At 45.3% G+C, this 72,089-nt stretch overlaps 1 protein-coding gene across 1 annotated transcript; it reads right to left on the reverse strand.

The window, feature by feature from the left end:
- Window positions 1-5,546: 5,546 nt before the first annotated feature.
- On the reverse strand, window positions 5,547-55,959 carry OTUD3 (OTU deubiquitinase 3). Its single transcript, XM_078642486.1, has 8 exons — window positions 55,681-55,959; window positions 19,333-19,481; window positions 17,360-17,472; window positions 14,015-14,137; window positions 13,577-13,720; window positions 10,738-10,834; window positions 9,513-9,754; window positions 5,547-6,072 (listed from the first exon to the last, which is right to left on the reverse strand). Exons 1-8 carry the CDS (start codon window positions 55,860-55,862, stop codon window positions 5,896-5,898), a joined length of 1,227 nt encoding a protein of 408 aa, XP_078498612.1. The 5' UTR covers window positions 55,863-55,959; the 3' UTR covers window positions 5,547-5,895.
- Between the last annotated feature and the right edge of the window lie 16,130 nt (window positions 55,960-72,089).

A 72,089-nucleotide genomic window follows, 5' to 3' on the forward strand; every position in this document is an offset into this window, starting at 1 on the left:
TCTGCTGCAAAAAAGCTGCGTAATAATAAAATCCTAAATTAGGGGTCGCCCATCCTCTGCGTTCTTGCAGAAACGATAGCAGTTTAAGGGATCGCCACATTTTCTTACATCTCCAGATTAAGTTAATAGAAATAGAGTCCAGTTTCTTTAGGAGTTGACATTCGATTTCAAGGGGGATAGATCTAAACAAACATAATATCTTGGGAAATATTCCCACTTTAAGTGCATTACACCTTCCAATTATTGAAAGATGGAGCCTATCCAAGTACCTTAGGTCTGGGGTAATCTTGTTTGTCATGGGGGTCAAATTTATTTTCCAAATGGAGCCAACCCTACTGCTAGCCTTGATCCCAAGGTAAACTGCTACATCCGGTCTTGGGGGATCCTAACAGGGGGTATTGGAATTACACACGATCTGCGTTTCCCCCGCATTTAATAGGTAGCCCGATTACCGGCCATACTCCCCAGCCAGCTTTTGTATTTTCGCTGTGTCTGGGTCTGTGGATACTATAGCGTTGTCATCGGCATAGGCCATTATCTTGGCGTCAAAGCCAATGCTGCAAATTGTTTTCATTGCCTGGTCTTGGAGGATTTGCTGGACGATTTGGTCGATATATAGGGCAAATAAAATTGGAGAGCAGGGACAGCCCTGTCTTGTCCCCCTGGCTACCGCAATACGGCTTTACTCCAAGTTGAGGAATCTGCTGCTAGAAATCTCAATCGGATCTTTAACTTTTTGATGCCAAAGGCAGTCTATTTGGGGGCAATAACATTACCAGCAAAAACATGAACCAGGGATTGTTTTTACTAGCAAAACAATTTTATTTAAAAGTTAATGAGATCATCTTTTCTGCTCATGCACTGAGCATCAAACATTTGAAAACAAAAATATACGGGTATCAGTAAAGTGTTTGGTAGAAGGCTGCCATAGTACTTAGACAGCAGGAAGAAAGAGTCACAGGTGTCCCGCCCGACATATTGAGAGGGGACATCACTAGTGCTCCTAAAATCATGCGTGTGTCCACAAAAGTAGCACTGACTGTGCAAATGGCAGAAATGTGTGAACAGTGATACATGCTTGAGAGCTCTAGCAAAGAAAAAAAATCACCTGAAAGCACACAAGACATTATGAAGATAAACTATTTACCCCATCTCAAACAAGTTGGAGCTTCTTTTCGTTGAATTTCATTCAACAAGTGATCTATTTGTGCCATTAATTACAAAAACAGGCCTGCTGTACAGATGTAATACGGCCTTGTACATCATGCTGAAGTCATCTGAGGACTGCAAACAAAGTCATAGCACACCTTAGATACATTGTTTATGGTTCGAATGATACTGCTAATGGCACTTCATCAGCCCGGACATTACTCAAAATCGGTCAGCCTTTATACAGTCCATACATGACGTCTGCTTTTCTCTCCCCTTTAAGGAAAATGTGCTTGATCTTTTTCAGTCAATTCATCAGCGCCAATAAATAAAGATACAAAAATATTTTCTTTTTTTTTACTTTATTGCATCAAATTCTCTGATTAGTGCAAGGGCACAATGTAGGGTTACCAAAAGGCAAGACAGCGCTCTTATGTGGAACTTGTAATTAAGGTACACATATGAGATGGCAAAGGCAAAAGATAAGCAGTGTAAATTTGTCACCGTTTAAATTGCACTTATGCCTGGGAATATCATACTATGGGCCAGATGTACTAAGGCTCCAGTTTGCATTTATTAAATAGAGACTCTGTAGGAATCGCGATTTAAGAAATGCAAAAGGATATGTACAAAATTTGCGATTCCCTAATAGCAATTCTTACAGATTAAGAGTCGCTCTTCCGGAATCACTATTTGGGAATCGTAATTAGGAAATTTCATTGCATTCCCACCTAGGGGCAAAATAGGAAATGGTTTGCATTTCCTAAATTGCGATTTACAAATAGGAAATCGTAATTTAAGAAAGGCATAGTCAAGGGTGTCTCTGGGCTTGAGGCACCCCGAATGTTCCTAGTTAACATGTAAGTGCAGGCATGCCCTAGGAACATATGTGTGCTTCATGTCTCCCAAAAATAACCCCAACATTTTTTTAAAGTTTTGCACAGGATTACTAATCGACATTAAGTCGATGGTGACTGCATTTGCTAAATGCCCTATACGCATTTAGAAAATGCTTTGTACATGTGCTTTTACTGTAAGTTGCAAATTGTGACGGCGATCACAAATAGGGATTACCTATTCGCGATTACTAAATCGCGGTCGCAATTTGCAACTTCTACAGTGCAGAAATCTTAAGTTGCGATCTGTTTTCACCCTTTGTACATCGGAAACGGCCATTTAGCATCCCTTAACAGGCATTAAGAAATGCTATACGGCTTCATACATCTGGGCCAATATTCCACTTGATCAATGTTTTAAAATGGCTTGAATTATAATTGTCATTTCTTTTGCACAGCAGGGCAACTGAAATAAGAAAAGGTGCCTACTGCTACCATCCAAGCATATGTTGTGTGTTAGTGTATGACTCGGTGTGGTACATGCATTGTATATATAAACAAAGCAGAGTAATGGACGTCTGTTGGTTCCATTTTGGTAGCCTATCTCGTGACTACAAACACTTCTTCCAAGAAGACAACAACATGCAATCATCCGAGCCCAACACCAGGTGGCGATCTAATGCAAAGTGTAGAATCTGGAGCTCATATGCCTCGAACAATTTGTTCGGTCCGGTCCTTTTGCAGAGAGGGGCTTCTGATAAGTCTGCCTGTAGCACAGATACTAGATAGATAGTGGAGGTGAAGAGTGAGGCTGCAGTCTCTGTTAGAATAAGAAAGGCCCAGCCTTTTGTTTCTTTTCCTGATCACGTGTGTGGCTGTCAATGTTCACTTGAGAAAAATTCACACCTCTGTGTTTCTGCTGTGGGTACTCCCCACTGGAGTCTACCCTGTTGGGAGAAATTGCACTGCAGAAAGGCTGGAGGCACTAGAAATAAAATGAACTAATTCACAAATGTACATGCAAATCTCACAATGCATGCATTAATCGATCTAACAAAAAAAGTGCTTTTTTGGTGCAAACACGGTCTCTTGAGAATTGGGAAACAGAAACGGGTACCAATAAGTGGGTACCTGAGCTAGCTGCTAGCTGCAAGCTACCCACTATTTACTGAATAATTCCAAGCTTAGCGTCTGTTAAATTCATGAATAACTCTATATAGAACCCTACTCACAAAGTCGCATTCCTACATGCGAAGAGTCAGATGTCCCCTAGTTGTGGTCATATGATCACTTCTGTAGGTCTTGAGCACAAACTTCTAATGGTCTCACTTTCTGTTTGAGAACCAAGAATGGTTCATTTTACCAAGTCAAACACAGTTGTGACTGGCTGCTGCACCTGTGTGGCAATAGTGTAGTTAACAATTAACATTTAAGACCTGTACATAAGTCTGAATAAAGGTGGCTGCTCAGGAAGAGCTATGGACTGAGAAGAAGGTGGGGGTGCCTGTGTCATCTAACCACATGCTATAACGCAACAAGATTACCGCCGTCTGCTAGACAGCAATAGAATGAACAGCATTTTAAACCCCACGTTTGTTGCTAATGTCTAAACATTATTGCTGGACCGATAAAAACATCCTGAGCAACGGTATTTGTCAATAATACAAATACTTTGGTTTGTTAGTGCTCGAAATCGAAATGGAAAATTACATTAAAAAAACCCACTAAAGACAGTCACTGAAGTAAGTGTTTTCATGGCAACATTTACCATGATGCATTGGGGCAAACAGTGTTGAGATGTGAGGCAGTGTGTTCCCGCCCTCTTTGTTTGAAAAGGCTTCCCTTGAGCTAATAAGCTGACGAACTCTGGCTGATACATCTGTGCCCAGTGACTGCTACCGAGAGCCGAGAAGACATTAGGCAGCATTTCCAGCAGCTTAAAAGAAAGTGCTGCGCTCTACTGGAAAAGGACAACTGTCCAGAAACGCATGTCTTGAGATACACAACTGGCTACACCAGCAAGGGTGGAAAACTAAAGACTGTTACTGAAGTAAGTGTCATCATGCACTGCATTTACCATGGTGCATTAGAGAGAACAGAGTGCTGGGATGCGAGGCAGAGTGATCCAGCCCTCTATGTGCACTGTAAGTAATAATTTGTGTATGATTAATTAAAATCTTTACAAGAGTATAAAAACCATATGACAATAAAAGTAATTTAAAAAAATGCAACAGTTACTGTGGTCAGTTCAAGGTTGTTACTAAATCCCAATGAGTCTTTTAAGTGTGATTGAGTCTTTCCTTTGTTTGATCAAAGAACTTCACAACCTGGCAGTTCAGTTTGATGTCGCTGGTGGTGAAACACAGTCTAACTGCACTGTATTACTCTTCCTGAATTCAGTTTGGAGTAGAGCTAGTGATAATGAAAAGGCTACTGGCTGATGTGAAGTGCTGGTATTTCCTGCCTCATTAATTATTCAGTTTACATTACAACATAGTACACAATCACCACCGCACCATTACAGTCACAACATTTTAGTGTTCTAGCAGCAATCTTATCCTGCACCATCAAAAGTGCTCCAACAACACGAAGTGCTTCACCGGCATCACAAAATAAAGTAACACAATATCACTGACCCAGAGCAGTGCATGAGTACAGAAGTACATTGCACAGTAAAGCACCATGGGCACCAGCTGACAACACCCATTGTAATCATACAGTTCCTCAATGCATGAGAGGTGTATTAAAACCAAATAGGCATCATCACACAGTAATGCAACATTGTTACGGGCTTTTTGTACCATCATCCAATATCTGTGAGCTATGCCTGTAGTGGTGAACCATAACAGCAATAATGGGTAACTATGATTGACTAGTAGTGAATCACTCACTCGTGCATGATAACTGCCTAGTAATGAATCGACATTAGTAATAATCACAACCATCATTTAACAATAGTGCTTCTTCACTGCCACAGCGAAGTGCACCGGTTTCCAATAAGGCACCAAGAGTAAAACATTATCAATCAGCTATAGTGAATTATGAAGTAGGTCTATCAAAGCGTTTCAAAATAAAGAAACTGCGCTGTAGGGATTTGGTGAATCATATAATATCACTTACCCCGCAGTAGATCCAGTAAGCATCATACCCAACAGCGTCATCAACATTCACAGAGGAGTTACCTAGCAATATTCTGTTGTCAATCTAAGAACCAAAAGCCATCACTAATGCACCATCACCCAATGTCCTTACCATGCAGTAGTGCACACCCAACACAAAAGGCATCTTTAGCACCAAATAGTACAGCTCGAGTACCTGACAGCACACAAGCTGTCGCATCACTACCACATAATCGCATAATTGTGCACCTCGGTCACTCACCTTGGCAGGTGGATGCATTTCTGTCATTGCCCGCCTGAGCAAAATCCTGTGTTCCGCTGGTAGTGGCAGAGGTATTCAACAATTGCATCAGTGATTTTCAAATAATAGCAAAAAGCAGATAAGCACTAAAACAGAACCCAGTAAAACGTGAGTTACCAATGGGACACTAGAAACAAGGAAGGCCGTGTTAAACACTTTATTTGTATAGGGTGATTTTTGCATGTGAATTGCCACATCAGTCAGCAGTGGCAATGCCCATAAGATTATGAAATAGAACAAAATCACATTCCCATAGGGAAGATTTAATAAAATATATAATTTAAACTAGTCCAAATGTAGAAACTTAGAAGGTCAATCCAAGGAGGCCACATAGGTACCAGGGTGATCTGGGCCTGTGCCATAATCGCCTAAACAGATGTTGGGTGAGGCCTTTGTCAGAGAGCCGGACACATTGAATGTGTTCTTGGGAGGCTCTCCTTTTACTCTTGCAGTCTGTTGTAAAATGTAGGTTTCTTTGAGCCCAGTTTGGTCAGATGGTAAGTGCTGAAAAGGTTTTAACCAGAGTGACCTGTCCTTCGATGGGCACTGGGCTCTTATTATTGTCCACATTATTACTGCGGCTCTCCAGTACTTTTTGCCGATGTCTCTCCTCCTGCCGCCGCTTCTTCTCTTGGCGTTGCTGCTCTTTCCGCTGTTTGTTGGATAGCTAGTAAAGGGAAAAAAACGAAAATGTTGCCACAAAAATCTCATAGTGGTACACCAAAGAATGTCATTTTAGGCAGCCGGTGTAATGCTTATTATCACTTCTGAGAGACTATGGTGATGTGACTGAATGTTGCCTGCCCTTTTATAAGAGGTGACTATTTGATAGCACGCCTTCCCTCCTCAGATACCATGGATTGTTAGCATGATTCCAGTGGAAACTTTGTAAAGAGTCTCAAGTACAAATATTTCCAGTTCCCAATGATCACTTTAACCTTTTACAAAATGATTAGTTACGGTCTTGTAATCATTCATGCCAATCATAGCAACTCATTTTAATTCATGAACACTGTAGTATCTCACCAAGGTACAGGATCCCAAAACAAATTTTCATAAAACATTTTTTATGATGACCTCAATGAAAATGTCAATATGAGGCCACATTTTCTGATTCTTTGCTCGGTCCTGTACCCTATAGCTGTGCCAATGTTTCTTGATTTATGGAGTTGGCCATCACAAATGGGGGCACATTCATGTCAGCTATCATAGAATGGAATTTTTAGAAATGAAATAAAATGCATCCACTGTAGCAATTTTTAAATGACATTTGTAAAATTAGAAAATAAAATATTTGAAAGATTCCTAAAGCATATACATGCACATCTTCGATTGACTTTTGAAATAGTCAAAAAACGTCTTAAGATGGCTGCCTACCGATAGCAAGAAGGCCAACAACAAATAGCAAGGGAGCTGAGAGTTCAAAAGGGGCGGGGAGGTCAACACTACACTGGGTAGGAGAAGAAAACTAGCATTTGCAATGCAATAGTACTCGCATTTATGAGAGTTTGAGCTATTGAATTGTAACTGACTGCCTCTTGTTTACGTGTTTTTTTTTAATAAAACAGATAAATAAAAGGCAATTTTTACAATGCCAATAGCTTAAACTCTCGTAAATGCAAGACCTATTGCTTTGCAAATGCGTGTTATAATTTTTTTTAAAAAGTGTGTGCAACAGCAGGCAGTACAATGCTATTTGAGAAAAATAGTACTCGGAGGTATTTAAAGCCTACCGAACAACAACACGCGTAACAGGTGGTGTCGCCATGGGAGGTTACAAAATGAGACAAGACGTTACTAAGGAGGGACTACTAAGCCTTTTGACAAATAAACAGCCTCAGTTTACTGTGGACAATAACACAAGCCAATGAAAAATGTGGGCGAAGCTTCAAGTCCCTACCTTAAAACAGCATGCCTTGCAGACCAGCAAATGTGCTGCCCAGGCTCAACCTAAACAAGCATTTGCAATGCAATAGGTCTCGCATTACTGATAGCTTGAGGTATAGGCATTGCAAATAATGCAACGCAATAGCTCATACTTTCAGTAATGCAAGACCTAGTGCATTACAAATGTTTGCGTAGTGAGCCAGGACCAGCATTGAATGTCTCAGTGCAGTCCCGCAAGCTGCTCCTTGAGGTCCCTAGTGAGCAAGGCACCTGCACTGAATATCCCAATGCAGTACCTCAAGCTGCTCCTAGAGATCCATAGCGAGCAAGGCACCAGCACTGCATGTCTTGCTGCAGTACCGCAAGCTGCTCCCAGAGGTCTCTAGTGAACAAGGCAACGGCACTGCATGTCTAGGTGCAGTACCACAAACTGCTCCTAGAGGTCCCTAGTGAGCAAGGTACCAGCACTGCGGACCTCATTTGGTCACACATGGTACTGTAGAAGCTATGGTAAATTCACCATACCCATAATGCATTGCATGCAAGACAGTACTACAAGTACATTCAAATGGCTATGTCCATATATACAATTAGTAGCTTTGAAATGTGACAAAAGAATTACTACATTAATTTCTGATTAGGTTGTACTCTGTGTGGAGCTGATGAAGGGAAATTTATAGACGGGCTCATATAAATTTAAGATGTTCTTGTGAGCAAAGGAACCACTGCCAGCCAGGGCCGGACTGGCTACCGGGCAGCTGTGTGTGCTGCCGAGCTGGGGGTTATTTTCTCTGTGGTGGGGGCTCATTTCGTTGATGGGGACCTGCGTGCGCAGTGAAATAAAAAAAGCAAAACGAATTTAGTTTCACACGCAGGTAGGTCCCTATCAACGAAAACAGTCCCCAGCTCGGCAGCACACACAACTGCCCGGTAGCCAGTCCGGCCCTGCTGCCAGCCCAGCTTAGGACCAAGTGTGTCTCTTGCCTGAAGCCTTTAAAGAAAATAGTGCCTGGAGGGTGTAATTAAAACCTAGGGAGTAACAACACATGTAACAGGGGATGTCCTCATGGGAGGTTACAAGAAGAGACAATGCGGTACTAAGGAGGGACTACTAAGTCTATTGACCAATGAAAAGCCACCATTTACAAAGGACAGGGACAGGAGCCAAAAAGATGGGGCGAAAGTCGGCAGAGCTTTATGCCCATATCCTGAATACAGCACGTCTAGAAGAGACAGCGCAAGCACTACCTAGGCGAGACCTAAAAAAGCATGGGGACAATAACAGGTCAAGGAAAAAGCAAGAGAGGTATAATAATCCCTCACATTCACGGCTATGCAAATTCTAAGGTAAGCAATTGAAGGACACATCAACCACTCAAAACACTTACACCAGATTGGTCCTGGGCGGGACAAAATCAAGAATAGGGAGGAAAGCAATTGAATCAGGGAGAAGAAAATGAGATAGGGTGTCGAAGACACCCTATCATGACAAAGGGGCTGACAGACCACATTATGTATTTCTATTGTGTTGGAAACAGCAGGTTTAGCCAACAGACCGCTAAAGTTGCCAGTAGCAGAGACATGAAATTGAACTATAAAATACATTTGGCCGAAAGTCCACTTTAGTATCCCCTCAAACAAGAAAACACTGTAGAAAAATGGATGTACACACTCCCTAGAGGAACACTGCTTCAATAAAATAGATTTGTTTATGATATTCTCATAAATGAGTCAATGAAAAGGTGTTCTGGCATGTCGCCCTGAGGTATTCAAATGTTTCTGAACATCAAAGAAGATCCCATGAAGGAAAACTCTGCATCATTCAAAATGATTTTAACCATGTCAAAGTTACTATATATTCCGTACCCATGCGTCAGAATATAAAAAATATACGAATTGCAGAACAAACCTCCTTACACACTCCCAGAAAAGTCAGCAGCTTAGAAGGTTAAACCTCCTTGAGCCCCCCAAAAACCTTTGAAATCTGATCCAAACTGACTTTACCTGTGGTGAGAATGCGGCTCTAAGAGGACTTGGAAAGGGTAGAGTAATGTGCGCAGGACCAGAAAGGTCAGAGGGTGGATTATGGAGGGACGAAAAGGTGTGGTTTTTGGAACGGGGAGACTTATCCACCTGGTATGTGCTAGAAGGTGTGGGGATATGAACTTTGGTCACACTGTAGATGTGGGTTAGGAAAGGAAATGCAGCTTTGCAATATACCTTCTGAGGTCTGTTTCTGTCTGCCGCGTTTTCCTCACTGTGGCTGACCAGTGGAACTATCAGTCTCGGACTACCATCCTGATGTCTCTGACTCTTCGGTTTCACAAGCCCATTATCAGCTTTGTTCTGGCCATTTCCTTGGCTACTGAAGTTTTCACTTGCTTTTAGACCATCTTCACACAAGGCTGGGCTGGGAGGTGAATGACCTTGGACTTGCTGCTTTACAGATTCATCCTCAGCATCTGCCAGACGATTCGAATGAAAAATAAGAGTCAACAGGTCAGCAAAGAGCTTAAGGGATGCTGATGCAGCAAAACACACAGTCCATAATAAAGAGATGCAATAACAGTCAATAAGAAGCTTGGCAAATCGAACACCAACAGCCAGTCAGACAACAAAGATCCGGATCTGGGATGCTACCACCAGCCAGCAAGGGGTGGTTCAAGGATACCACAAGCCAGCTGCAGATCCTACTAGTCAACAACACCTTAGGCCACCCGAAGGACTCCATATTTTAACATCTGGGGATGCTTTGAGGCACTACCAACTTGCTGAGGGATGCCACTAGATGCAGAGGGGACACTGGTAACCACTAGGTAATAAAGACAGGTCTCCCAACAAGTCAGTTTACGCAACAACTGTAGCCCACCAATGGACCTCCACCGGTAAAGGGGAACTGGAGGATGCCTAATATTACAGCCTATAATCAATCATGCTGTCCGAGGCACTGCCACAAGCAAGTATGCACAGCAGCTACTTAGGAGATACACCACCAATTGTGGGTACTCAGTCAGCAGCCTCTAACATTGCAGCAGCTTGTTGGGAGCCAAAGCTGCAAGGCACTAAAGAAATGCCAGAACTGGACAAGGGATAAATAGGCTACAGCCAAATAGAGATCCAGTGAATGTTGCCTTAAGTTGGGAGACACAGTAGCTAGTCTGGGGTGATTGGTGCTGCCAAAGGCAATGAGTGTGCAAGTAATACCAGCCTCTGCTTACGAGATAATGTCAAATACAGTCAGAGATTACCTTAGGTGAACACAGATGAGTCAATCAGGCAGCTATACACAGTAGTTTGACTTGTCATGGACGCGCACAGCTGCCACAACTATTGGGGGCAACCACTTGCAAGGCAAATACAGGGGCAGCATCCATCAAAGACTGCGGATGACATCAAAGCAGGGAAAGATCAAGAACCACAGGCTGGCTCACCAGTAACACTTTACCTATTCTGCTTAATTCCTCGGTTTGTAGAATGGCGAATACAGCAGACTCCACATCATAGCTCTCAGCTTCAAGGTTCTGCAGGATTAGGTTAACATCCTACGCATAGATAAAAGAAATCCCATGTAAGTCATAAAACAGAAATAATTCACGGTCACTAAATCAACCTGAGAATTGGGCCCAGGAAGGCCTTGCCAAAAAAGATCAGACTAGGACTTTCATTTACTCTGCGATATATAAATATCCTAACAAAAACATTTACAAATAAACACGTTTTAAACGCAATTTGAGATGCCACTAGGGCAGCGGTTTTCACACATTTTAATGCCCCCCCTCGGCTGAGTCATTGGACCGCCCCCCCCCTCGGCGGAGTCATTGGACCTCCCCCATTCCCCCCCCCCCCCCCCCCCAATTTTTCACAATTTTTAATTTCAATCAGCAATGTTCACATACGTCTAGACTTATTTAAGCATTGCAGTTACGGTTTTAAAAATGCAATCAAATACATGATTGCCAAACACTATTCTGGGCATGCAGGCCTTGCTAATGCGTACAAGTATCTACAGTGTGCTTATTATTTATTTATTTTGAAAGTTTTATATAGCGCGAACAAGATCTTTGCAGATAACAGAGCGCTTTACATAGGCAGGAGGTAGGAGGTAGGGTGGGTACACGAGGGAGCATAGTTAGGAAGGTGGGTCAACAATGCAAGTAGTACAAATAAGAGGGAGCGTGAACAATCGGGTAGGGTCGATAATACAAGTAAAACACATGTGCAAAGGAGCATGAACAATCGGGTAGGGTCGATAATACAAGTAAAACACATGTGCAAAGGATCAAACAAGTAGTACAGATCGACGCAGAGTCTTAAAGATCAAGAGTAGTAGTTCAAGTGTATTTAGCCATGAGGATAGCTTTAACTTCTTTCTTAAAAAGAAAAGTGGAGGGGATGAGCCTGGTTTCAGGAGGGAGTGAGTTCCAGATCCTAGGCGCCATTCCTGAGAAGGAGCGTTTGTAGGTTCTTTCCTTCCGGAATCTTCGAGGCTTCAGCAGAAGATTGCTTGCACTTCTGGTGGTTCTGGAGCCGCCGGAGATTGTCAGCTTCTGAGTGAGGTAGCCGGGTGAGTTCAGGTGTATAGCCTTGTGCGTCATGCAGGCAATTTTCAGATGTATTCTGGCTTCAAAAGGCAGCCAGTTCAGGGATTTGGAGTCAGGGGAAATGTGAGTGCTTTTTAGATCCAGTGATGAGCCTCGCTGCCGCGTTTAGTGAGGCTCTTAGCAGTGCAGTTGTAGTTAGGGGGAGGCCGCAGAGGGCGATGCTGCCGTAGTCTATGCGAGGGATGATTAGTGCTTGTACTGCATTTCGGAAGTCTTTGGCTGGGAGGAAGGGTTTAAGTTTCCTCAAGGTATTTATTTGGAAGTTCGCTCCTTTAGTTGCCTTGCTGATATGCTGCTGCATGTTAAGATTGGTGTCAAGTGTTATGCCTAAAGATTTTGCTGAATCCACGATGGTCGGTTGGACATTGAGTGCAGTTAGGTATTTAAGCCAGGTTTGAGTGGTGGAAATTTTTGCGGGAGGTGAGATTAGAAGGAACTCAGTTTTCATAGCATTGAGCTTGAGGTGGTTATCGGCCAGCCAGGATTGGGTGTTTCTGATCGTTGAGTTCAGACGGATAATGTCTTTGGGGGATTTAATTTGAGATATAGTTGAGTGTCATCGGCATACATGTGAAAGTGTACATTGGATGCTTGTAGCAGGGTGGTGAGAGGATCCATAACTAAGTTGAACAAAGTAGGGGATAGGCAGGATCCTTGAGGGACCCCTAACGATACAGGTACTGGAGAGGACAGCAAGTTGTTGCTCTTGAATTTCTGAGACCTGTTGTGTAGAAAAGAGGTGAACCACTGAAGAACAGTCCCAGAAAGACCCATTCTTGTGCTTAAGAGCTCGAGTAAGTTCTCATGTTTCACAGTATCGAATGCTGAAGAGAGATCAAGAAGGATGAGGAGGCAGGTATCATTTTGATCTAAGATTTGTAGGGCGTCGTCAATTATGTGAGTCATAGCAGTTTCTGTACTGTGCCCTGCTCTGAAGCCTGATTGATGAGGGTTGAGGAGATCAAACTGCTCTATGTGCTTTGTCAATTGTAGTTGAATGCATTTTTCCAACAGTTTGGCGAGAGTGGGAATGTTGGTAATAGGACGGTAGTTGTTTAGATCAGTGGGGTCGGAAGTTGGTTTCTTTAGTAAAGGTGTAACTTGTCCAACTTTGAACTTATTAGAAGTGGAGAGGGGGTTTTGAAGAATACATGGAGTCCCTTCCCTTTGGACATACTCCCAGCTAGGATATGAATGTCAATAGGTTACTGGTGGCCCATTACAGAGCAGCTTACTGCCACTCACTTTTTTCAGCGTAAAACAAAGCACTTTTATCAGCATAATGCTTCTTTTGGCCAGAGCCCGCCCTCCCCTGCCCCAGTTTGAAGACCCCTGCAGTAGGCTCAGCTCTATATGCAGGCAGAATCATCCAGAGGAGCAAACTCAAGCACTATCAGTGTAAAGCAGCATCTATCTGTGCTTACCTTCCCATCTTTCAGAAGAAAGAGACAGTTTCTTTAGGTAGCAGTGCACAGCACTTAAAATCCTGACACCCCCCTGCCCTCCCCCCCCCCCCCCATTCAACCACCCCAAGGACAGGATAGGCACTTCCATCTACAACTACACATGTATCTGCATCAACGTTCACCAGCAAGTCCCCTACTGCAAGCTTTGATGCACCACTGTAGCTGTTCTACCATCAGCTATCTTTTCCTCAGATGTGCAACAGTTATCGTCACTGACCGAGCAGCCTGTAGCGTTGCGCACTTTGTGCACTGCGTCATCCAGCTCCTGCTGATAGTCCTCATCACCCCAATCCTCTGTCTCGGTCCTAAGGCTTTTCAGCTGGTTTCTTTCATTCCAATTCAAATCATCATTACAAAGCATCTGGAAGAACAAGAAGATACATGTAGAGAAAGGAGATAGGAGAATCATAGTGGAAGGATAACAGAAGCACTCAGGAAGCATACTAGGGCACCAGACCAGACAGCGAGAGGGGCCAGAGGTCAGGAGAGAGCAACAAGGAGCAAGAAGCCCAGGTAGAGCAGCGAAAAGCAACAATTGGAAAATGAGATATGAATGAGAGACAGCAGAACAAGAGATAAGGGACAAGCAAGATCCAACTGCAGTTACCAGAATAGAAAAAAGGTGACGTGCACTTATATGCCCCACCCCACGCACCTGAGTCTGGAGGTTGGCAGGAGTCTCCGAGTTGTCATTAAGGCGCCTCACACTGTCGTAATGTTCTCCATAGCGATACACAATATGCAGCTCCTGGGCACCAGGCTTGTCTGTTCCACGGACCTGATGCACTCACGGAGAAGGACAACAAGGCATAAGTGACAACAGAAGTGTTCTTTAAAACTCCACCAGCTGGGTTTCTTTACAGTTTAGAGTCATGTTGAGGACTCGGACTACTGAGGCCAAGCCACTTTGGCATCCGAAAGTGCCAAGGCATGTCCATGAGCACCCTACAAAGAGCTTTTAATTAAACCTGGATGCCTCTAGATTTACTACAAGGCGGCACTCTCAGGAAACTGAGTTGATTCAGCAGATTGCTGGCTCGCTCGCCCCTCTTTCCACCAATCACCCCCTTGACAACTCTTGGCTGCACAGAGACATTTTGATTAGGGAGAAGGAGTTCAAGTTCATGTCCCCACGGTTGCCATATCACAGTTCTGGGAACACAACAGTGGAAAAGGGTGTAGACTGGCACTAGTATAGGGTATGCATATAGATGAGGACATGTAATTCACCTACAAAGTAGTGAGGAATCCACTTCCACCAGAAGAGTGTGCGGACAGTTGCTCAGGAAATACAGTGGCACAGAAAGATAACACTGAAAAGGGAAGTCTGGCACAGGGACAGGCAGACACACTGAAAAGGTCACGGCGATTCATAAACTGGTTCTGGGAATAGACTTTCAGCACAATGGATCAAGTGATACACTAATGTGGGAGGTGGCAAGACACTTGGTTGGTAAAAGCAACACATGGTGAAACAAGAAAGGCTGAGAGTGGGTACAGGGGATCAAGAAGACTTGTAGCTCAGACAGGTTAAGAGTTAACACACATTCAAGGAAGAAAAAAGGTACGAAGACATCACCAAAATTCTAAAGACATTTGAAAAATAAAGCAAAATAAACATAGACATGGGGACTGATAGGCTGAATCTGCAGGGTCTGTCGAATTCAAGGGCAACGATGCAATCCCTGGAACCACACATGCCAGGTTATATGGAGAGCTCAATGAATCGCAAAATATCTCCCAGTAGGCATCTGACTTACAGGGGTAGTGATATCAGTAAAGACTTGTGAAGAATAAAGAGGTGGCCCATAATAGGGAGTTGTGGTGGGCTTCGGGAAAGGGAAACCAGAAGATCCTGCCGCCGCCTCATTGGCTGATCTGGTCATGGTCAGCCAACCAAAGGAGAACCTTCCGTTACTTGTCACAGAGTGGGACGGGGTCAGTGAGTCTTGCTGAGCCTACCTTAATCTGTGATGAGGCGTCAATGATAAGACAGTCGGCTCTGGGCACTTCAGGGCTTGAAACTAAAGTGCCCAGGTCCTAATCTATTGGTGACATTTCCCCTCGGTAGAGTGACCAGACGTCCAGGATCACCCGTACAGTCCTGGTTTTCCTAGGATTGTCCTGGCATCCTTAAACAGATTACATACATGACCCAATTTTAAGAGGGTCGGGTCAGCACACGCATTTATCACTATGCTGTGAAGGCTCACTGGCCCTCTCATCGCACCAGGGACAGAGCTTTGTTAAAAAAAAGTCACCTACTGCGCTGCCTGACCCAATTCAGGCAGCACAGCAAGATTTAATGAGAGGTGAACCAACCCCTGCAGAGATAATCAATCAAGGCCAGATTCACAAAGCTGCCCTTGTGAGGGAGTATTATTGTCGTGCAACAGAGGTGATACACATATATATATTATATATATACACATACACACACACACACACACACAGAGTCATTTTCACGCCCACAGAGCTGTGAAATCTTCGGTAAGCAAAGTTGGACTCAGGTGCCTGCACAGCACCTGGTTACCTAACCTGAACAAAAGTGTCTGTCAAACTCACTTTTGATCATATGATTTGGAAAGAGGGGGGGGGGCTCTCCACCCTTAATGACGGGCTGTGCCTGGAAGAACATTTACTTCCGCTAGCACATGCATCTCACAAAATAAATCAAAGTCCAAGCAGCTTACTGGCATAAAAGGATTAGTAATACAAAGAAATATAGGACAAATGCTATCAACCTGCGAGTGGGATCCTGTAGATACCCTGAATCAATGTCTGTGCTGCTTGGATCACCATGTTTTCAGATCTACACTAGTACAGCAACACTGTGATAAGAAGTCTATAGGAAAGTACCGTCTTTGGTATGATTTCCCCTCCATTTTAAGCCTATTGTTTTTGCTGGATTTACTGTGCACTGAAATGCTGCTAAACGGGTGAAAAGTGCCTGTGCGTCCCTATGTACATGGTTAAATTAGTTTCACCCCTTACTGCCTTCTATTCCCTGGTATATGCTGTAGACAATGCACCTATGGCCAGGAAGTTAAATGCCACCTGTGGACTGCAGCACCTATTGTGCCACCCACAGAGCAAGCCTGTAAATCCTGGCAGCCGGTCTACCATGTGCAGCCTGACTACAGCAGCCTAAAAGCCTGCTGACAAACCTGTCAAAAATAACCTTTTCTGACAGGCAGGCAAACCCTGCTTTTAACTATTAATAAGTTATCCCTAAGTAACACTTGTTGCACAAGGTCGGGTATCTGATATTCAAAAGGGATCCATGTGCAAAATTAAATTTGGCATGTTACTCCAATGACAGCCCCCACAGTTGATTTTTACTGGCAGGGCTGTGTCTGGATACTGGAAAATGTAAATGTCCAGACTATATATAAACTGTGATCAGACTTTTGACAGGGATTAACTAGAATAGTATTTCAAGGTCTATTTGTCATATTTATTAAAAATTCAATCCATTATTGAAGTTGGATTTTATTTACATGTATGAGAATTTAATTTTTAGAAAGTTATACTTTTCATGAGCCCCAACTAGGCTAAATCAGAATTCAGGGACATGGCATACAGTAACATTGGAACAGTTTATACAGAAATAATTTGTTGTATGGTCACAACACCCTCCTGCGCTCCATAAATTCCCCTCCACTGTTATCATGCAGACGATGACAAAAGTCTCCATAAAGAAACACCCAGCAATGTGAAAAGCCCATGAAAATGGCAAATGGATTGTTACACAAAAATACACAGCATTACACTACATCAAGGCAAACCAATCAATGTTTAAGAGTCCACCACAATGAAAAGGCTAACTGCACTCCACCCTCCACTCTGACCAAAATGTCCAAAGCATACAAGGAACCACCTCAATTAATCCACTCGCAAAAGCAGACTTTCTGCTTACACATCAGACCTGCCAAATTTCATTCAACCCTCACACACACGACACTACTCAGTTGAGGCTACTTTGGTCGCCAGCTCTTACCTGCCACAACGGATTGTTCAGCTGGTGTATCACAACCTGCACCTGACGGTTTCGTGCAAATGCTACAATTGCATCATTGCCAGCAAAGGTACCTGGTTTCTCCAAGTTGGCAACTAAAAAAAAAAAAAAAAAAATGAAATGTCTAGGAGCAACACTACAAGAGTTTTTACAGACCCACTAGTGGCTTTTGCAAGACTTATAGGTACCCTCTCCCACACTGAATCTACAATCTTTTTGTTACATTGTCCTCCATTTCTAGTGCCAAGAGGAAGCCAAGCACATTCACATTATTCTCCATATTGGCCCTCAAAAACACACTGGAAAATAACTCCGTAATGGTTACAAGTCCCACTCTGCACAGAACCCTCACTGGGATCGGCATAACATTGTCCAAGAGAAAGATTGCCAAATTCTGGACTTCTCCATCTCCTCCTCCTTGAGCCAGCTGGAAAATGGAGATTGACTGGTTCGCCAAACATTAACAACCCATGTACATCTGCAGGGGGTGTCCCCAGAAACATAAAACGGAATGGGGGAGGTGACTGGCATACCATGAGCATTTATGTAATGTTGTAGATCGTGTTAAAAAACAACAACATTACAGAGTATAAAATGCCCTCTTTGCATAAAGCTCTAGATCCCTAGGCCACATAACAATTAGCTAGCATTCCCTTCTTGTCTGTATGTTTTCCACTTTATAAGGCACTATAACCCTTCGCCCATATGCACTGAATCCAACAGTGCTACATGTGGTCCTTCACCACACATTTAATAGTCAAAGGGAGGCCTTATTTCCCCTCCCAAAATGATTTCGCCATTAGTGGACTGTACCCCTTACTCTGTGATCTACCTTCTCAGTGAATGCACAAACTCACAATTTCCCTCATCTCCCACCCTGCGCTCTTTTGGAATGTTCCACCTAAACCAAACATCAGCTTTTCCTATTGTCAGAATCCAACTCCAGACCAATAAAGACACACTTTAAATGTTACACTTCACCCAACGCTTGCACAATTTCATGGTCAATGATTCAACTCTTAGCTCAAAGAACATTTCCGCAGTTCAAAGGCTTCAACTACTTATTCATCCCCAAGAATTTCTTCTGACAAAGCTCTACCTGGTCTTCTACTATCCTAGCCACCCTGTTGCTGAGTGGATTCCCCATCAAAAGGCTACACCTGCCCTCCTCCACTGGAGGCTTTGCACGAGGCTACGTTCCGTTCTCCCACCCACCCCCCAATTAATTAGCTTCACTCCCTTCCATATGCTTGCACCATCAGAAAACCTCTCCTCCTTTGTGCTTTTTCCCCGTCCCAAGGACCTACTCGCCCAGTCCTGGTGGGTACCACTTGCTTATGTCCCTTTTCCCACCCAAATATGCTTCTACAATCACAAAGCTCCATCTTCCCGCCTGCATTCCTTCATAATCACCAGAATTAGCTTCTTTTTTTATAACACTTCATTGGTACAGGAATATCTTGACAAAAGAAAAACAGGTCTTTCCCGGTGACTCCATATTCTTTACTACACCATGCACTTAGTCACAAGGCACCGTCTCGTATCTCACCCGAGCATGCCTTTCCAGACAAAAGAGCGCAACATCCCCTCACACGTCTTGCCATCACAAACAAGGCTTCATTTTGTTTCCGCCAATGTACTCACAAAAACTAATCTTCTCTCCAACCACAACACACTTCCTTTCACAGGTCTACACCCCCCAACCCTCAGCCCATATACATCGTCACAGTCACAAGGCTCCAACTGACCTCTAGACAAGTGCTCCACGGTCACATTGACTCACACCCAGCCCTTCCACTCAGGAAAGAAGGGAATACACCTCACCCAGGATCCCATTTTTTATTTCAGAAAATATACCCTTCCCTTACACGGCACAAGATTTAACTGCCACATTAGTCCATATCCTTTCCTGGTCTAAAGCCTACAGCTTCTACCAGTGCAGGGGAGACACCCACCATGTCTATCAAAAGGCACATCGTCTTCTACAAAAGGCTCAAAATCCTGTCGATGCTTGATCATGTAGTCCACAGTCTCCTGGCGGTGCTTCAAATGATTGCGGGAGTGGCCCTCCAGCTGGTCACCAAGTGCCCTGAATAGGCAGTTCCTGCAGAGGAAAAAAAGTATTCATTAAAATCAGAGTAATAATACAGATCAGAGCAGCCTGTTGGCAAAATGAAAAAGGAATCTACTTCTATCCTATGTCCATAACAGCTGCTTGGAGGGAACGCATAGGTACACTGCTTCCATTGACCTGCAAAACTAATATGTTTTTAACCCAGGCCTCCCCTCCCTCATCCCGTGCTGCCCTATGACCCTTCATTAGGAGTCTTTTTAGGTAAACCACTACCGGGTTATACCTTTATTTTGTTTTTTCGCCTGGCATCACGAATTTTGATGTCAAGGCACAAGGTAATGCAGGCACGGCAGGGTGTTAGTGTACCCTGACCACCCATTTCCTTGATCTGGTCCTGAAGAAAAACCGGTAATTCCTATTACGGTTTGAAACATGTAGACCCACCACATATTCTCCAGATACACTTGGTCATAACTAAACCTCTAATTGTATCGACACTTATATTTTACTATTGTCCAGTAGTCTTAAGAATAAAGTTTTTTCATACAAGTCATACCAGGACAATTTTTAACTCACTTACTTCTTTTTCACATTCATCACTCACATACCAGCTCCACTGTAGTTCAGGTGTTGAAGCACACCTTGATGGCACTCGGCCATCAAGGTGGCCCCGATGATGAAGCATGTCACCGACCAGGTCGGTGAGTGAGGGGTTATTAATAAACAAAGAAGGACTTTCTTCTCTTTGATAGTGAACCATCCCGCAGAAATCGCTCTCTGAGCATTTTTTCTGGTGGTACTCCTTACTTTTGTTAATTTAGATACCTAACCCAGGGGACTAGGAGTATTGTTCCGTCCACTTCGGTGGATAAAATCCCTTAACTCTCTCCTATTGTTTATGTCATAACAGCTGCTTGCCACTTCCATCCATCAGAGGTGCATATTAGTCACATACAGAAACAATGGGGAGAGCAAGGATAATGTTCACCAGAGTGAACAGGGAGTACTCCTGTACCCCTGAATACTAATATAGAAAAACAAATGAAGGAGTACCACCAGTGAGAATTCACCAGTTGCTGTAGCAGGGATGTGGAATTCCTATAGCCCGACGCCCGGGACATATGGTTTGGGGTCAAGGGCAACACGTTTTAAAGTGCACTTTGTCCTTGGGACAAGTAGGCCCAACAGGGGGCAGCACAAACTGCCAGTTTAACAGGGGGCAGCACAAACTGCACTTTGGCTGCCAGTTTACACTACCACATTGTGGCTCAGGGAAGGGCATTCTCTACAATAAGGTAAAGTGTGTGTTATATGTAATATGTGTGTTAATGCCGTTCAAACTTGTATATATGGTTCATTAAAGCAAAGTCTTTATTATTAGGGTGAGCACTGAAAGTAAATGTTTTAAGCTCAGCCTGCACTACTGACGGTGGTTCCAGTATAAAAGTGTACACACATTTTCAAAATGTAATAATATGAGGCTCTGTATAATGCACCCAGAATGCTCTCTGATTATATGCAAATATTTGCAGAAGCTTGAAAGCTAGAGGGATGATTCTTTGCTTTCAAAATAAAACGTTCACAAACAAAATGCATGTAAGAAAAGGAAACATGTAGCTAAACTACTGTAAGATTTTAGGTACCGTATCTTTGCAGCATCATTTAGTAACATGTTGTTGTATGTTAGTATTTCCCAAAAATATTCAGAATGGAATTTCAGTGTAACCAGTTTAAATATGAATATGGAAAACAAGAACAAACAAGCATTGGCAAAGCTAGTCGGTCTGAAATTGGTGGCTAGCCTATTGGTTTTGTCAAGGCGTGACTTGTTTAGGCATGGTTTTTGTAAAACCTAAACAGTGTGGGAGCTGCTGGGTCCTCACCATTCTAACAAGCCATGGCAAAAGCAAAACAAAAAAATTTTGGTCTCAGCACACATTGCCACAGCAGTTCTGGGCACTGAGCAAAACTACTTTGTGTGCCAATATGCTTCTTGTAAAAGAGCAAAATACTGTCACTTACAGTGACGCCAGCTGATAGACAGACGGAGAGAGATATAATAAAAAACAAAAGGTCATGGTTAACGCCAGGCCTAATTAGAGACCCAATTAGTCTAAAAAGTGCATCCATGGTGTATATCCTTTCATTAAGTGCATATGTACAGTTTCCATGAATTCACAAGAATTTACAGAAGTAGGCCAAGAAATAGTACTCCCAGAAAATATTTGTGAACTGCATTTTAGCATGAGCAAATATGCAGGTGTAGATTTGCTTATGTGAAAATCTGAATGTTTTCAAGTTCACTTTTCCTCCAACCACTTTTTTTCCCAACCCTGGAAGAAGTTTTAAGTCTGCCACTGTCAGTAGTAAATTTCCAACCGTTCTCAGTATGGGAAATGATTAGAGAGGAATTGGTGAAAACCCTTAAATCATGCACGTTAGTAGGTTTGTACAGACTAAAAAGGGCAATCCAACCCTGGAACTATTGCTTACCACTACCTTCAACCCCAGTATGTAGACTTGCAGAAACATAGCAGCATAAGGGAATTGCTAGTATTCAAACACTACTATGGTATGAACCGTGGCATAATCAGAGAGGCTATATCAGAACTCTTATATAATGAGATTGCTGCGTAATTTGTTGCTGCCTTACATGGCACAAAGGGGACTCGTGGATTTTGTTACAGGACAAGTAGATGTATTAAGCAGCCTGCCCCATGGACAAGTAGATATTTTATTAAATTCCACACCCCTGTGTAGGGGTGCACGGTTTCTTTCGAAAAAAGGGGAAAAATCTCCTTTTATTAGAAACCCCTCACTCATCACCTAGTGATGACATGCTTCATCATCGGGGTCCACCCTAATGACCTAGCGTCATCAGGGTGTGCTTCAACACCTGATTGCAGTGGAGCAGGTTGTGAGTGATGGTGCGTGAACAAAAGGGTAAGTGTGTTAAAAATTGTCCTGGTTTTAACTTAGAAAAATAAAGACTTTTTATTGGTAAGCAACTGGACAATGTTAAAATCGTGGCGAGATAAAGTGAGGGCAGTGATGAGCCCGTGTATCTCTTTTATGTGTTGGGTCTACATGTTTCAACCTTGGTGGTTGTGTTGAACCAGGTTTTCATCAGGACCTAAAACCAAAATGGTGGATGGTCTGCGTCCCCTAAAAGACGCACCCGATCCTACCATATGGAACCACTGGATGGCAAAAAATGTGCCCGTGGTATATGCTCGCTCCACAGTGGGTGAGCTGTAAAAATCAAAACACCTGTAAAAGAAGTATGGATATTTGTCACATATTGATCGTATTCACAAGCCTGTAACGTAGTGCAGTGCTTCAACGTTGTGTCAGCATGCGGTCTCACCCCGTTACATGGTGAATTCAGTGGTAGCATAATACTGTTAATATTACCGGTATTCGCGCTTTACTCCAACATACTTCTAGTGGAAGGAGGGAAGTGATAGTGCACAATGCGGGGCGGTGAGTATTAACCGCAACTTGCACACTAAAGAAGTGCTGTGATTGTTTTCTTATTCACAACTTGCACGCAGTACTTTAATTCATCATGTTCGTTTTTTGTCCTATGTTGTACAATTTTACTATGACAGTGCATGCACGATCCAAAGTTGATATAGCCTCGCACAAACTAATTAGTATGCGAGACAGTACCACGCGGTGATGAATTAAAGTACTGCGTGCAAGTTGTGAATAAGAAAACAATCACAGCACTTCTTTAGTGTGCAAGTTGCGGTTAATACTCACCGCCCCGCATTGTGCACTATCACTTCCCTCCTCCCACTAGAAGTATGTTGGAGTAAAGCGCGAATACCGGTAATATTAACAGTATTATGCTACCACTGAATTCACCATGTAACGGGGTGAGACCGCATGCTGACACAACGTTGAAGCACTGCACTACGTTACAGGCTTGTAAATACGATCAATGTGTGACAAATGTCCATACTTCTTTTACAGGTGTTTTGATTTTTACAGCTCACCCACTGTGGAGCGAGCATATACCACGGGCACATTTTTTGCCATCCAGTGGTTCCATATGGTAGGATCGGGTGCGTCTTTTAGGGGACGCAGACCATCCACCATTTTGGTTTTAGGTCCTGATGAAAACCTGGTTCAACACAACCACCAAGGTTGAAACATGTAGACCCAACACATAAAAGAGATACACGGGCTCATCAATGCCCTCACTTTATCTCGCCACGATTTTAACATTGTCCAGTTGCTTACCAATAAAAAGTCTTTATTTTTCTAAGTTAAAACCAGGACAATTTTTAACACACTTACCCTTTTGTTCACGCACCATCACTCACAACCTGCTCCACTGCAATCAGGTGTTGAAGCACACCCTGATGACGCTAGGTCATTAGGGTGGACCCCGATGATGAAGCATGTCATCACTAGGTGATGAGTGAGGGGTTTCTAATAAAAGGAGATTTTTCCCCTTTTTTCGAAAGAAACCGTGCACCCCTACAGCAACTGGTGAATTCTCACTGGTGGTACTCCATTTGTTTTTGCATATTAGTCACAACCACCAGGGTGGCACGGCAATGGTTAATGCCACCAGCTTTTCGTAGATGAACTAAACATGACTAAGCCCATCAACACACATCGTCAAGGAACTTTGCCAACCAAACTGGACATTCTTGTTAACCACTGCAAACAGACTTTCCACTGACAAACTTCTGAAAATCAGAGTGAGCCCCACCACAGCCACCCCATAATCTTGATACCAAAGACTTTTGGGCCAGCACATTGTGAAATCATTGCAAAGATCAGGCTCTGGACTGCTGCCCTGGCCATTCGGTTCCCCTAGCATCCATGTGGTCACTTTTGTAAGCTTAATTGTTTCAAAATCATGTGGATTCACCATACTTCCACATGCGAGGCAATTCCATCCGAGGCAGTTGCATCTTTTAAAATCTGGGGCCTAACTACACAGCACACTGTCATTTTGCTGCGTTGTGAGCAGCATATAAATAAGCCATTGGTTTGACAGTTAGTGTATCGTCCTGTGGGTCTGTTGGTGAAGAAACATTAAGAATGTGACTTGCTGTAATTTAAGTGCATCACAAATCCCAATGTTTTGGGAATCAGGATTTCTCTTCATTTCTTGACCTTTAACATCACTGTTGTGACCTGAACGGTGTAGTGTTTCCAGACATTCATTGTTCATCTTGGAAGTTGCAATATCTCTAGCTCCACCTGTTTCTAGTTTCACCTTCGTCTCATTTATTTTTAAAAACACTCATTACCCGGGCCCAAATAGAAATCTGAAAGTGTTTCCAAGAGCAGTCTTTCTTGATTGTGTCATTGGGAAACTCAAAAGCAAAAAGGAACAAATGATGGACGGAATGCTGAACAATGCAAACATTCACCCCCAGTCACAAGGATCTGGGTTTAATCCACCATTCTTTTGCTCACCACACCACCCCAGTTTGGACCCAGCCATATGCAAATCAGTCTTGAACCTGTGCCCCATGGGAACAGTCCAGCCCTTAAACCATGGCAAAAAGAAAAGTGGAGAGCTTGGACATCCTGGTAATCCAAAAATGAATTATCTTAAATTCAGCAGGGTAAAGTTTACAGTTGGAATACTGAACTCCGTTGTGCCTTAACACTCAAACCTCAATTTCTAAAAGGAACCAATAAGCCAGGACAGAATATGAGTTTGCTACTCTCAAATAACCTAGTATGCTTAATGTTGCAGCTAACTACCGAATGTTCAGCTTTACCAGTCTCTACAAAATTATCTGCATGCCTATTCAAAGATAATAGGACTTCTCTAAGGCTTCTCATTTTGTAACACCTTTTTCTCACCTGTTCCTTCAAGGTTTATTCATTTTTCCAAACTCAAAATGTCCTTTTTCACAAAATCATCATCTGTATTCGATTATGGTTCACAATCATTTAAGCACATCAATGAAACAGACTATTAGCAAAAATGATCAGTGAAATGAGTTTGTGTTGGAGGGCAGAATTTTGAAAATAATTAATGCTGACCTTCGTCGCTTGAAGGCTCATCTCCTAAGAAATAAATATTTATGGGAAAATTACCCATTAAATCGGCACAAAAAGTACAAAATGTACCAAGTCCAAGGTGATTTCTGAAGTGAGGATTTATCAAAGGGATATGTGTATATGGAAGCTGCATCATTGTGCCAGGGAAAACTCAGTTCTGTAACAAAAACCAGTCTACATCTATAAGATCGTACACTCCAGGGAATGAGTAACCACCTCAATATACTGAATCCAGATGGTATTAAGACCATGGTAGTATGATACACTGTTCTCAATTATTGTTTTACTTAAGGAGGCATGAGCTGTACCTCAGATGGAAGACCACAACAGCAAGGGTTCCATTTAAACTTGCCCTTCCACATAATTTAGTCCTACCTCTTTGTGTATGGTGTAGTGTAGGCTACAGCCAGAAAGCCCCAAAAGACGTCTGCAGTCTATTTTCTTCTACTTACGGACTTGCTACATCATCATACCCCCAAATACTGGCCCTATTGGAATACATTTCCTGTTGTGAATATGCAGTAGAAGGGCTACTGGCTTGTTTCCTATTCGAACAGGTTAAATCAAACACCTACTGATCACGCAAAAGGTTGTTTCATAATAGTTAAGCAAGGGCCCTAGGTGTTCGAGCGCTCAAAGGTGACCACTATATAAGGGAAATGATGATAGTTCTCAATATAGTCGCCTTTGATAGAAAGACATCGAGACTATACATTTTCTGGGTCATTGACCATAGTAAAAGTTTTAACAAAGACATTGTTAATCTTTTTGAAACATTGGGGTACGGGACAATAAACCCATATAGATCATTCATATATAACATAAATCGGATGGGTACAGAAAGCAACCTGGCGCACTCTTTGTGCCAGCCAAATGTACCAGTGGATTACCCAATTCCCCCAAATCTCACTGATGCAGTTAGTCAAAATAAATGATTCCAAGGAAATCCACAAACCCAATAAACAACACCCATACCATGAAGTAAAACGCACAGCTTCAATCTATTTACACTATCAAAGGCACATGAGAGGTGCATAAAGGTCTAACATGAAGCGGTAGGTTTTGCGATGTACAAGTGTACTTAGATATTATTAAATGCAAATGTAAGCCTTGCTTTAATGTCCCCCAGACTAGACCTAAACCCATACTGGACCTCATAATATATTGTGGTAGGAAACCCAGGTTAATAGCCTCTGTAGGACAACTCGATCAGTAATTTTGGCTGCTATATTTAACAGTGAAGTCGGCCAGAAGCAACAGGGATCATGCCAGTTTCTCTTTTTGAAGATCGGTACAATGATTGCTGAACACCAGGTCTCTGAGCACCCACTTTTACATGCAGAGTTAATAGCATTTGAGAAGGGGGCCTACAGTTCAACATTAGGTTTATATAAGTCCATTGGGACCTCATCTTGTCCTAGAGCTTTGTTTGAATAATGTATTTATTGCAGACACTATTTAACGGAGCTGAAAGTGAATTGCCAATGGGTAGATTAGTTTTCAATAAGGCATCACCAGATTCACTAGCTGGTATACGGAATATGGTTTCAAATTTGTCCATCCAGCAATCTGATAGCATTCAGACAGAACAGTGTTTATACAGCCAAAAGAGAACAGTGGTTGCCAACTGTAAGGCGCCCAGTAACTAATGATACAAAAGGGGACAGGTGGGTATATCATAGTGGCTGTGATGGGCTGCCGTCCATGGACAAGACATATCAATGTCGAAGTGTTTCAGAGCTGGAAGGCTTGCATGCAGACAGCATAGATATAGTGCAAATTGAACCAAACTGGGGACATAGGGCACAACAAAAGGAGGACAACAAAATGCAAGGAAGGTTGGGGGAAGTCGCTTGAGACCTGTTGCCGTGTCTAGTGCAGTCAGGGAGGCTAGAGCCAGTGGGATCAGATGAAGGAGTCTTAATACAGTAGGATCATTGCGATCAGGAAGTCTGTGTTACTCAGCATCCCCTCCAGTGGGAGATGGACTATGGATAGCGGCCCCAGAGGTCATGCTCGAGTCCCCTGTGTTAGTGACCATTTCCTGGAGTGTTGAAACCATTGTGTCCCATTGCGGCACTAGTGAGAATATACGAAGGCCGAGCACGTCTTCCCTATGCAGTGCGATCCCCTCCGCTCTGGCCCAGTTTAGCAGGGAACAACGCCAAGCTAGTGTATGAGGTGATGAAGGGGATTTCCAACACTTGGTAATCAAGCGTTTGGCTGTTATGACCCCTAGGTCTAGGAAACTATTGGCAGCCCTGTACTTCTTGTTCCGTCCAAAAAGGTGCAGTATGTGGATCTCCCAGTTAGAAGGAATAGCACATGATGTGTAGGCTATCAGGGTAGTTGTTACGTTGCTCCAATTTGTATGTAAAACTGGGCAGTCCCAGAACATGTGGAGAATGTTGGCGTCTAACTGCTGGCAACGAGAGCAGGCTGCGTCTATGCGGAGAAAAAACCTGTTTGAGCCAGGGTAAGGTACGCCCGGTGTAGCCCGAAGAATTGAATTTGCCTGACTCGCTGATTGCGTGGAATGCATGTTGGGCTGCCCCAGACATCGGTTCACTCCTTGTTGGTAAATGGCCTCCACAGGTCCCCCTCCTAATGTTGTTGAAGCCAAGTAAGGTCAGCTTCCGTGTGGTGCAAGATGGAGGACGCGAACCAGCGTATCGGGTGCCTCCCAGTCCCCATCACATGGAGTTATTGCAAAGTGTGGTGCATGGGTGGATCGCGAGTGCACCCCATTTAGATGACAGTGAGGCTATGAGTGCCCTGTGTAGTAAGAACTGCCCCAGGAGTAGGTTCCGCTCTGCTAGGAGGTCTTGATATGGGACAAAGGAGCCCTCCTAGAAGAGAGCTCCTATGTCCTGAACCCCCTCCGAGATCCAGTGTCCCAGCTCAGCTTCAGTGGTGTACGTGCCTCCTCGTGAGGTTCCAAGCAGTGGGATAGCTGGGGGCATAGGGGGACGGTATCTCTGGTAAGGAAGAGACTCCTACGAAAGCATTTATAGGCTACGGTGAGTCGGAGTGTGTCGGGGTCTGAGCTTGGAGCTGGTGCTGGAACAGGTGGAAAATCCGCAAAAGGTTACCTGGGCTAGTGGGAGTTGTAGAGAAGCGGTGTCAGACAAATAACGGGACAACCATCTGGCAACCCATTGCAATTGTGTGGCTAAGTAATACTGTTCAAAATTAGGCAACGCTAGGCCACCCGACTCAGTGGGTAGGTATAGCTTCCCAATGGACACCCTGCAACACGAAGTACCCCAGATAAAATACCTCACAACCTCTTCCCACTCCCTGAAGGGAGAGGCGATGATAAGGGCAAAGTGGCGAAATAGTAGAGGAGGCGGGGAAGGTCTATTTTGATAAGTGCAATCCTTCCAGAGATTGACAGCGGGAGAGTCTTCCAAAAGCCCATTTGGGACAACCTAAAATCAGATTTAGGCCCTTACCAGAGCAATAGGCTGTGTTACCCAGTTCATCTATAAATTCAAATAATGACTGGAAATTATGGTTGCCCTTAGGAAAAAATCATTACAAAAATCAATTTAAGAAAAATGACTTGCCCATTTTAAGTGATAGGCTTGGATGAACCTACAATTAACAAGTATCCGTGTTGTAGAACATTGCATGTTACCTTGAATCAGATTGTTGGGCCTGCTCTAGCCCGCCTCCCTTTAGCAATATTGTCTGTACAAATTATTTTAAGGCCTTTAATAAGAAATCTACTTCATATGCAGAAATTAATTTAATGTGGAAGTCAACTGTCATCTGAGATGTATTGTGTTGATATAATTAACTACATGTTCTGTGGCCTATAGTAAAATGAATGAGGGAAATGACTTGCATATACTCATGTGACTATAAAAGAAAATAATCAGGTTTAAAGAGAGCATATGAATGTAATACTTTGAATGAGCAATGACTATCGATGGTGGTAACATGTAAGTAAATAGGTTTTTAGATGTAGAGTGTTTGGTATGTGTGATACATATTTTTATGAGGGGATGAATGCATAGGAAGTGGGAATAATAAATTGGCTGTCATAACAAAATGTTTACTAAATGAAGATAAAAGAATTATTTGTAGAAGTATATTTTGCACATAAGAAATATATCCTAATAAAGGAAAAAATTGCTAACAATTGACTCTAGATTAAATTAATTTCTGCATATGAAGTAGATTTATTAACAACCTTACACAAAATTTGAAAGCCAATATTGCTAAAGGGGGTGGTTTTTGGTGCTTTTTCAGCTATTCAACACCGCCACCATGGCCCAATTTCCAATGTTCTGTATTGTAGCCTCTACAGTAGAAACCTGTCAAGGAGCTCGAACCACGACTCCAGTCACTTCCATCCCAAATGTTGTTAAATGAGCGTCGATGGTGTCCAAATGATCATACAATAGAGGACTTAATTTTAAAAGATTTAAATTTAACACATACAAGCTCTGTCAAGTCAAATAAGTTGCTCTTTATTAAAAGTTGTTGCCCCCTCTTGCCGGGTATCACTAATAACCCTCTCTTCTATAATATACTTTTTTGGTTGTCTTTTGTATTTCGCAGCTGGTCCCATATTGGATAATGGTGAAATGGCTGCCATATTTCCCACATTATGTGAAGCAGAACTTGGAATATTGAGATTATGAAGAACTTGTCCCTCAGTTACATGACTCGGAGACAAAGCAGCTTCAGCAGAGAAGGAAATGCGCTTTTCTGCCAGCTACATTTTTTTTTTTACGACACCCAACAGGAAGTAATGAAATGGTGTATTTTTAAGTCATGTGACTTTACACCTGTCTATCACTTACCAATTGTTACAAGACAAAGGAAGGATTAAAAGGGAATTGGCCCAGGTTAGGCTCTTCCAGCAACTGGTAGGCACAGCCTGGATACATCCCACACTGTGGGAGACCCTTTGGCACTTAAGAGATGTGCCGCCTCCTCCTGGCCAAGATTTATTTATTTTGAAGGTTTTATATAGCGCGAACAAGTCTCTTGCGAGTATAAGAGCGCTTTACAGGTCATAATTAGAAGGCAAGATATAGCATACAAAGAACAACATAACATTAACAATGAATAGACAGAGTTAAAGTGAATTTAGCCATGAGGATAGCTTTCACTTTTCTTTTGAAGGAGGCAGTGGAAGGGTTCATTCTTGTTGCACTGGGTAAGGCGATCCAAATCCTCGGAGCCATACCAGAAAAGGACCGGTTATACATTTTTTTCTTGGCAAATCGTTGAGGTTGTAGGAGAAGAGTCTTGGCACTCCTGGAGGCTCTGCTGCCCGCAGAGAGCACAAGTTTCTGAGCTAGGTATTGTGGGGCGTTGTGGTAGAGGGCCTTGTGTGTCATACAAGCGATTTTTAGGTGAATTCTGACTTCAAACAGCAGCCAGTTGAGTGCTCAGGTCTGGGGAAATGTGAGCGTTTCTCTTAGAACCTGTGATGAGTCTTGCAGCTGAGTTGATCGTAGCTCTTAGCGGAGCAGTGGATGACCTAGGGAGGCCGCATAGTGTTACTGCTCCATATTCCACGCGGGGAATTACAAGGGCTTAACCTGCTTGTTTGAAATAGTGTGCGGGCAGAAAGGGTTTCAGTTTTCGCAGGGTCTTAAGGTGTAAGTTTGCTCCTTTTGTTGAGGTGCTAATGTGTTTCTGCATCTTTAAGTTATTGTCTAGCGTTACCCCTAGAGATTTTGCTGAGTCGACTATGAGCGGTTGTCCATTAGGAGCCGTTGGGTGCTTCATCCAGTCCAGGATAGTGTGAGTTTTGTTCGGGGACGGCGATTAAGAGGAATTCCGTTTTGATGAATTATGGCCTCTGCAGGCAGGATGTCAAACAGTCACAACCTTCTCAGAGCTCTATCGGCGCATCACGCACAATCATTTTTCAAATAAAATCTAGCTTTAGTTTCACTGAAACACTCTGGAACTCATTCTTGTACACCACTGTAGCAGACTGCGTTGCAAACAATTTTTACCATTCCCATTTCTTACGAGAACTTGTTGCAACTCTGCTCTGCACCAGGTAAATTATTTTAGCAAATACCAAAAATATCCATGAATGTCACCACAACATGGCTACTTGGTTTTGGCTACTGAACAAAATAGGTTTCGGCACACATCCATTGCATAAAAAAAGCAGTTCTGCAATGGGCACGGTTAGAAATGGGATTTCTTTCTGGCGAAGGCTTGCGCCACAGCCAGGCAGAAACCACCACTCCAGTCAGGGCAAGGGAGTTACATGCTGAAGATAACCCCTGCTCACCCCCTTGGTAGCTTGGCACGAGCAGTCAGGCTTATCCCAGAGATAATGTGTAAAGAGTTTGCTCAACACACACACACACACACACACACACAGCAGCAACACACTAGGCACACTACAAAGCAAACTCCACACAAGGCAATGTAAAAAAAGCCTTTGTATTATAAACACATTCGAAACGTAATCACACATTTACACTGTGCCAACTGGCAATGGCAATATTCACAGGGATTATATACAGGACAGGGTCACTGTCAGGAAGGACCATCAGAAAAGGCAAGTAAAAAAACACAACCAGTAACTACGGGTACCATAATGACCCAAGTATTAACACATTGGAATTAGACACCATCCTAAAATATCATAACATGACATTAGGCAATAAATCACATTAGGCACACAGCTCATTAGCATAAACACATTACGCATTAGGCCTCACCAGCATAAACATTATGCATGAACATCCTAAACATAAAACACGTCATAGGCATCACCATAGATACATCATGCAATAGCACATTAGGCCTAAACACATTATGCCTAAACACTGGACATACGTCACATCACATTCCGGTAAAACAGCCAGTCATGACCGGTAACATTGCATCTTGCCTGAACCTGATAAGCAAACATAGTAGGCCTGAAACCTGGGCATACAACACATTATGCATTGGTATCACATTAGGGTCTTGCGCCCTACCAACACTCTAAACTGACCACAGGCCAACTGGCCTTCCTCTGGGCTCAAAGGCCCTCGGTCCAGAAATATCAGGGCTCTGGGAGGACCTCGCGAAGGGCCTTCAGGCTGCCTCAGCAGCAAACACAAATGCCCCCAAGTTGCAGTTTCCCGGCACGGCTGCACAACTGAGAAACAAAAAGAGGCACTGGCACTACTGTGCTGCCTGAGCCCCTCTACGTGACTCTATACAACCAAAAGTGCCCTCAAATGCTGCAGCTGCCCACTGTCAGGCGGGGCAGCTGTGAAAGCCACACGGGCACTCACGGGGCCCTCAGAGTGGCCACGGAGGGCAGGCACCGACCATGTGCCAGACACACCCCCAACAGGGTTACACTTGAGCCCCCACTCACCAGGGCTCTGTGGATCATTCTGCCGGCTTCGTTGATCACGCGGCAGTCCCCAAGCACCGACAATGTGCCTCGGTGGGTCCCGCTTTCCTTGGAGCCTCGCTCTTAGTTTCTCTCGCTGGTGCAATGGCGGGGAGCAGAGGAGAGGAGCCCACGAGGCTCCTTCTCTCCTTAGTGCCGGTGCGCGGAACTTCTCTGGAGGGAGTTAATTTCTGCCCGGTGCAGCACACGCTGGGCTCTCCCTTCACCACGGTAGCCCCGCTGCAGTCCCTCTCCCCCTTTCCGGCAGCCTCTGCTTCCGTGGATTGGCCCCGCCCACTGCCAGGCAGCAGGCGCCTGGATTCCGGGTCGCCTGTCCCGGGTCGCGTCAGTGATTTCTCTCGGCGGCTCCTCTTTTCGGAGGCCAGGCAGGGAGGGCACCCACTCGTCAAGCAAATCCTCAATGCGGGGTGAGCCCCCGCAAAATAAGCATGACAGCGGGGTGGGCACCCGCTCTTTTTGACTGCAGAAACACGGGGTGGGGACCCGCTCTAAAGGCACCACAAGGCGGGGTGGGCACCCACCCTGAAAATATGCATACAGCAGGGTGGGCTCCTGCTCAGCAATAATGCGGGGGAATCCCCATGTCAGGATTCCCCTAAAGGAGATGCAGCTCCGCGCTGTGAAGCCCTTGCCCTCTCCTCTAGGGTAATCAAAAGTATAGCGCTCACGAGGAGCTAGAAGCCAAAAGGTCCTGTAAAATCCAAGGAAAAGATCTAAGGAGCACAGTTGGGCCCAAGCAGGCCAGCACACCGGGTGTTCCAGCAGGGAGGCAAGCCCCAATGGCTGTTCCTCCTCTGCCCCAAGCAGCAGCACGCCCCAGTAGCACAGGAACAGCACAAAATCAAGGGGTCACAGCCCCTAAACTTAAACTACTTTCTCCTTTGTCTGCAGTGCAGGGCTTGGGGGGAACCAGATGCAACTGGTTCAGAGGTAAATGTGAGCACTTTGCTTTCCAGGCTCCTCTTACCCTTTGTCAGGTGGGGGCTCGGTGAGCAGACACCACAGGTGGCAGAGCCAGCATTGTACAGGCTAGGCACAGACCTATTCAGGGTCAGGGGATTACTCCTCCCACTACTCCCAATGCAGATGTCTCATTCAGCCAAGTGCCGACTCACCCTGCCCCTCCCAGCCCCTGTCACTCAAAAGCCAGACATTCAATTCACATCAGGCAGGCAGACCCTCAGCACACATAAATGCCAACTTCTAAAAGTGGCATTTCTAAAATAGTTATAATAAATTTGCACACCATTGCGCAGCATTTATTACGACAATTCCAAATATACTAAACTTGACGCCGCTGCGCCTCATATATCAGGAATTACCACTGAAACACTTATCAGGGAATCCCCAATGCGTTCTTATGGGAGGGCAGCCCCACAGTAGTGAGAAACCAAAATGGCTGTCACTACCAGGACATGTCACACACTTAAGAAACATGTCCTAACTTTTACCTGCAATGCACCCTTCCCATAGGGCTAGCTAGGGCCTACCTTAGGGGTGACTGACATGCAGTAAAAATGGGGGTCACAGACATGGCACACACTTAAGGCGCCACGTCACAGCGGCAGTAACACTGCGCGCAGAGGCCCTGCAATGGCAGATACCTGGGATAGGTTTGAAAGGCTATTTTGGTGGGTGGCGCAATCAGCGCTGCAAGCCCACCAAGAGCATTTAGTTCACCAGCCCTGGGTATATGAGATACCACTTTACAATGGACTGACAGATAAATTAAATATGCCAAACAGGTGTAGACCAATCTTACCATATTTAACACAGAGAGCACATGCACTTTACACTGGACAGCAGTGCTAAAGTGCCCAGATTCCTAAAATCACCAACACCATGTCAGAAAAAAAGGATAGGAGAAAGGCAAAAAGTTTAGGGAGGACCCTGCAAAAAGGGCCAAGTCCAACACACACTTCAAGATAAGCATTTTTTGTTGGTGAACAGGAGGGTGGGGGAATAGTTACCTTCGATAGTGTTGTACATTTAAAACTGATTCACTTTACTATCAATCCAGAGCAAATGTGAGGCTACTAATGATAACAGAGCCTTTCAGGTTTCTTCTTTCCCAAGCTGGTCAGTCCAAACCCTCAAAAACAAGTTCTACTTTGATGCCAAACATTGACGTGTTTAAAAGGATAACACATTTGAAGACCTCCCAAAGTAAATTGCTTTGCCCTTCTATGTCTTACTCTTAGTCATTTCTGCATGCATTTCATTTGAGGCTCTCGGCTGTTTTAAGGATCACTGGTATAAGAAGCTCACCCTTTAGATGCTTCCACTAACTAGAAGACAATATTTTGGCACCTGTTGTCACCAGACATTTCCATCAGATCAACAGAATAAAGCCCGAAGACTTTAAAATCACAACTTAATAAAAAACCATCAAAGAAAACCATTCATCAGTAAAGATAGGAAGGAGAAAAACAAAAACCTTATATAGCTGCAGTATAAGTAAATAGAAAAAAAATCACAAATCTCAATGTCCTGTCAATCAATCAATTCTTTCTTTATTCAGTTTGTATCTTAAAATCATAAAATAAACAAGCACTATAAATACAGTATATAACAATGTACTAAAAAAGGTGTGGCGTGCGAGGCGTGCGAGGTGCTGCGAGCGAGTGAGTGTGTGTGTGTAATCCTCTGTGAGACACCGGGGTCTGTCGTCCGGAATGGAAGCTTTGGTCAGATGGGGGGAGCATGGAAATGTTGCGCTCCTGTGAAAGAGCTGGCAGGTGATTAGGGTCCCCCTTAGGAGCCAAAGACTCTGAAAGCAGTGCCCCTGTCTTTAACACCACCACACCAGTGTGCCTCAAGTAACATGTGTCAGGTCTCCTACAACGCAGGGGCAGAGAGGAGCGGCAGGACACAACGCAGGGGCAGAGAGGAGAGGCAGGACAACGCAGGGGCAGAGAGGAGAGGCAGGACACAACGCAGGGGCAGAGAGGAGAGGCAGAGGACAACGCAGGGGCAAAGCATAGTTTGGAACATAGCTCGCTGTCCACACAAGGAGGGCTGCTGGGTCCACAGCCAGGAGCAGAGCTTGCTGCCTTCAAGGAGAGATGGAGAGCTGGTGCATGGCAGCGAATGTGGACTCCCGCTGCAGGGTATGGAGACCTAAAGTGGGACTGTCAATATATTAAACAGCATCCCCCCTCCACCTCCCCCGCAGGAAGCAAAACAATCTCGAAGCTCCACGATGTACAGAACCCAAAGCCAGGGCAGAAGGAGCAAGTCTCCAGCCCCCCGAGCCAGGAGTCCACAGCCCTCATAGGAGACAGCCACAGACCTCAGAGCACGGGTGCACCACCCACCGCGCGGGGCACACCAGAGTCCATAGGGTAGAGTGATAGCACGGGCTGCCCGGGGTGGTGACCCTTTGAAAGCAGGAGTCCACAGACCAGAGGGGACGGGGTCCACAGTCCTCAAAGCGTGCCGATGCACTATCCTTAAAACGGGACCCTACAGACCTTAAAGCGGGGGATTCGCAGACCCTATAGCTGAGAGTCCACAGTCCTCACGGCAGGTGGTACAATGACAACACAACAACTGGTCCACCTCCCTCAGAGCAGCAACTCCACAGACCTCAGTGCAGGAAAATCCGTAGTCCCGATAGAAGGGGGACCCGCTGTCCTCTTTAGAGGTGAACCTCAGTCCTCGGAGCCAGGAAACCCCCCGTTCTCAAAGCATGAGTTAAATGTCACGGAGGACGAAGTCCTCGGAGGTCTGCTGAAACCACAGACCAGGGAGCAGGCGATGTAATGACCACAGGTCAGGGGAATCCACAGTCATCACAGCAGGAGGAGGGGTGACCAGGGTCTTCTGTGCACGGAGACGCACATAACTCAGATGGGGGGGTCCTCTGTACAGGAAGAGGACACCCCTCATGCATGGACTGGGCCACACTCCTGGGAGATCCGCATCCCTCAGGGAAGGACGGTCCAGCGCGCCTCCCTGACTTGCACACAGCGCCTGGTCAGGTAGAGGAGGAGGTCAAGGCGCTAGCCTGAGCCCGCGTGAGGCACCAGGTTGTGCAGCCAGGGCCTGCCGAGGAAGAGGAGGGTCCAGGTGCTTAGAGGGGAGGAAGCACAGCAGAGGTGCTGCTGAGACCCCCGGCCTTGGTGCGCACAGGACACAGCGCGGCTGGGGAGGGCGGGGGCCGCAGGAGGTTGCGTGAAGAGAGGGGTGGGGGTCCCCGTGCAGTCCGGGGGCTGAAGCGGGGCGCAGGACACAGCGCGGCTGGGGAGGACGGAGGCGGGGGCCGAGGAGGTGGCGTGAAGAGAGGGGTGGGGGTCCTCGTGCAGTCTGGGGGCTGAAGCAGGCCAGCCTGGGGAGCGGAGAAGGAAGTCGGCCAGTCAGGATGCTGCAGACACGGAGGCAGGCTCAGCCTATCCGATGCGAGCGGAGAGAGAACATCAGAAGCGGCCTCACTTCAACCGATCGAATTGTAAAAAAAATAAATTAAAAAAAAAAACCCGCGAGTGGTGCGCGCGCACTACTGCGAGTATATGTCAATTACCGCGGCCCTGACGCGATAATTGAAGATATATGGCCTATGGTGCGCGTAACAGACACCAATAGGCCATGGTTGGAGCTACGCGACAGCCCATGGCCTATTGCGTGTTCTGTTAAAATACAGCACGCACGCGAAGGCCAATGAAAATGGACCTTGGAAATAACACGCACGAGCTGCGTGGAATTTCCAGGTCCATTATCAAAACGCCGGGAAAAGGACTCTCGCAGCGCGACACTGCATGCGCAGTGTACGCTAGGCCCAAGCCCTAAAAAGCTACTCAAAATCTGGAGAGGAATAATTAATCACACTGTACACTCCATATGAAAACGACAGCATTTAAAAAAATAAACATTTGCTTTTTTTTTATAATTATTTTTATTGGTATTTACACATTACAGAATACGATTTGACATGAAACATATCAGGTTTCGCAGGCGATCGCGTTTGGGCATGCTCCTTGCAGCGATGGCAGTGTTTGATTGTTCGGATGTAGACGAGCTGTTGGTTTTCCTGTCTTCGCTTGCCTGCCCTACAGGCTTGCGCACATATAACATTGAACAATAAGGGTAAGTTGCGATTGGTCGCGTGTCTAGTTGATACATAACAGAACACAAAACAGATATATGCTTGGCGGTTATTTTTGGTGACAGACCGCCGGCCCTTCATGGCGTTGTTGTCTGCTGGAGTAGCGTCTTTCCGTTGTTTATGGGGGTTTGTATGGGATTAGGAAATTGTCTAGTGTTGACCACATCTCTCTGTTGGGATTTCTCCAAGGAGTGCGTCTTAGTGCAGTATTGTCAGCCCCTCTGAGATACGTCACCCAGTTCAGCCACCCTTTGAATGTGGCTTTGGTGGTCTCTTTCCATTTGGCTAGTACTGTTTTAACTGCTGTCATCAGGAGGAAGTCTAAGAGGTTTCTGTTGTGTGGCCATGTCTGCTGTGATGTGGGCTGTGGTAATAGTGGCAAATTCCTGTTTTAGGGTGCACCCTAGGGCCTTGTTGATGAAGCCGAACACCTTCTTCCAGAATTTGCTGACCTTACTGCAGTGGAAGATGAGGTGTGTGAAGTCCCCCTTTCCTGAGCTACGGTTCCAGCAGCAGTCGCAGGCGCGCTGGTGTCCAGTATGCCTGGTGTTGTAGCCAGAATTTCGTCTTGTGCTAGTACTGGGGAGATCATACTTTTTGATGGGGCCGCCCAGAACGTTTGTAGATCTTGCTCGGTGAGTCTGGAGCCTAGCTGAGTTTCCCAAAACCTGGTGTTCTTGGCATTAAGTTTGGAGGAGGCAGGGCGGAGGATTTTGTACAAGTGCGAGATCTGGTGTCCTGCCTTGTTTATGTTTTCCATATACTGAAAGATTGAGGGTTTATGTTTGGTTATTTTTGATTTTGTTAAGGCTGTTCTAATTGCTAAAAAGTTGTATAGTTCTATGACTGGGAGGTCGTGTGGTCTTTTCAGGCTGTTGTAGGTGTGCGGCAACCCGTCGTCCTCCAGCTGAGCTGGATTAGAGAATCCTAGTTTTCTCCAGGATTGTATGTCCAGGGGTTTCCCTCTGTATTTAATCTTGGGGTTTTCCCCAGAGTGTTTCCCAATATGAGTTTTTGATGCTGTACTCTAGCTTCTTGTCTACCCTGAGCAGCGCGTGCCTTGTAATCTTAAATATCTGGTTATTCTTTTGTGTTTGCTTGTTGGCGGTGAGGAGAGTTAAAGGGTCTGTGTTTAGGATGGCCTTCTCCACTGAAAGCCATGTCGGAGTGTACTGCTGGTTCTGTAGTATCCAGTGCATTCCTTGTCTGGCTATGAAGGCTGTCTGAAAAGTTCTAGGTCTGCCACGTTTAGTCCTCCTAGCTTTTTCTCTAGTCTCAGTTTCTGGAGACTTATTCTCGGTTTTTTGTCTCGCCATATGATTTTGTTTAGCATTTGGTCTATCTTTCTGTGGAATTCGTCCGTGAAAACTAGTGGGAGCATTACTGCTAGGTAGTTTATTATAGGAGTGATCATCTTTACAGTTCTTCCCCACCAGGTGATGTATTTGGGTGACCAGGTTTCTAGTAGCCCTTTAATCTTTTCTAGAGTAATTTTCTCATTCTGTTCTAGGGTGGATCTTAGATTTTTCCCAAATTGGATCCCTAAATATTTGACAAACCCTGGTTGCCAGGCAAGCCCTGATTCTCCTATAACCTCTCTGGTTGTGTGCATGTTGAGGGGCATGCATTCTGATTTGTCTCTGTTGAGTTTGTATCCTGAGTGTCTAGCATACATCTTAATGGTGTCAATGAGTGCTCGTATGGAGTGATCGGCGTCTTCCGTTATTATGAGTAGGTCGTCCGCATAGGCTGCGAGTTTGGCTGTGGTATTGTTAACCCCTTCAATGTCCATGACGAGCTCAGCTCGTCATGAGTTACGCCTCTCGTACGCTCATGACGAGCTGAGCTCGTCATGAACCGCGGGTTTTCGCAAAAGTCAGCGCACAGCGGGAAAACGCTTAGCGCGCATGGTGTTAATGGTTACGCCCTCTATATCCCGGTTTGCAAGGATGTCCCTAATCAGGGGTTCGAGCGCTAGTAGGAATAGTATCTGAGATAGCGGCAGCCTTGTCTCGTTCCCCTCTGGAGGCAGAATTGGCTAGATGTTGTTCTGTTGATAGCTATCTGTGCTTTAGGGCTTTTGTACAGTGCCATGACTTTCTTCGTGAAACTTTGCCCCAGGTTGTATGCTTGCATGCTCTTTTCTAGGAATTGCCAGGATACCCTGTCAAAGGCCTTTTCTGCGTCGAGCGCAATTGCCACGGTCTCGTTGCATGGAGTGCTCTATGACCTGGCAGAGGAGTCTTGTGTTGTCATGAGACAAGCGTGTTTTTGGGTAGCGTACCTGTGAGTTTCCAATCAGCTGTGGGAGCACTTGGTTTAGACTTGTAGCCAGGATTTTGGCAAATATCTTGCAATCTAAGTTTATTAGTGAGATAGGTTGGTAGTTTTTGGGCCATTGTGGGTCTTTGCCTTCCTTGGGTATGACAATTATGTTAGCTTGCGACATGGATTCTGTTACCTATCCCCCCCCTTTCGCAGTGGTTGTAGACTTTAGTCAAGACCGGGAGTAGTTGGTCCTGGAAGGTTTTGTAGAAGGGGGCTGTATATCCATCTGGCCCTGGGACTTTGTTGTCTTTTAGGGACCTAATGGCTGCAGTAATCTCATTGGTTTTTCATGTCTTGACCTAATGCTTTTGCTTCTTCTTCTGTTATCTTGGGTAGGTTAAGTCTATCTAGGTAGGTTATACATCCCTCCCGGTCTGGATGGTTCTCTTTCGTAGAGCTCTTGATTAAATTCCCTGAACGTGTTTAAGATCTCCTTATGTCTGGTGTGTGCCATGTTTGCGTCTGTGATTGTTGAGATGCAGTGTTGCCTTTGTTTGAGATATGACTAAGATTTTCCCTGCTTTGTTTGCCTCACAAGGGTTTATTTGTTTGTATTTTCTTATCCATAGTCCTGCTCGTTCGCTCAGGATTCTGTTGAATTCGTACTTCTTACCTGTGAGTTCTACGAGCGCGGCAGTGTTCGAAGTGTCTTCAATGTGCTTAGCTTCTAGTTGTTTGATGTCTTTTTCCAGTTGATCTAGCTGTGCTTTTGCTTCCCTGTCTCTTCTGGCTTTGATCTCTATTAGCGTGCCTCTGTAGTCGCTTTAAGCGCATCCCACAGGCTTTTTAGATCTATGTCTGGTGTGTCGTTCTCTTTGATATAGTCTTTAATGGCTCTCGATTCTGGTTATGTCCTCCTGTTTTGCCATGACTATACTGTTGAATCTCCATCTGCGGGTGATGTGTTCGTTGTGTCGACCTGTTAGGTGTAGGCTGATGCATGAGTGGTCGGAGATTGTTCTTGCCGCAATTTCTGTGTGTTCTGTCAGGTGTGTGTGTGTGTGAGCCTGAGATGAGGATGTAATCTATTCTGCTGTAGGAGTTGTGTGGGTTGGAGTAGAAAGTATAGTCCCTGGTGTTGGGGTGTTGTAAGCACCATGGGGCCTTCAGATTAAATCTGTTACATATGTTCTTTAGAATGTTGTGGGATGCGGGAGGTCGGGCCTGTGACGTTGATTGGCTATCTAGTGTGTGATCCAGAGATAGGTTGAAGTCGCCTGCCAGCACAGTCCTATCGTTCGGTTGGTTTGCCTCTAGTTCCCTCGTTAGACCCTCCCAGTATGTGGTGTCATCTGTGTTTGGTGCGTATATGTTTGTTACTAGAATGGTTTCCTCACCTCTTTCCAGCTGAGTGATCAGTATCTCCCTTCAATGTCGTATTGTTCTCTCTCTATGGTTAACCTCGATTTTCTGTTTATCAGAGTGATGACTCCTCGCTTTTTGCCCACCGCCAGTGAGCAGGCTACCTGACCTATCCATCTTGCCCTAAACTTGTTCGCATCTTCTTTTGAGAGTTTGATATGATATGATATAAAGGGTTTTGTAGCGCAGTCTATTACTAAAATAGTATCCTGGCGCGGACCTTGAATCATTGGGCAGCGTTGGGGGTCAGACCTGTTTGACTCACCGCAGGGTGTTTTTAATCTTTCGTGCACATAGGACGCTTATGTGATGTTGTGAATTGTTTTAATTAATCGTGAGGGAACACTGGGCTCATCGTGCTGCTAAAAGCATTTCCACCTGAATTAACATACTTGTGCCCGTCGTCCCCGTTCCGCCGCGGCTTGTGCCGTTTGTAGCGGAGGGATTATCCGGGCTTTTTGCTCTGAACCATCTTTCCCTAACTTTCGGTGTTCAGGCTGGCGAGCTGGTCGGTGGTCTAGCTGCGTGTCCTCTCGCACCTATTTGAACACGGCTGGGGTGCGGACGCGCGCAGCGGCGCGCCAAAGGAAAGCCCGTCTGCGCCTGTCCCGCCACACCACCGCCAGAACCCCAGCTGGTGGGGGGTTTTGTTCTGATAAGTGCTGCAATTATGGATAAACTCTGCTACACCAGAGATGAGCTTGTGGCCCTAATAAACCCTCCTAGATTGGCTGTACATACTGACCGCTTGTCAGGTAACAAGACTACTTCTATCCATGAGTATATCCCCTTCGAGCCATCCACTTCATGCATCACCAAGGCCAGAGCTACAGGAGAAGCACCTCCACCCCTGAAGGCGATATACTGCAATGTACGATCTATTCCTAAACATGCGTTAGAAATCTGGACTCTCTTGGATCAAATGAAACCGGAGGTCTGTTTTATGACTGAAACCTGGTTCCATGAACAGTCCGCCCCAGATATAGCCATTGCCTTTCCTTCGCATTACAAGATAGTAAGGCTGGATAGAGTAGGCGGGAGAGGAGGGGGCTTAGCCATCGCGACAACAGGTTCTTTAGAAACCATTATTACAGATGCTCTGTTTCTAGATAAAGCTGAAATACTACTTTTCAAATTAATGTTGCAATCTTTTAGGATATGGACAGGAGCCCTAGTGTATAGGCCGCCCGGTCATAAAGCAAAGTTTGTGAACCAATTAGTTGAATCGATTGCCCCTTGTGTGATGGGAGCCAATAATTTCATTCTTATCGGCGATTTTAATTATCATGCTGAGCTGTCTCATGCCCCCGACACCGACCAGTTGGTGACATCTCTCCAGACCGTGGGTCTGGAGCAAGTGGTAGTGGGACCTACCCACCAGGCTGGCCACACCCTCGACCTTCTGTACACTAACTGTACCAGGATCATTATGGACCAACCGGCACAGTTGTTATGGACAGACCATTACTTAATACAGTTCAGTCTTCCTGCCAAGGAGCCGAGAATAAGACCAGCTAACGAAAGCGTTATGACTAGACCTTGGCACAAAGTCACATCTGTCTCCTTTGCTAACTTTAAAGTTGTAGCCGCACCGAATACTAACGACATTGAGGGAGCGATCACTGACTTTGAACAGGTGATTACAACTACTTTGGATAAAATAGGGCTGTTTTCTAGAGTGAAGAGGAAGCATAAACCGTCGCCTTGGTTTAGTGCAGATCTCAAAACTCAAAATGTAGCTAATAGGAAGGCTGAGCGCCTCTGGAGACAAACGGAAACTGCCAAAAACCTAGTCAGGTACAGAGTCACCGTACATATTTAAATAACATCAAAGAGGCTAAGAAGAGGTATTTACTGGGGAGGATTAATAACGCTGCTAACCGGAGCAAAAAAGAAAGAAGGGAGCGCAGAGCCAGTGTGATCAGTGGACTCGGCAGGCATTAACCCCCCTACCCTACCGGCAAAACTGCAGTACGAACAAAAGCGAAACCAACGGCGACAGGTGGAGAACATTTTGAGAGGGGCGGGGAGACACCATCGGTACAGAAGCACTGTGGGCAGCTGGAGCAGCATCACGCCTCACATAAAACATTAGTCAAAGGGAGTCCTCAGCAGGCGTATTAGCCGGTTAAGAGAGAATCAAGCAGTGCAATATAAAAGAACAACAACAGGGGCATGGCCTGGACGGCAGCCAAGAGCCGTAATAACCACCCAAGTGTGGCTCTAGTACGCAGAGCAAGAGAGGATCAATAAAGTCAACCTTAGTGAAGAGACTAAGCCTAAAGGCACACACACGTCAAGCGAGGTCAGTGTTAACCCCCCCCCCACACCTAGAGCATAACGCCGCACAGCAACGAAACAGAAAACAGAAAAGAGCGGCCATCTTAGTGCCGAAGGCGGGGCGAAAGAAGAGGATGTCACATCACGAACCAGAGGCAGTGGGTGACAGAGAAACAAAGAAGAAAGTTGGGTAACAAGGTAAAAGGAGAAAGCAGCTCCAAGGGAAAAGCCGCTGTAGTACCTTGCGCGAGACCATATAAGAGACAGGTCACTACCGACCACAAGCCAACCACCTTCCTGCCACCAACAAAGGGAAACAAAACAATACCCTACAAGCACAGGTGCACCAAAAAGCCAAATAGAGGCAAGCAAAGCTCAAGCGAGCACAACATCAACCAGCACCACAACGGTAAACAAGTAGATCGACCGCTGCAGCCGATACTAACACAAGCGCTGTCGAGTCACAACAAACACCACACTCGACCACACCAACAAAGAAGTACAACCACGACAGACTACACGAACCAAAGAGACCAAGTACACAAAAGGAGAAACGAACCAGGGGTCCCAGAGCAAATAAGGAGTACCAAGCAAGAAAGACTGAAGCCAAATGCCAGTACAATACCACACAAACAGAGTGACAACGGGCCACAAGTGCGAGCCTGCACCAAAGAGCAGCAACAAGAGATTCGAACTCCAACAAACAAAGAGAGGGCTAATAAAAATGTCCGGCAACAAAGGGAAACTATCTCAGCAGCCGGAAAAAAACAAGCCTGAAGGGCATTTAGTCTCCCATTAAGCAAAAGTCAGACATCAACAGCACATTTTATAAACTTGCTGAAGTCCATGGCTTGGCCAAAACTACGAAAAAAACACGGATGCAATCCAACTCGAACTAGCTGCAGTCAGAGCAGACATCCACACAGCAGGCTATCAGCAGCAGTCAAACAGAGTCAGCGACATGGAGGACAGGTCACAGCTCACAGGCAAGGCGATCAGCACCATTACGAAGGTAACCACAGAGCTCTGAAAAAAAGATGCAGAGTTCGAAGATCGCAGCAGGAAAGGAAATATAAGAATTCTAGGGGTGCCAGAAGGAGAGGAGGGAAAAGCTGACTCGTGTGTGTCACTTGTACAGAACCTCCTACAAAACTGACGAACCTCAAATTCGAGAACCCCTTTGAACTGTACAACGCTTACAGAGTCCCGGCCTTCAGACAAAGCAACAGATCGGGCCCAAGACCGATAATATGCAAACCACTCTGCTCGCACCAAACTGACACCATCTTTGGGGTAGCAAGGAAAAACCCTAATCTACTATGGAACGGTCATAAAATCATCCTCACGCAGGACTACTCGAAGAGCACAGTGGACATAAGGAAAGGATTTCTAGCCCAGCAGGATTTGCTAAGGAAAGAAAACATCACCTTTTCCTTCGCCGGCCCAACCAGATTCAGAATAAACAACAAAGGAACTACGCAGACCTTTGAAGATCCAGCGGAACTGTCAAGATAAGTAAGGGGCCCAGTCCTGCAGGAAATGGAGACAGCAACTCCGTCAAGCAAAAGATGTGCCTCACCCGACCTTACGACAGACTAGACAAGACCCACAAGGGGCAACATCTCAGGTCATGCCCGAGGTCAGCGATCATACAGCCCACAGAGAAACAAACAGAAAGAACTTCACAACACCTCTAGAATACTAAGAAGAACGATATCTACCTCATGTACATAACAAGGCTGCTAAGCAATCACAACAAAACTACCTGTTATGCAGGGGTTTTGTTATGCAGGGGTTTTGTATAGCGTACGGCTACTCAGAAGAGTGTCCCGACGCTTTAGATTGCGCACTAATCTCATAACACAACAGGGAAAATAAGAGACAGAAATAAGAGAAACCTAAAAGGGGCCGAAACTAAGAGGGAAAGAATGCGGTCAACAGTCTGGAAACGGCACGCCAAAGACCAAGAGACTTGGGATCATAGAAGATAAGACTAACTTGATCAACCATAAGACTGCCTATATCCTTTAATCTTAATGCAATACAAGGGACACTGCGCAGACATGCGCAATAGATAAAGCTGCCCATTAATGCCGTAACGCTTAGAATAAGCAAACTATAATGGCGCAACAGATTATTCCGGGGGTGTAGCGGGGCGGGAGGGACCTTGCTGTCGCACGTCTACAGTACAACGCGTTAGGTTTGGGGGGAGTGAGGGGGGGGGAGGGAGAGGAGTGGTCATCTTGTTTGTCATGTCTCTCACGTTTGTCCTGTCTGGTTGGTTCGTCCCGAATGTCTCTTCCAAGTCTTCGTCTATGTCCACACCAAACGAGCAGACAGACCGGCCAAGTCAAAGCCGCCTCCACAACCGGCCACCCAGGCTCACGCAGATAGACTACACAAGCACAAATGCTGCAGACACCAAACCCATGTAGAACCTATGATGAGGCCGAGAGCCAGCCCCACGCAAAGTAAGCAATGGCACTGAATAACAATGCTGCACTGTATGCGGACCTAAAAATTGTCTCCCTCAACGTGAAGGGTCTAAATCACCCGATTAAGAGAAAGTACTAAAGTCAAAGTCATAGTCTTCTAAAGCGCAACATATCACCTTTACGGCTCAGGGCGCTTGCAGACAGCGAGGGTCATCAGGTCGCTATTAGTTGGGAAATAGCAGGGATGTGGAATTCCTATAGCCCGACGCCCAGGACATATTGTTTGGGGTGAGGGCAACAAGTTTTAATGTGCATTTTGTCCTTGGGACAAGCAGGCCCTACCCCCTGAAGCGCAAACCCTTTGGCTGCCAGTTTGCAGTACCACATTAAGGATCAGGGAAGGGCACTGCCTGCAGTTAAGTTAATATTTGTGTGCATATGTTAATACTTTTCAAACTTGTATTTATGGTTCATTAATTGAGGGCCTTTATTATTAGGCTGAGCGCTCTCAGTAAATGTAAGTTCTGACTGCACTACTGACAGTGGTTCCAGTATAAAAATGTGCACACGGTTTCAAAGTTTAGCAATATGAGGCTATGCATAATGCTCCCAGAATGCTCCGATTAGATGCAAATATTTGCAGAAGCTTGTAAGCAAGATAAATGATTCTTTGCTTTCAATATAAAATGTTCCTAAAAAATGAAGTAGGAAAAAACTATTCTTTGCTAAACTAATGTAAAATTTAAAACGTGTTGATGCTTGCTAGTATTTCCCCAAAATATTCATATTAGAAAATCAGGGTAACCAGTTTCAATAAGATTTTGGGAAACAAAAATAAACAAGCATTGGCAAAGCCAAAGGTCTGAAATGGTAGTCAGCTTTTTAGTTTTGGCAATGCGTGACTTGTTTTGGCATGGTTTTTGTAAAACCTTATTTGATGTGAGAGCTACCGGACCCTCAACAATATAACAAACATAGGCAAAAGCAAAAATTGTTTTTGGTCTCAAAATAGCACACACTTCCACATTAGTTACTGGCACTGAACATAACTACTTTGTGTGCCGATATGCTCCTTCTGAGAGAGCAGAATGCTGTCACTCACCGTGAAGCCAGCCGAAACAGAGAGAATTTTAATAAACACAAAAGGTCCTGGTTAACGCCAGACCAAATTAGGGGCCCAATTATTAAAGAAAGTCTCAAAAGTGCACCCTTGGTATATTTCCTTGCATTAAGGGCAGCTATATGGCTTTCGTGAATTCACAAGAATTTACAGCAGTAGGGCAAGAAATAGTACTCCTAGAAAATATCTGAACTGCATTTTAGCAGGAGCAAATATGCATGTGTAGATTTGCTCATGCGAACACCTGAGTGTTTGCAAGTTTATTTTCCCTCCAACTATTTTTTTCCCAACTCTGGAAGAAGGTTTACATCTGACATTGTCAGGAGTAAATTTCCAACATCGGAAAAGAATGGAGAAGAGTTGTTGAAAACCCTTAAAACATGCAAGTTAGTAGGTTTTCACAGACTCAAAAGGACATTCCAACCCTGGAACTATTGTTTACCACTACCTTCAGTCCCAGTGTGTAGATCTGCGGAAACGTAGCAACATAAAGGGATTGCTAGTATTCAAACACTACTATGGTATGAGCGCTGGCATAATCAGATAGGCTATATCAGAGCTTTTATATATAGAGATTGCTGCCATAATTCGTCGCCACACATCATGGCACCAAAGGGACAAGAAGATTATGTTACAGGACAAGTAGATTTATGAAGCAACCTGCCCCATGGACAAGTAGATATTTTTCTAAATTCCACACCCCTGAAATAGCCAGATTTTTAGTTCCTTACGAAAGGACATATGATCTGAAATGGAAGAGATATGTGAGGGAAGCTTGTTCCAGAGATGGGGGGCGAGATGAGAAAAAGACCGTCCACCCTGTCTCGTGGTGCGCACTCTCAATTGTGTTAATAGAAATTTAGAACTAGATCTCAAAGTTCTGGTAGGTTGGTATTTACGCAGTTTATTGTGTAGGTACCCTGGGCCAGAGTGGTAGAGGCTCTTATGTATGAGGCAAAAAGTCTTATATTTGCCTCTCAGCCTAATTGGTAGCCAGTGTAGGGATTTAAAATTAGCACAGGAGGATGATCTCCTGGGTAGGTCCAGAATCAGTCTGGCAGCAGTGTTTTGAAGAGTTTGTAACTTGGCATAGAGATTGTTATTTATAGAAGCCAATAGTGCATTACCATAATCTACCCGACTCATAATTAGGCCCTGGATCAATGGTTTGCGAGAATCGATTGGTAGCCACTTGAAAATCCTATGCAGATTACGTAATATTCCATAACAAGTGCCCACAACCCGGTTCACATGAGCTTTCATCGACAGTTTATTGTCGATGGTGATCCCCAAATTGCAAATAGTTGATTTAGGTGGTGGGCAGAGGCCCAGTGATTGGGGCCACCAGTCCCTGGACCAGTGATCTTCAGCTCTGCCAAACAGAATTATCTCCATTTTGCTCTTTTTCAGTTGCAATTTATTTAGACCCATCCAGTTATCAATGTGGGTCATACATTTCTGGAACCTGATGATAGTGTCCGAGGGGTCAGGGCCAAAAGTTATCAGCAGTTGGGTATCATCGGCATATGATACCGTTTCAAAGCCATACAGTTTAATTATTTTGGCCAAAGGAGTCACATACAAATTAAAGAGTATGGGACTCGGAATGGAGCCCTGAGGTACTCCAAAACATACTGATCTGCTGCATGCTGCTATAGGACCAATGTGAACCGAGGTAGATCGATCTTTTAAATAGTTCTTAAACCAGTCCAAGGCCTTCCCCTGGACCCCCATCTCTCAGAGCCGTTGTAACAAGATGCCATGGGAGATGGTGTCAAAAGCGGCCGATAGATCCAACAGCACCAAAATGGCTGATTCCTTCTTATCAAGGGCAAGCCTGATGTTATCGATCATTTCAACTAATGCCGTTTCAGCGCTGTGCACAGCGCGAAACCCAGATTGAGAGGGATCTAACAAACTCTGCCCTTCAAGATTGCAGGTTAGTTGTCTACTAAGGCTTCAAGAACTTTCCCAAAGTATGGCAACAACGAAATAGGACGATAATTAGCTAGTTCACTAGCATCTGATGTAGGCTTCTTCAAAATAGGCCTGACAAGGGCTTTCTTCCACCTGACAGGAACGATAGCTTGATTCAGAGAAAGATTGAAAATCTCAGTAAGCCTTGGTATCAGAGAGGGAGCCAGGATCTTTATCATTCGTGGGGGGAACGGATCTGTAGGGGATCCGGATTTGATTTTGACAATAGCCTCCGCGACCTGCTCCCTAGTTACTGGTTGGAATTCAGTCAACAGGGCGGTTTGTAGATCACATCTGGTGGTTAGCTGCAGATCGGTCCCATCCTCCGGCGGGAAGGGTCAATATATAACCCTTATCTTAACGTCGAAAAAGGAGGATAATTTGTCAGCCCACTCCTGCGAAAGAGGCACAGAGGATTGTATGGTTTCAGGGGTGGTGAACTCTTTCATAATTTTGTAGAGTGCTTTGCCTACAGTGCTTCTGTACCGATGTATCACCCCGCCCCTCTCAAAATGTTCTCCACCTGTCGCCATTGGTTTCGATTTTGTTCGTGCTGCAGTTCGCCCGGTAGGGGGGTTAATGCCTGCAGAGTCCGCTGATCACGCTGGCTCTGCGCTCCCTTCTTTCTTTTTTGCTCCGGTTGGCTGCTGGATTATGGGAAAAGCTAGTTCTTTATCGTTCCCCTTGTTCTGAGTCTCATCTCACCCTGCCTTTCACAAGATGGCGGCCTCCAGTCGGGTTTATAGTTTGTTTCGCACGCGACCTCAACGGTGGGGCACTGGTGATCTTTGGTGGGCAATCGGTTAGGGCGAGGGAGGGCAAGATAGCATGCTGGGTTGTTTTCGTCTTTACTCGCCGCTGCGCTAAGGTGTCTTATACAGCAGGCACCATTTTGCCAGCTCAGTTCCTCCGTTCTCGTTTTTTGGAAGTACGCTTTTCGGGATCTTCCGGCCTTTCTTGGTTGCCTTTGGTTTTACCTTTCGGTGCCCTGTGTTTTCAGATTTCTGCAACAATGGTTCTGTCTTCATTGTAGGAAAGACGTATCGCTTTTTATCTCATTTGCATCCCAGGGTGCAGCGGAGCTCTGGACTAAGGCAACTCTCCACATTGCCGTCCAAGCCACGCCCAAAAAATAAACATTTGCAACAACAAATTCATCTGATAACAGCTGCAGAAACAGTAGGGCTGGGTGATCTTGTTTAAAGCCTCTTCTTTTGTACAATGAAACTATGAAGGATCTCCTGGGTTCCGTATAATATTCACAGAATATAATAAAATGCAAGGTATTCTGCGGAGAATTGTTATTGCAACCTAAGGGGCCCATGGATTTAAAATCCTACCAACTACATGGTGAAGCAAAAATCAGATGCAACATATTGAATCTGAATCAAGTCAAAAGACATCTCTATCCCTGTTGCACTTCAGTGTTAGATAGGGCTCCATCTCCAGAGTGGTAGTTGTCAAAACATAAGTTTGGACTGTTTGTTATGTTTACTCGGTCTTTTCCAACAATATAATCACCTGTTCCCTAAATCTCTCTTTAACCCATCTGAAGTCTCCTCTGCGAATGCCTTCTGGGTTAAAAAACAGATCCTTCCTCCCCAGGTTAACAAAGGAGTTCTTTACGTACCACAGCCAGGGTATTTTTAAAGCATGAACGAGTGACAAAAAATCCCCCCTAACTAAACAGTTTAGACTGGGCTCCTCCCGTGACCATATCCTAAATCCAACTCTGCAGTGGGCGCAAGGCTATCTGGTCACTTAGATACATAACCCCTAACTCCTCATGCACACAATAGGTTGATCTGCTATGTGGAACACAGAGTACACGCCAACGTAATTGGTTTTCCTTTATCTGGATCTAGTTTACTGGAAGTAAGCCCCAAATATCCCTCCCATAATGTCCCTCCCACACAGTACTTTTGATATACACTTAGCCTCACAGATTTTAACTAAGGCTTTAAGGGGTCCACTGCCCAGCCTAGAGGTGATGCTAAAAGCATCTCTTACAGACAACCCAAGCTCCTGCTTCTTAGCCTTAACCAGGGGTTTCCAGCTTACTTTTGACTCCAAACATTCCCGCCAAATGGGAAAATCTGCGACCTGTGCTACAGTATGCTGATTCAAGGTAAAAGTCTTGGTTCTAGTTGACTTGGTTACCACCACCATAACATAAGACTTAAGAGAGGTTGACAGACCGGTCTAAACCTCTCACAAAGCAATCAAAGTGATCCAACAAGGTTTTCAGGCCACTCCCACCATCAACACCGCATCATCCGCATAAAGTAATACTGGCAATACACGTAAACCAATAGATGGACAATCTGCTTTAGCAGCAACTAAAGTCTTTTCCAACCCATTTATGTATAAGTAAACAAAACAAAAGTGAGAATACACCACTGTTGCACCCTACGGCTCGTTTTAAGACTATCCGTACATGCAGAGTTGTTTGAGAATCTTACTGTGGCAATGGTTTCAGCGTGGACATCACATAGAAAGGAAACTATGTTAGGGTCCAAATCTAAACTGATAAGGATCTTCCACAATTTGCCACGATTAACCCGAAAGAACGTGGCCGAAATGTCCGTTAAGGCCAGGTGTATTGTTTCAGAACAGGCAATAGCATATTTGCTAATCACCATTTAAATATTTAGACACTGATCTATGGTAGATTTACCAGGCCGAAAGCCATATTGGGATTCAGAATTAATATTAGCATCAGCCCAAAAACACCCGTCCCAGGACCTAAACAACCGAGTCCAAAAGTGTTATTGGCCTAGAACACTCATGGTTGTTCCCCTTTTTAAATATTGGCTTGATCACTGATAACCAAGAGAGAGGTGGGCCTTCCCTTAGGGGTGCATTTAAAAATCAGGGGCAATAAGGGTGCCCAGAGATCCAAAAATAAAACAAGTAAATCTGGCCATATGTCTTCGGAACCCAGGGCCTTCTGTCTAGTGAAACTCTTAAGGCCCTCTATGGCTTCTTCCAAAGTAAAAAAAAAAAAGGCTTAATTTATCCTGCTCTAATAGATCCAACTCAATGGTGACAATCCGGTCAGTACAGTTATAAATATCCTTAAAGCGAGTCACCCAATCCTGGGCAGGAATATGACGACATAGGCTAGGGGCATTCTCCTAGGTAAACAAGGCTGGTTGATTATGAGCCATTAAGTGGATTAATTTTTTATCAAATTGGCTAGTACCAACTTCTCCCATGCCTTTTCCCTTGATATCCCTTTCCTCTTCTTTAATTTCTCCTTATAAGTACGACGGCAAGAGACAACCTGTGCCCTATCCGTTGGTATTATTTTATTTAAGCACACTTTTTAGACTGTGCAAAGCCTTTAAGCAACTAGAATCAAACCATTTTGGGGCAGGGAGGGATGGTTTTGTTCTTGAAAAATACAAAAAGGTAAGATACCTGGAATGTTGCCGAAGGCCGCTAAAAGCATATGGTTAGGGGTAGAGAAATCTTAGCAAGTTCCTAATTCACTGGCACAGCACCAGAGTAGTTTGTTTACAAAATGTTCAGGTTCCACCATTGCTCATCTTAGTTGTGTACCATGGCTCTGTATCTGAGGAACTATACAGGCCCTTAAAGCGCGCCTTAAAGATGTACTTTCCCCCCTCAATGTTAAAATTAATGGATTATGGTTGCTAAAAGATTGACAAGAGATACTAAAATTAACAATCACAGGAAGTAACAAGGCTGGCACAAAAATATAATCAATAATGGAAGGGCAACCCCTCCCTATACAAGTTGGGAAGCAACTCCGTGTGAGACTCCGTCTGCTTATGCATTGTAAAAGCAATGTTAAAATCATGTAACATCCTCATTAACTCAGTCCCCAATTTGCTGTGTTCCAGGTGTAGTTCAAGGTACTGTCATAGTATTATTCGGCAATCGACATTACAAATCGGCAAAGGGACTCACTTCCATAAATGTCACTTCTTTCGCAATGGTTCAAAAATGCAAGATGATCCCCCTCCCCTCGTACCTTTAAGAACTAATAAAATTGGCAAAGAAAGGAGAGCCCATTTACCATAAGCACAGTCCTTGAGACAATGGTGCCCTTCATGTCTTCACAGCAGAATTCACTTTTAATATTTTTCTGCACAGATGAGACTATGAAAATGGCATCTGTTGCCAAAATTAAGCTGATTCTTCCAATGCATGCAAACGCAGCACGCCCTTTGCTTTTATCACCAGTGAAAATTTGAGGGAAAGCCGTTGGGACGTTTAGATTTAGTATTCTACTGTTTATACTGATCTCAACTGTTTAATCATGGACACCATTTTAAGCGATAAGACAACCAAGGGGGTCCTGTTCAAAGCAGTGAATCATGAGCTTTCCGCTTTCCTCCTGAGATGAAAACATTATTTTGGTTTGCTGCTCCCGAAATGTTGGTTTTAAGACTATATAGTAACGCCCACTAAATTAAAATGAAAGAAAACCCTGCTCTTCGTTGACTGAGGAGAAATTATCATGTCATAACAGCTCGCACACTGCTCCCCAAAAAGACTACGAGTCGATTCACAAAACCATTTATGAAGATGGAATATACATAAGTATACTCATTTAGGTAATCTTACATGCCTATGTGAATTGGCCCCAAAAAGTCCAACTCCATATTAAGGTGCAAAGAGGATACAGTCCTTTCAATTTCTAATTGTATATGAATATTTCCTGAAAACATGACAGTTTTTGAAGCTTTGGGGCCAATTCACACAGCATGGAAGAGTAAGCAAAAGAGAACAGAAGTACTATTTTACATACTCCAAAATGTCTTTTTGAGGAGACCCAGAGTTTTCTTTGGCTTGTAAAAACGTCATGCTCCTACGTCCGGTTTATGATGCGTACCCTAATCAATGCGGAGGATACGGTTAAACATGACTTTTAAACTTAAAGTCAAGTACCTTTATTGAGGAGACGCCTTAATCTTTTGAAAGTCTGACTGAGGCCTGTGAAGCGCCCTAATTCGAACGAAGTAAGCCCACAATACCACATAAAGTAACCAAAGATTGATACATAAAGTACGAACGAATCTCACATATGGATGCTACTTTTGAGATAAGAAAATCCCTTACACCTCTCTGGACCCCCATACAGAGGAGATGCCATTCGATATCCCTTCAACTACTTGTGCAAAGTAAGTCTTTCACACTGGCTGCCATGGGATCAAAGCTGAGCATTCTAAAATGCGTTACCATTAAGCAGGATGTTGGCAACAGGGTAGGGTCAGGTGGAATGGTGGCACATTCCCGCAATGGCAATGAACCAGTAATGCACATGACCTGGTGGGGTCACTAGTGACCTATACAGTTACATCATGTTTGACACCGTTTGTCTGGATAATGCGTGGGGGAGGGGGCTTCTATTGTTTGCTTGTAGTTGATGGGGTTAGTTATTGGAGGTCATATTGGTGGAAAGCAGTACTGTCCGTTGTGATGTTACAGAAAATGCAATGTTTGTTATAATTTGAAACTGCCAATTAAAAGATTCATATAAAAAAATGGCCCTGGTGTCCTTTGACATATAACGTTTATGAACGAATGGGCTTATTTACAAGCCCCTTGCGCCGCTGGTGCGTCACTTTTAATATGGGAACATCGGACGTACCGGCGGTGCAAAGGGCTTGTAAATAATCCTTCAAGTGCTATGTTAATGCAACGAAAGAAATTTACAACAAGTCAATAATGCAGATCACTCGTCAGTAGGGCAAGAAAAATAAAGCCAAAATAAAACGGTCAGTGAAAGATGCGCTTTACAAACAATATACAATAAACTCTTCTCTCCTCTGTCTCTCCTTTATCAACTAACAGACTCACATATCCACCGCTCTTATAGCAAATTTAGATTTCCTTATACTAATCCACTTTGGGTTCCGGATTACTGCGCTACTCGACAAAAACACTTCGTCAGGGATAGTAAACGCTATATACAACAATTACAATATGAATGTGAGGAAAACGAAATAAAAACAAGACTCAGGAAAACAGGCGCCTAAAAACTGTAACGAAAAATCATAAACCTCCTTTCTCATCATGCACCTCACTCCACACCAGGGACCACCTTTCCCTGCCCGATTTTCATCTTTCCGCCCCTATTTCTTTCCCACTCCCAGATCCACAATGCGTCATGCTCCCCCAGCCCTACTTGCTGTAGCCTCGACTCCAATGCTCACCCATCCCCCGGCACCTCTCGAATCCGCAGGCCTCGCGTCCTCAACTGCTCATTCAGGCCGCGCTGCTCGCCGGGGTCTTCTTGGTTGCGCCGCTCCTTAGCCTTAGCCCGTCGAACTGCCCATTCCTCCCTTTTCCGATCCCCGGGCCGGGCCCGAGCCCCCGCAGTCTGCCGCCGGGACATGGCACTTCCGACCCGCTTCACATGACCTATAGGAGGCCTCGCCCTTTAGCACGTGATCAGCACGCGCCCTCGACAACGTCATACACCGCTGCAGCTCTGAATCGTGCGTGATAGAACTATTTCGCATGATGTGGGCGAAACAAAGTGTCCCTAAGGAATCCATTTTATAGTCAGGCATAATAGCCTTTCGGTCCGTGGTGTAGCTCATTATGCCTGGTCCGATTATGGTCACATGACAGACCCATTATTCACTTATGCGTGAACTACAATATTTTTGATTTTTGCTGTCTGTTTACCGTTATTTTGTTGTTTGGTGTACATACGGGACCAGGTATATCAAGAGAAGCTACAGGCTTGGTACACTCGGCTATAACAACGACTGATAAAGTAAGAGCAAATGCACTTGCCATTTGGAAATAAGCTCTGTAATTTTTAGTTTAATAACATGTAGCGCAGTCTGCTGCCACCATGTGTCCACTGTTGGTAGCACAGGACATGGTTGTGTTTATAATTATTTGTAGGGCAAGTTTACTGTATTGAGGCCCATTGTGGCTTACCAAGAATATAGAGGGCTTGGAGCCAGTATTGCCATATTTTGAGACCCCTCCGAAACCCAAAACTGTCCAAGTGCAAGCCCAAATTCAGCCCAACGCAGAGCAAAAACTAGTCAAAAAATGCAACTTTCAAATTATCCAAAAATAGCTTTCAGAAAACTTTACAAGGATAATTCTAACGTCTATTCAATATGAATCTAGTTGTAGGAAGGTACACTGGGCACCAATGGAATTCTGCAATCCTGCCAAAGTTTTATTAAAAACACTCATTTGGGATTTTGTGAGCTGTGAGGGGCGGTGGAGAAAGTGTTGTATTGCAGGGAGAGCATGAATAGTGCAGCTCAGCTTCTGAGATGCGCCAGGATTAACATTTGGTATGATGCCAGGAGAATGCTAATTCCTAAACTTGATGGAGAAGTCCGAATAACCCACATTCTTAAAGAAAGGTTCCCTAAAGCTACTCTGCAAAAGTAGTGGATATTTCGGGGGGCTGTGGTGACTTGTATGAAATTCACGTGGAATCGGAGGAATTTAAAGATAAAAGGACAGTTCAACAACATCAAATGATTAATCAGGCACATAAAGAAGAAATTAAAGGAATGCATTGACTAAGGATTTTTACTACTTCATTTCCAAAACGGTGAGGGCATCAGAAAGCATGAGGATATAAACTTAGTGACACATACTTGAAATGTTGTAACTAAATTAGTGCCTATTTTCTAAAATGCAGATTTCCACAGGTTTTGATGTAAAAAAAATCATGATTTTATTAAAGGCACGGAGGGTAATATTATGCATCATCCTTTATTACTACTCAAACACAGCAGCAACATCATAGAATCAGAACATTATAAACACTCTAGAACGCAGAACATGCATATAACCCAAGAACAGGCAGCCATATTCCTCTTTTGTAGCTGCGAAAAAACAAGCCCCAAGATCCACAATACATCTTTTTCTTCCTTTAGCTTGGAATTCTTCTGACGTCTTCAAAACTCCAACTTCTTCTTTCCAACATTAACCTATAAAATAAATAAACAAACAGCAGTACGGTGGGTACCTCGGAGGGATAATAGTAGCCACCGTGCCTTTAATAAAATCATGATTTTCTTTACATTAAAACTGTGGAAAATCAGCATTTTATGGCAAAGGCCCGGAGGCCAATATTATGCATGTTCAAAGTTCATCCAAAACTCTTCCAAAAACATTTTCCACAGGCTTAAGGTAAAACTTTCTAAAAGTTGAATCATTCAACCAATTTGCAGCCTTCAAAATACCACTTAAACTGAAAACTTTCATAAAAGCTTTGCTAGATAGCCCCTCTAGCTGAATGTGATCTAAAAATACTAATATCCACCCCTGCCTTGAACATAACACTTCTTATTCATCTTGCCAAAGTAGGAGTAGAAACCGCCTTATATGGTTTTACATAGGAAATTAACAACTGTTTACAATTTCCTTCTCTCAAACAATTGGTCCTCTTTTCATATTCCTTCAAACACTTAACTACACATAAAACACTCTCACCCTCTAAATATGGATAAAATATTGTCTTAGACATAGTCTTTGTCCTTCTTCTTAATTCAAAACAAACCCCTTCTGGCTGAAAAAACCTAGAATTAACCTCTAAAGCTCTAATATCTGATACCCTTCTAAATGAAACCAGACACAAAAGCATAGCAAAGGATAGCCATCTTCCAAGTCAAGAATTTTTAATCCAAACCTGAATTTGCTCCCCAACTCTCAAGCTCCCTCAACACCAAAGAAACATCCCAGAGTGAATCATATTTCGCTTTTGGAGGTAGAACCACTTTTACACTCTTAACCAGTCTTTTAATCAAAATATGTTGCCCAACATGAATCCCATCCATAAAATCATGCCCAGCAGAAATAGCAGACCTATTCAAATTGACAGAATTATAAGCCAAACCTTCACTAAATAGGCCTTACAAATAATTTGCAACTTCTACCACATGCGCCGAAGTGGGATCCAAACCCCTCTCAATACACCAACCATTCCACTTTCTCCATGCTGAACCATAAACCTTTGATGTTCCACTGGACCATGACTTAGATACAAGTTCCTCACTTCTTTTGATACTCCCTGCATTTGCCATTTTCTCCTGAAATCAACCATACCATCAATCTTAACTGTCCCGAAACCACTAGACCGTGAACATTTCCTTGAACATCCACCAAGATCGCCCTGAAATTCAGTAGAATAACAGGATCTTCCACCAACAGATTCATTAAATCTGGAAACCAAACCTGTGCCTTCCAATAAGGTGTTATCAGAACTAACTCTACTTCCTCTCTCCTGACCTTGTTCAAAACTCTTTGAATCATTGAAAAAGGTGGGAAAGCATAATTCCTGCCTCCCTTCCAACTCTGAAGAAATGCATCCGCTCCCTTCGCCTCTGGATCTGGTCCACAACTATAAAACTCCTTTAAGTGAGTTTTCAATCTGTCTGCAAACAGATCTACACTGAAAGGACCCCACATCTTGTCTAAACTCACAAACACCTCCCTCTGTAACCTCCAACTGCTCACATCCCTGAGGTACCTTGAATACCAATCCACTTCTAAGTTGTTCAATCCTTGTATGTACTGAGCTTGAACCATAATCTCCCTTTCTAAACAAAACTTCCAAAACTCCTTTGCTAGTTACGCCAACCCCCCTGATCGAGGACCTCCCATCTTGTTCACATAACAAACTGCTGACAAATTGTCCATTTTCAGAAGCACACACAATCTCACCTTGTACTTCACAAAACTCTTTATCGCAAACGAACCTGCCAGCAACTCCAAACAATTTATGTGTAAGTGACCTTCCTCCTTGGACCATTGTCCCCCTGTTGCAACCGTTCCATATCTCGCTCCCCATCCGTACAAACTCGCATCAGACTCTATTTCTATTTCTGGCATCATCCCAAATATCGCCCGCCCATTCCAGGCTTCCAAACTCATCGTCCACCAATCCAACTCTTCCTGAGTTTCCTGATTCATCTTCACCCTCTGAGAGTACCTCACATCCTTCCTTAAATGATAAGCTTTTAATCTCTGTAACGCACGATAATGCAGAGGAGCCAGAAAAATTGCTTGAATCGATGAAGACAGAAGACCCAGTAAACGTGCCAACTGCTTCAGAGTAATCCACTCCGCAGACTTCACTTTTTTCACCTCTTTCCTGATCTTCCTCACCATCTCTATAGGCAACTTCAACACACATTCCAATGTCTGTATCTGAAAACCTAAAAACTTCATTTTCTGCATCGGAACCACACATGATTTCTCCATGTTTACTACAAACCCCAGATCCTCTATCACCTTCACTGCGAACTAAAACCTTCTCCTTTGCCACAATCAAAATATCATCTAGATAAACTTTCAGACGAATCCCCCTTGACCTCAACTAAGCTGCTACAGGTCTCATTACTTTTGTGAAGCACCAAGGGGCCGACGTCAACCCAAATGGAAGACTCTTGATCCTCCAACGCTTTCCCGACCATCTGAATTGCAGATAATCTCTTTGACTCTCACACATTGGAATCGTCAAATAAGCATCCTTTAGATCCAACCTTGTTAGCCAGTCTCCTTTCCTCAGTAAATCCCTTAGCATATGAATCCCTTCCATTTTAAAATGATTGTAAATGACCCAATCGTTTAACTCTCTTAGATTTATCACTAGCCTCATCTTTTTGTCTTTCTTTTCTACCAGAAATAAATTGCTTAAGAAACAACCTGGCACTTCCTTCATCAATTCTATTGCACCTTTCCTCTCCAACTCTTGTACTTCTTTTGTCACCAACTTCTCCATCTCTTTTGAAAATCTCAACATCTTTGGAATCTTTTCCTGAACCGGAATACTAATAAAATCTATTCTGTATCCTACTACAGTCTCCAAAACCCAAGGATCCTGCGTGATTTCTTGCCACCTGGAAACAAACTGGGCTAGTCTGCCGCCCAACTTTATTTCCGTAGACAAAGGGTCTCGTATAAATCTTACCTGAGACTCCCCTTGGTCTTATATCCGACCTTGAATTTCTTCCACTTCCTCTCTGCCTTTGTGGAAAGAAACTCCCCTGATCGGATCTTGAGTAACCATAACCTCCTCCATATCCAGATCCATAACCTGCTCCATATCCAGATCCATAGGGTCTGTTACCTCTTCCAAAATTACTTCTGGTAACTCCAAATCCTCGGCCGGGGAACCAACCCCGTGTTCGCCCGGCCATCCCAAAAACTCTTATTATATCTTTTTGGGCTTTTTGTAATGAATTAAAAGTGCCTACATATTTTGCCATGTCTTTGACAAAATCGTCCCCAAATAGAAGCCCATCACTTTGCTCACCTAATTCTTTGCTTGCCAAATCTGCAAGTTTTGGGTCGATTTTAAATTAAATACTCTTCCTCCTCTCCAAGCACAAAGCTGCATTTGAATTGCCAAGCAAACAAATCGCTCTTTGCACCCACTAGCGCATTTCTCCTACATCAACCCCGGTATTATTTGTGTCCACCCCCACCCACCTCGCCGGACACACACTCGACGCAGTCTTCTCTTCCAGCACGGACATCAACTTCAGCCACGCCACTGAGCTTCAATGGACGGACCACAGCTGCGTCCACTTCACCTTCAAGAGAACGACGACCCACCACCACCAGAAACAGACCGCCCGCAGAAGCTGGAACAAGATCACAGCAGACCAGCTCGCCACCTCCCTGAGCCAGCACCCTCCTGCCAGCTCAGCGAACCCCAGCCAAGCCGCCGACAACCTAACGAAGTGGATCAGCAACTGCGCGGACGAACTCGCCCCACTGAGGACCCCGCCTAGCAGATCCGGCAGCAAGAAGGCCCCATGGTCCACCGACGAACTCAAGAGCTCCAAGAAGAACTGCCGAGCCCTCGAGAAAGTCTGGAGAAGGGAACCGACACCGGACAACAGGACCTCCGTCAAACTTGCCACCCGGAAACATCACCAGCTGATCCGCGCCGCCAAGAAAACAGCTTTCAAGGACCGGTTGGACAACAACGCACACAACTGCAAGGAACTCTTCAACATCGTGAAAGAGCTTTCCAACCCCAGTGCAGGAAACAACGACATCATCCCATCGCAAGACCTCTGCAACTCCCTCGCTTCATACTTCCACAACAAGATCGCGGACATACACAACAGCTTCAACAACCAACCTACGCACACCACGACCGAACAACCACCCCCCACCACCACCCTCCACGCCTGGACCCCGATCAGCACCGAAGACACCATCCGCACGATGAACTCCATCCACTCCGGATCACCGACCGACCCCTGCCCTCACCACGTCTTCAACAAGGCCGACGCTGTCATCGCACCCCACCTGCGAGACATCATCAACACATCCTTCGACACCGCCACCTTCCCCGAGAGCTGGAAGCACGCCGAACTCAGCGCTCTACTCAAGAAACCCACAGCGGACCCCACCGAACTCAAGAATTACCGCCCCATCTCGCTCCTCCCGTTTCCAGCCAAAGTCATCTAGAAGACCGTCAACAAGCAGATGGCCGCCTTCCTCGAGACGAACGGATCCCTCGACCCCTCACAGTCCGGCTTCCGAGCCAACCACAGCACCGAGACCGCCCTCATCGCCGCCACCGATGACATCCGAGCCCTGATGGACAATGGAGAAACAGCGGCCCTCATCCTCCTCGACCTCTCCGCGGCATTCGACACGGTCTGCCACCGCACCCTGGTACGGCGCCTCAGCAACATCGGCATCCAGGACAAGGCGCTGGAATGGATCACCTCCTTCCTCGACGGAAGAACACAGAGAGTCCGCCTACCACCGTACAAGTCAGAGGCCTCCGAAGTCATCTGCGGCGTCCCCCAAGGATCATCGCTGAGCCCCACCCTCTTCAACGTCTACATGAGCCCCCTCGCGGCCATCGTACGCAAACACAACCTCAGCATAATCTCCTACGCAGACGACACCCAGCTGATCCTCTCCCTGACCAACGACCCCGCCGCCGCCAGAGCCAACCTGCACGAAGGGATGAAAGAGGTAGCCGAGTGGATGACGACCAGCCGCCTGAAGCTGAACTCGGACAAGACGGAGGTCCTCATCCTGGGCTCCTCACCCTCCGCCTGGGACGACTCCTGGTGGCCTCCCGCCCTGGGCACCGCACCCAAACCGACAGACCATGCACGAAACCTGGGCGTCATCCTGGACTCCTCCCTCTCCATGACCAGACAAGTCAACGCCGTCTCCTCGTCATGCTTCAACATCCTACGCATGCTACGGAAGATCTTCTGGTGGATCCCCACCGAGACCAGAAAGACCGTCACCCAGGCCCTCGTCACCAGCCGGCTGGACTACGGCAACGCCCTCTACGCCGGCACCACCGCCAAGCTCCAGAAGAGACTCCAGCGGATCCAGAACGCCTCAGCCAGACTCATCCTCGACATCCCACGAACCAGCCACATCTCCGGACATCTGAGAGACCTTCACTGGCTCCCCGTCAACAAAAGAATCACCTTCCGCCTCCTCACCCACGCACACAAAGCCCTACACGACCAAGGCCCGAGCTACCTCAACAGCCGAGTCAACTTCTACGCTCCCAAACGCCACCTCCGATCAGCCAACCACGCCCTCGCCGCCGTCCCCCGCATCCGAAGAGCGACTACAGGAGGAAGGTCCTTCTCCTACCTGGCCGCCAAGACCTGGAACTCCCTCCCGACCGACCTGCGCCTGACCCAAGACCACCTCTCCTTCAGGAAGAAGCTGAAGACCTGGCTGTTCGAGCAGTAGCGGCACCCCCCCCCCCCCAGCGCCTTGAGACCCTACGGGTATGTAGCGCGCTTTATAAGTGTCACTGATTGATTGATTGATTGAGCTTCTTCACACATATCAAAGATTTTCGTCAAGGGTCCCAAAACGTCCAACAATCTGTCTTGACAGCCTTTCAACCCTTTATCTAAACCCCTCCTTGGATCCTTTCCGCCCTTATTATTGATAAATGTCAACATCTTTTGGTCCAATTCAGGCGTGAATGCCACTTTGCTATTAAGACTAGGCCTCGGGCACTCTGACCTAAGCCTAGTTCTTATGTCTTTAGGGATTTCCCTTCTAATCCAGTATCTAATATATCTGGCCACATGTTCAAAGGGAGACCATTGAGGTGACAGTGGGTACTGAATAAGTAAAGGGTCATACATTTCTTCGCCCTGTGGGTCCACAAAATCACCAGCTTCCAACTTTATCTCACCATCATCCAATCTACTTTTTTTAACCTGTACCTCTTCTACGTCTGACTCCTCCAAACTCGAACTACATATCAATTCAACATCACCGCTGGTTGAACTCGAATCACACGCCACTGCACTGTGTCCCCTCTTATGCGCCTTTATAGCGCTTTCTCTGGCCTTTCTAGCCAACCCTTTTTGAACCTCATGTTCAATTTCCTTTGTTTGTTTTCCTTTCACAATGTGCTTCTTTTTCTCCTTCCTTTTAGCTTTTTCTCTAGACGTTCCTGCAACCACCTCAACCTCTTCGGTAGTCCAGAATCCGTCCTCCTCTCCAGACTTTTGTCTATTATCCCTTTTTTAAATATTTCTCTCCATACTGTTCTCAATTTTTTTATCTATTGAAGCACTTAATTCCCCAAATAATTTTTCCGTATAATTCTTCATTCTCTCCTCCACTGTGGAAAATTAGTACGGTCTGGTAAACATTATCTGCGCCATCTTGCCTTTTTCCCCTGATGCCACACTTTTTGTCGTGCGCACCCGCCATTTTAGGTGCCTCGATCAGAACAAACCCTTTTGCATGCCACTGGCCCCCAGCATAGCCCTCCTCCCTCACAAAGCCCACACTCTGACAACCCCCGCTCGCACATGCCTTGGGTCATAAACCCCTCTTCAGCGCAGCTCTGCCTCGGAACCCCATCCTGTTCCCAGCGCGACACTTCCCTTCATTCCTTTCATGGTCCCAGGCCCTTTGATGCAAACCCCCTTTTTCCTGTGTGCCCGTTTGTCTTCCTCGTTCCCAGGCCACCACCTAAACTCTGCGGATACTGTTTATTGCCCCCCCGTACAGTAGGAAGCTTCCCTCATTGAAGGACCCTCGAGTTGATCAAAGCCCCCACCCTATGAGATCCGATCAAACCCCCCACATTCCGTGAATCGGCGGAATGTCCAGCTGCGCGATAATCATCACCTGTTGTGACCGGGGTGGGGACTTCTGCTGTATATGTGTGTGGGAACGGGCTGGGAGCGGGGGTTCCGAGAATGTCTTTCCGTATATCAAAGCCTTGCCAAGAATGTGTTGTATGTAATAAAGCAATAAACCTGTGTATAAGAGGCCAGGCCTCAGAGATGCGGTTAGGGCACCTCATGACGATACCTGCTGTCTGAACTGATGTGTTCTCCTCCGGAGAGAATAAACCTTGTTTCCTGCCTTCCCGTCTCCAGCGCCTGCCTCTTCATTGATTAATAATTCGTGGGTTAAAGAGGCGATACCGCCGGGCAAATATCGATTGTCCCTTGACCTTAGATTTAACAATTGGCGTCCCAAGCGTGGGGCCCATCAGCGACTCGTGGATCCAGTGGGAGAGGTCCTGACGACAGAGTGAACGACTGCAACGATCGGGAGAGCTCTTGCCCAATAGACCCTCGTCTGGCAGCCGATCATCCGAACTTCACTGGTTCCGAACAGACCTCTCCCGAGTGATCTACGGTCCTGACTGGGAACCATCAGGAGTGCTGCGAGGAATACAAAGAAAAGAGGACGATCGGGCGCTGGATTCGGAAGACAAGAAACTGTCCATACGGTCCGGGTAAGGTCGTGTAGACACGACGAAACACGAAATAATTGTTTAATTGTTCAGAAAATACTAGTATTACTCTTTGTTGACCTATTTGGAGATTCACTGTCTGCACACGAAGAAACAGTAGGCTCTTTCTCTTTGCAAACAGTGAAGGATAAGTAACGCAGCCAGCGTGCCTATCTTTCTCCCCCACTGATTGTTCATTTGTTCACGAATTATTTTCGGGAGATTTCCCCCTCCCACACTGATTAACGGTTTTTTGACCTCGAACTACTGTTCGCGGATTGTTTTCTGGAGATTCTCTGTCTACAAACAGGAAAGAACAGGTTCCCCTTTGCAGATAGTGAAAGGGTAGAGGACGCAGACCTTTGCGGATCTACTTATTCTCCCCACTGGTCGTTTATTTATTGTTTTGATATTGGTTCATGAGGTATTCACTGCCTGCAAACAACGTAGAATAGAAATATTCTGTCTAGTCTTTGCACACAGTGATAAGATAGGCAGTGCTGACTTTTTGTCACTCGTTGTGAGCTGTCATGTCTGTCTTCTCCCCACTGGTCGATAGCTGGTTCAGCCCGGACCGTTTATTAGAGGTGGATCATCTAGCTCCGCTGGAAGGCACCCCTAATAAAGACATGTTCATAAACTATGGATTAGTTACCATAGCCTATAGTAAACTGTGGCACAGGTATACCAAAGAAAATCAAGAGAAACAGTGGCCACTGATAGGATCCTTCGATCTTGATAAAATAGAAACGTTAGAAATGGCCCTTCGTGATAATAAGACAACGCCTATTATGCTCGACTGCCTCGGTATGTGGCGCAAAGAAGCAATGCAACGAAAGAAAAGAGACGAGGACAGAGCAGGTAAAGGAACATATCGACAGGACGACCCCAGGACACAACGTCCCGAAAGTAATCCCCCGACACTACGCACAGGACGGCCAGACTTAGGGCAAAACCAATGTGCTTTTTGTAGATATGCCGGGCACTGGAAAGCCCAATGCCCGACTCTACTGAACGTGAGTAGGAGCAGAGGACCGACAGGAATAACAGGCCGGCAGAAATGGAAAAGGCGCGAGACAAAGATGAATCAGACTGACATGGACTGGCCAGATAGAACCACCACGTTCGATTATGCCCGATGGCACAGATTTCGCCAGGCCGATTTCAGCGACATGTTCGAGTCCTCATAGATCAAACAACGATAAGACGGGAAAACCCAGTCTAGCTCTAAATTGACAGACGACAAACCCTGAAGAAACCCGAAAGAATAATGTACACACATGATCAAGCATCCTTACGTTTAGCCAAGTAGGGAAAAGTTTAGGGTATTTCGAGGTAAGGGTTACACAAGTATCCTTCGCCGAGAGGACTAGGGATATTGCCAATGTCTGAAAACCTACTACCTCCTTTCTTCCGCATCCTTATAGGCATATAACTAAAGCCTGCCCCATTGCTCTAACAAAAAGTATGCGCAGCATATAGAAATAAGATAATTATTGCCAATAACTGTTTTATGTTTGTCTTGGGTCTTTTTATATAATATTTGTACTGTCTCCCCGTCTGAGTTTGTGTGTACGTGATGCATGAATCTGCGTCATCCCTCTGCCTGTGTTACCGTGTTACTTAAACTTCTGTTAACAGAAGCTTTAGCATGGAACAACCTGGAAAGAAAGGAATGGGAAAACGAAATCCGTAGGCCACTGATGAACTTGAACTTTTATTTAACATAACGAACAAGAAACAAATAACAGTACGTAATAATAACACCTATCAATGCCCTAACAACAGAAAACGTTTGAAACAAGAATGGTAAACTAGAAAATGAAAGTCAGCAGAACATTCGCCCCCCCCATTCTGGAACCTTCCAAAGTAGGGCAGGGTTACGGCTACGCCCAGCCGGCAGCAACCCATATAAGGCGGGTCCTGCTGCCAACAGTCGGCCAGGAAATCGTAACATAGGGTGGAGCCGGAGGAGAGACGAGGGCCAGCGGGACCCAGCCAGGGGATCACCTTGACCACACCGGAGAGTTGTAGGGGGGGGAATGTCTATGTCCTCGACCCCTCTCTCTCTCTCCCCCAGTCCGGCCACGGTGGCGCGTGGGAGTTTCAGGTAGTCCCGCCACATGTCTTCCCGGTCCGGCCACCAATGGCCGGGGACTGGGGCCAACTGGATCCGGCTGCAGCCGATGAGCCAAGGAACCCGTTCATGGGGCCAGAGCAAGGGGGCGTCCGGCCGACATCCACCGGAAGCCCGGCCCAGAGAAGGACGGGACACTTCTTTCTTTTCCCCTCCGTAATGGCCGCAGCAGCACGCCCGGCGCCACTTGAATAATGGCTGCGACAGCTCTGGGGGGAGGGATGTCTTGTACATACCTCCGCGAAAATTAGTCCAGGTCGGGCTGGGAGGGAGAGGCGACGCGGATGAGCCTCTCCCACCTCCACGGATAGGAGGTTTCCCAGCCCCCGGCCCGGCGCCGAACTCCTCCAGCCAGGCGGTGGTGCCAATACCTGCGCAGCACCGAACATGCAACGGTGCCGATACTTGCGCAGCACCGAACATGCGACGGTGCCGATACTTGCGCAGCACCGAACATGCAACGGCTGCGCCAATACCCGCACAACACCGAACATGCACCGCAGGTGGCCATACTTCCGCAGCACTGGACATGGGTTCACTCCAAAAGGTCTCCTCCACTCTTGCAGACTCGACGAAAGGCGGCTGCTGCAGGCCTCAAAATGGCGTCTGGGCCCCCTGGAAGGCGGGTCTCGGCCGCTAGAGTAACTGTGAACAGCAACGTAACTCGGGCGCTTGCCCACCGGGGCACGAGCCCCCACCTCCGACAGCGCCCCCACAGCCTTGAAGATTCTACAAAGGTCCCAGGAGCCCTCGGCCCCTGCAGGCTTCCGGTGAGGAACAACTGCCTTGATCGCTAACGAAATAAGCATGACATAGCCACTCCTTCTGTTAGCATGAATTCTCGAACTGCCGAAAAGGACTCTGGTCCAACTGCCGGTTGTAGGAAACATTTTTTCCTTGATACTACTTCCGGACTAACCCGGCCCCGCCCAAAATGGCGCCGGTATCAATAGGAACTCACGAACACCTCGTGGTGTTTTTTTAGCTAAAAAGACTCGATGTTCTGAAAAATATATATGATCCTTTGTACACTTGACGAAAAAGAGGGAGGGTTCACTCGATGAACATGTAGAAGAGCCCCGTGAAAACTGTTTTTTCAATGTACGATTCATTATGATATTATCATGTAACCTCGCTTATAACACACACCCATGGTATACCTATAGGAATTTGATTACAACTAGTCCAACTGTGTTTCCAATTATGAAATGAATGCCCCTTGGTCCCTCAACTATTCGATAGACGTTTTTAGTTCCCTGCAAATGAATGAATGAACCTTTTTAAACATGTTTTTAATCCTACAAGATAGCCCCCCCCCCTCTACTGTACGCACTTTAGCCATTGCCGTATCCGGCCAACCCCGATCACATTGTCCTATCAACATGCTGAACGATTGTGCAAATAAAGGTTTTCGAAACTATGAACGGGTATTGCATGCTTTATTTAAAATGTGGGATCGGCGGGAGAGTTTTTCTTTTCTGTGCACCCTACTCTGCTCTCTCTTTAAGGTTAATAGAAGATGGTTGCCCAGCCCCGGATGGAGGATCGAATCTAAGACACGACACTCTGCCGTCAAATATGCGACTGACTCAGGGACTCGCGCATGGAGAAAGACCTCGATTTCTGGGGTTGGGTAAGGCGAAACGGTGTAAAAGATGGAATATAAAGGATGGGTAAAGTGAAACGATGTAAATGATAGAATATTATAAAGATACGACACTCAAAGGTACTAGGGAACAGAGTTGACCGAAGAGCTGATAAACCTTAGAACATCACAGCGTTGGAAGAGATTTAAGGACCCCGACAGCTAAATACACCTACCAACTAGAAACCTCGCGCTAAGTGCTCCTGATTCTCTAACGTTTTCCTACTCACAGCCTATAAGGACACACTGCCCCCCCCTTGGCTCCAGAAACCACAACCCCAGGGATTCTATCCCGAGGAGATAAGTCGAGTATGAGGTAAGTAAAAGACCTTCGTACCCGTGCTTTTGATATGCTCGAATGTTGTCCCCCTCCCCTCCCCTCTTTTTTCCCCCCCTGCAGGCCACATCGGAATCACGACCAAGGTATGGTGAAGATCTGAAGCCTCGCCATGTCTGATACACGAAGCAGACTAACACTGCCTGGTGGCACCTAAACACACCCACAAACTGCTCTTGTACCAAAAGAGCCAATAAATTGTATGACATGATGAAAGCGATCACCCTTAATCCGTGTTGCGTGAATGGACACCTGTCACGTATGTCTGAAACTATGAGATGATGTTTGTGTATGACTGACGCGTTGACTTAACTGGTTAAAGGACCGAGAATGCAAGAAATGCGACACAATGGTGCCCTTTTTACTCAATGCATGTCCCCTGAACCCGGCCTAATGCTCGTCCATCCCAAACTGCATGCTTTCAACATTCTAACACAGACCCGTAATGTCTTATGTCGTATAATGCGCTGAATAGCCTATCTTAATGCACGGCCACTCCCCATGTCGCACGTGTACTATTTAGCCTGTTGTTGCACATCTCTCTCTCTCTCTCTCTCTCTCTCTCTCTCTCTCTCTCTCTCTCTCGCTCTTCCGAACGACTAGCACCTAAATTGGCAAACCGCCACCCCTAGTGCACCACCCAATTGGCTCCAAATACCACAAGTATTTGCTCAAAATTTATCCTAAATAAAAATCACCCTGACGCCGTGTCACTACCTCTCCTTTCTGCTAAAAATTGATGAAACCGAGATTTGGCCATTAGGGAAAGGACAGGTAAGACGACTGAGGTTCCCTAATCTGACCCGAAATAAGGGAACTACATGTCAGCGGCTCCTGTGTTATAAAAAGATGCCTCAGATAACGCGACCTTCCCCGTCCCGAATTGTCGCAATACCCAAACAGTAAAGGTGATCGAAACATCCTCATGTTCCCGGAACGCCCCCTGTTTCGTATCAGCTGCCCCAGACGAGGGTTATAAAACTGTCCCTCACCCCCGGTCGTAAGAGATGGGTCTATTTACTCCCTTACCACAGTTTTCTATGTCCCTAGTTGTTTCCCATAAGACCCCTGTCTTTTCTAATTAAGTAGGCCGTAAGAGGCTACGTAGGAACCAGAATGATGTTTTACAAAGTTAAAGATTAGACCGAAGCGAAGAAATCATTGCAATGAACCCTGTTGAAAGCGAAAATGTTTAGTTGAAAGGCAGGATGCATTGATAGAATGAAAAATGTTTAGCCTATGTTCGTCCCTCAGCAAGATACCTGTCAGGCCATGGTGATAGCCCACAGCACCCTTTTTAAATATAAAGCCCTGGAGAACGGTATAGCTTCGTAAGGCTCGTATTAAGAAGGTGGGTCTCCGTCAGAAGAACTGACGTAACTGTAATGCAATAAAAGGTGCCGGATCTCGTCCCACGACCAACAAACACCAAAGAAATAGCTGTGAAGGAAAGTTATAGTAAATCCAGCAGGCCCTTCATCAATCATTTATATGTTAGTTGCGAACCCTAATATAACGGACGTTTCCATTTTTTGCCTGGAGCTGGGAGAGAAATAGACTTATGTGATTACCTTCCTCTGCCAATTCTCTAAAGACTGTCTTTTCAAACTCATTTAAGGGTACGACTGTCGGAGGAAAGAAGGACAGGATGTGGGAGCACGTGGCCTGACTACAGATCGTGGAACATCTGCGACATCGGCCAAGGCGAGACCGCGACAGAAAGGAGTTGCAGGACAAGGCACTGTTTCCGTCAAAGTGAGAGGAAAGGGCTGACCTGATGCCCCTGCTCAATGTTCAACGTGTGCCGAAAAGTCCCCGCTCTCTGAATTCGGTCATGAGCCCGCCTACCTGAAATTTCCGCCCCCCTGATCTGTTCCCGATTTGGCCCAGCTCCATCCCCCCTTTTTTCTCCGACCTACCCTATGGACTACACACTCTTCTTCCATCTGAACCTTTTTGACAATCAACTCAAAGGACACAGGGCGAAAAGGACCTCTTTGACCAGAAACGCGAGGAAAAGGTCGTGCCCTGCAACGCAGGACCTAGAATAGAGCTGGACCCGTAGCTCCACCGCCGGTGCTCCACAGCGCCAACAAAAGACGACAAAGAATGCTGAGAACTCATTAACTTCGAACATTGACACCCTCAATTATCGTTTCTACTACGTCTCATTTCTCTCCCAGCCACCATTGTATTAATTATGCTCCAACCAAACATGAACAGAACTCACATATGTAATGACCTATCAATTTACATTCCGAACGACTATAAGCAGCTATGAAATGTACCCAATGCTCTCACTACAGAATCATCTTTGTCTGTTATTGCATTACTATGGCTTTCCTGCAAACGAGTTTTTATCGATAGACCCGCCTCCTAAGATGAAAGATTTTAAAATGTAATGTTTATAACTCCTTCACCTGGGTACCTACTTCTTTTCCTATGACCACCACAGTCGACATGAATTGGAAATAGGCCAGCAAGATGTCTTGGATATGTTAAAGGGAGGACTGTGGAAAATTAGTACGGTCTGGTAAACATTATCTGCGCCATCTTGCCTTTTTCCCCTGATGCCACACTTTTTGTCGTGCGCACCCGCCATTTTAGGTGTCTCGATCAGAACAAACCCTTTTGCATGCCACTGGCCCCCAGCATAGCCCTCCTCCCTCACAAAGCCCACACTCTGACAACCCCCGCTCGCACATGCCTTGGGTCATAAACCCCTCTTCAGCGCAGCTCTGCCTC

This window comes from Lissotriton helveticus, chromosome 5_1 (assembly GCF_964261635.1).
Source record: "Lissotriton helveticus chromosome 5_1, aLisHel1.1, whole genome shotgun sequence".
Classification (NCBI taxonomy): domain Eukaryota; kingdom Metazoa; phylum Chordata; class Amphibia; order Caudata; family Salamandridae; genus Lissotriton; species Lissotriton helveticus.

Coding starts and splice junctions, on each gene's coding strand:
- OTUD3 (XM_078642486.1), bottom strand. CDS start 55,862: ATGTCCCGGCGGCAGACTGCGGGGGCTCGGGCCCGGCCCGGGGATCGG. Junction 19,482..55,680: donor CGAGAGGTGCCGGGGGATGG/GTGAGCATTGGA, acceptor TTTCCTCTGCAG/GAACTGCCTATTCAGGGCAC. Junction 9,755..10,737: donor CGAGGAATTAAGCAGAATAG/GTAAAGTGTTAC, acceptor ATCGTCTGGCAG/ATGCTGAGGATGAATCTGTA.